The sequence below is a fragment of the Clupea harengus genome, chromosome 22 (assembly GCF_900700415.2).
Source record: "Clupea harengus chromosome 22, Ch_v2.0.2, whole genome shotgun sequence".
Taxonomy (NCBI): Eukaryota; Metazoa; Chordata; class Actinopteri; order Clupeiformes; family Clupeidae; genus Clupea; species Clupea harengus.
In genome coordinates, this window is record NC_045173.1 from 25,419,308 (window position 1) to 25,488,527 (window position 69,220).

At 43.5% G+C, this 69,220-nt stretch overlaps 6 protein-coding genes across 14 annotated transcripts in view; 1 reads left to right on the forward strand and 5 right to left on the reverse strand.

Moving 5' to 3' along the window:
- golim4b (golgi integral membrane protein 4b) overlaps positions 1 to 5,912 on the reverse strand; it is a 7,802-nt gene extending 1,890 nt beyond the window's left edge. For 4 of the 7 annotated variants that reach the window (XM_031559916.2, XM_031559915.2, XM_031559920.2 and 1 more), the window contains exons 1-10: positions 5,349 to 5,912; positions 4,590 to 4,664; positions 4,362 to 4,411; positions 4,091 to 4,144; positions 3,845 to 3,995; positions 2,795 to 2,877; positions 2,414 to 2,497; positions 1,135 to 1,311; positions 510 to 828; positions 342 to 403 (exon numbers count right to left, since the gene is read on the reverse strand). In XM_031559916.2, the coding sequence (XP_031415776.1) occupies positions 342 to 403; positions 510 to 828; positions 1,135 to 1,311; positions 2,414 to 2,497; positions 2,795 to 2,877; positions 3,845 to 3,995; positions 4,091 to 4,144; positions 4,362 to 4,411; positions 4,590 to 4,664; positions 5,349 to 5,535 (1,242 nt within the window). In that variant the 5' untranslated portion in view covers positions 5,536 to 5,912. Of the gene's footprint in view, positions 1 to 341; positions 404 to 509; positions 829 to 1,134; positions 1,312 to 2,413; positions 2,498 to 2,794; positions 2,878 to 3,844; positions 3,996 to 4,090; positions 4,145 to 4,361; positions 4,412 to 4,589; positions 4,665 to 5,088; positions 5,260 to 5,348 lie in introns of those variants that run through there. The other 3 variants (XM_031559918.2, XM_031559917.2, XM_042703031.1) reach the window with 3 other exon arrangements.
- A 1,611-nt stretch (positions 5,913 to 7,523) lies between these two features.
- Positions 7,524 to 9,880, reverse strand: ptx3b (pentraxin 3, long b). Its single transcript, XM_012834237.2, has 3 exons — positions 9,600 to 9,880; positions 8,502 to 9,068; positions 7,524 to 8,334 (listed from the first exon to the last, which is right to left on the reverse strand). The coding sequence occupies exons 1-3, from the start codon at positions 9,748 to 9,750 to the stop codon at positions 7,718 to 7,720; spliced, it is 1,335 nt and encodes a 444-aa protein (XP_012689691.2). The 5' UTR covers positions 9,751 to 9,880; the 3' UTR covers positions 7,524 to 7,717.
- A 5,093-nt stretch (positions 9,881 to 14,973) lies between these two features.
- Positions 14,974 to 19,788, forward strand: ccnl1b (cyclin L1b). Its single transcript, XM_012834255.2, has 11 exons — positions 14,974 to 15,299; positions 15,594 to 15,668; positions 15,858 to 15,970; positions 16,056 to 16,176; positions 16,263 to 16,327; positions 17,825 to 17,924; positions 18,111 to 18,215; positions 18,398 to 18,539; positions 18,631 to 18,727; positions 18,845 to 18,934; positions 19,137 to 19,788. Exons 1-11 carry the CDS (start codon positions 15,048 to 15,050, stop codon positions 19,510 to 19,512), a joined length of 1,536 nt encoding a protein of 511 aa, XP_012689709.1. The 5' UTR covers positions 14,974 to 15,047; the 3' UTR covers positions 19,513 to 19,788.
- A 172-nt stretch (positions 19,789 to 19,960) lies between these two features.
- klhl6 (kelch-like family member 6) lies at positions 19,961 to 25,394 on the reverse strand. Its single transcript, XM_031559458.2, has 7 exons — positions 24,752 to 25,394; positions 24,424 to 24,589; positions 23,361 to 23,810; positions 21,788 to 22,025; positions 21,040 to 21,242; positions 20,707 to 20,920; positions 19,961 to 20,415 (listed from the first exon to the last, which is right to left on the reverse strand). The coding sequence occupies exons 1-7, from the start codon at positions 25,012 to 25,014 to the stop codon at positions 20,114 to 20,116; spliced, it is 1,836 nt and encodes a 611-aa protein (XP_031415318.1). The 5' UTR covers positions 25,015 to 25,394; the 3' UTR covers positions 19,961 to 20,113.
- A 489-nt stretch (positions 25,395 to 25,883) lies between these two features.
- Positions 25,884 to 48,741, reverse strand: pak2a (p21 protein (Cdc42/Rac)-activated kinase 2a). Of its 2 annotated transcripts, none has more exons than XM_012834249.3 (14): positions 48,266 to 48,741; positions 38,503 to 38,716; positions 33,523 to 33,629; positions 33,131 to 33,284; positions 32,809 to 32,930; positions 32,324 to 32,435; positions 31,381 to 31,444; positions 31,118 to 31,166; positions 29,640 to 29,752; positions 29,329 to 29,446; positions 28,791 to 28,890; positions 28,425 to 28,621; positions 27,842 to 27,979; positions 25,884 to 26,924 (listed from the first exon to the last, which is right to left on the reverse strand). In XM_012834249.3, the coding sequence occupies exons 2-14, from the start codon at positions 38,669 to 38,671 to the stop codon at positions 26,838 to 26,840; spliced, it is 1,530 nt and encodes a 509-aa protein (XP_012689703.2). In that variant the 5' UTR covers positions 38,672 to 38,716; positions 48,266 to 48,741; the 3' UTR covers positions 25,884 to 26,837. The 2 variants fall into 2 exon arrangements, with proteins under 2 accessions (XP_012689703.2, XP_012689704.2); XM_012834250.3 differs by lacking the exon at positions 48,266 to 48,741 and adding an exon at positions 40,706 to 41,026.
- Positions 48,742 to 49,152: 411 nt separating this feature from the next.
- ing5b (inhibitor of growth family, member 5b) lies at positions 49,153 to 51,810 on the reverse strand. Of its 2 annotated transcripts, none has more exons than XM_031559462.1 (8): positions 51,700 to 51,810; positions 51,248 to 51,319; positions 50,945 to 51,111; positions 50,757 to 50,868; positions 50,537 to 50,624; positions 50,169 to 50,298; positions 50,007 to 50,068; positions 49,153 to 49,843 (listed from the first exon to the last, which is right to left on the reverse strand). In XM_031559462.1, exons 1-8 carry the CDS (start codon positions 51,734 to 51,736, stop codon positions 49,804 to 49,806), a joined length of 708 nt encoding a protein of 235 aa, XP_031415322.1. In that variant the 5' UTR covers positions 51,737 to 51,810; the 3' UTR covers positions 49,153 to 49,803. The 2 variants fall into 2 exon arrangements, with proteins under 2 accessions (XP_031415322.1, XP_031415321.1); XM_031559461.2 differs by having other exon boundaries at positions 50,169 to 50,322.
- Between the last annotated feature and the right edge of the window lie 17,410 nt (positions 51,811 to 69,220).

The following is a 69,220-nucleotide window of genomic DNA, read 5'->3' on the forward strand; positions in this document are numbered from 1 at the left end:
TTATTTTGTACCGCCCTGTTTGGCAATGTTGGTTTTCAATAAAATAAAACATTTGCATAAAGCAAGCCAATCCACTTTTCCATGTTGATAAGGGCATTCAAATAAAAATAAAATGATGGAAAAAATAAATAAACGAAGGGACATTTAGAATAAAAAAAATTGCGATTAATCGCGATTCATTTTGAGTTAACTATGACATAAATGCAATTAATCGCGATTAAATATTTTAATCGTTTGACAGCACTAAAAAAAAAGCATGAGGTGCATGAAGGAAGAAAGGTGTCTAGAGTCTAGACGGTATTATTTATTAAGCGACAGTAAGAAACGGCACACGTCCTCACGTTGGCAGGCATATGAATGTCCCCAACCTCATCTCTGTCCTTGTGATGTGGATGCAAGTCTACTAGAAAAGAAAAAAGATTTTCAAAGATAAAACAAGATTTTCAGACTTGTAGTCCACCCATTCAAACTGAAAGAAACTTTCCATTCTGTCAAAGAGTCTTCCTTACCAAGGACAATGTCTGGGTTTAGTATCTCTGGCTGCCTCTTCAGTCTGCTGAGCCCCTCCTTCCTCTGGTTTTCCTCATGAGAGTGCAGCCGCTTCCTGCCAGGATCTCCATCCAACACAGTGTGTTCTAACCGGCTACGCCAGTGCTGAAAGCTCGTCTTCTCTCGGTTTTCCAAAACCTTATGTTCCTTTGCCTCTTCAGGAACCATCTGCACCTGTTTTGGTTCCACTGTCTGTTTGTTGTCACTCTCAACTCTTACCACATCTGGTATTACGTGATGGGAGACTTCAGGCTCCACCTTCTCCTTGTAACTGGCCATCTGAGATGAGAAATATTCATACCTTGCTGTTTAGTGCAGCTACACACTGCGTACACCCAACTGAGCACAATTACAGCTTACAGTTTCAGTATTTACAGAACTGCATGCAAATTATGGATTTCTTTACAATAATTTTGACAGATTTGGCTGTTTGTTTAATGTCCTGAACCAAGAATTACATTTCTGAAACCTGCATAGATTCTATTATAACTTTTTGTACTGTATAAAAAGCAAGAACATTGCGGCATCAGGAATAATGGGTCAGGGCTGGCTCTCCTGTTTAGCGAGGTGTTCTAGTGGTCCTACCGGAGTGTGTGCCTGTGTGGTGGTGTGCCCTGGCTGTGTGTGAGGGCTGGGTTTGGTCTCTGGGGCTCCCAGGCCAAGGCTCTGCACGTGAGGAGGACCTTCTCTGGGGCTGTGAGGCACGGCCTGGGTAGCGCTGAGAGTCTGCCCTTTGAGACGATGCAGCTCCTGCACGTGGAGCTGTGTTCAGAAAGCAGCGTGAATTTTCAACACCCGAGTCACCAAAGAAACAACATGCAAAACCCCTGAGGCTGCTGATGAGGCTGATTTGACACAGACAGTCACACACATGCAGATTAACAATCATGTCCTGATTTCTTAGTAATGAGCCGATGGAACAGTGCTCTCCATGTTTGCTGCTCTGGAATATGAGAACAGACACCTGGACTTTGACTGGATATCAAACTGAGTCATTTATATCTTAGAAATCGGAAATTATATGTCTTGCTTCCTATGTCTCACTTCAGTTCAAACTTTGATCACACTTTAATTACACTAATAACATTTTGTTTAGAAGCTGACCAAAACAATAATGTATGTTGGTGGGGCATTAGATGTAATGAAAAACAAACAAAACAACATCAAGGGCAGCCATAGCTTGTTGCTGCTGTGCTGTGCACCACACGTGTGACTTGTGGCATAGGGCTGTGGGTATACTTTGTTCTGAACAGCATGCAATCAGCCATTTCAGTTCAGTCCAACTGCTGTGTCATTTGTGCCACTGGTGGTTATTGGTCAGCAATCACATGCACTCCTAGCACGTTACAAAAAAAGATCATGGCAGAGCCACCCAGTCTACGCAGGGGAAGGGAAGAGACTATCTCTCGATGCACAATGGTATTGAATGCTATTAGGTGGTCTTGATTTGAAAACCTACCAAGCCATGGGTTTCCTACTGTACCCACTGAGCCCCATCTCAGATCTGTCTCTTCAAAATCTTCGCTTCTAATAAATGACAAAGGAATACACAAAGCTGCAGAGGAAGAATTAGGAGGCGGTAACCTTGATTAGAGAGGTACCTGGTGTATGACTTTCTGCACTTCACAAACATGACTCTGGTTTAGTAAGGAGACAAACTTATCAGCTTAGCATTCCATATTTTAAGGTCTATGCAACAAAAAAAACATTCTCTACAGTTCAGCGTGGATGCAGAACTGTATTCAGTGTTATGTTGTTTGAAGAAGACATGCTGTAACAGACAGAATCAATAAAGCAGCTCTCATTCCTCAATCGTACAAACATGCCTCATCATATCTCAGTTCTGTCAAGGGTACCCCATCACCTCTGCGACAGCAAGAGCACTCCTGTGATCTTCTACAGTTAGTTGAAGTTGATCATTTGAAGTCCTTAAGTCCTTGTGTTGTTGCTGCATTGCAAGAAGAAACATATACATAATAATGACCTGGAAGGTGTGTCCTCATGTATATAATTAGTCTTCATGTCTTCTACTTTGTTACACTGTTCACTATAGAATTGAAGATGTAATTTATGATTCAGTGTTTCACTGGATTAAACAAACACTTTGTCCAGGTTCTGTTCTTTCTAAAACATGCTTTGTAAATACGTTTGACTAAAGTTACGAAGACAGCGGTTGGCTTTCAAATTAAAGGCTGACTATTTAACATTTGCAGCAAGGGGCTGCCCTCCATAAGTGTCTGCTGACCCGCACGTCCAGCAGCTGAGTGCGGATGTCTTGATGTGCTTTCCTCAGCTGACGGTTCTCCTCCTTTAGGTTATAGACATTCTCTGAAACAAATGCAGCGCAAGACACAACGCATCAGATTGAGTGCATGGACTAACACAATGGAACTCTTTTTATGACCATCAAATGACTTACGGCACAATACAAATAAAAAGCAAGGAATGATATGTTGATGTGACGACCCCCTTTGCATTCATTCCGCATGCTTTTACAGGATTTTGAAGGATTTGTCACGCATCTTCCTAAATCCATCCAAAGCCAATATTGACAAAACTGTACAAACACTGTCTCCTCCCTATATAGACATGACCGTCTGGGAATACAATTCAAGAAAATAATCACATAATGTATATATATATATATATGAATCTTGGCAGACACACAATGTTTCTTTGTACTTGGCACTAAGCCGACAAACCGGTGAAGTTGGGCAAACATTACACTGTAGCAAGTGTAATGTTATGTTAGCTCATAATACCAGCAAACATCTGACTAGCCTATGACAACACTTCACAGTACTGCGGTTGTAGAGGGTCCAACTTCCAGTATCCAGGGTGGTATCAACTGAATAGAAGCACCCGCAGAAAAGCCAATGAGTGATGCACAAAATTCAGTGCAAACAATTCAATCAAAGGCATCCAACCAGAAGCCCACTAATCCCCCGTGTCAGCGTGTCCCCTGCGTGAACTCTCACTTCTGCTGTTCACCCAATTGGGTAACGCCACCATAACTGACCTGACATGACGACATGACCTTTGTACTCATAATTCATTTGAAGTATAATTATAATGGTTTCTAATTCAGTCATAACATTAATAAACACAATAATCATTAATCATTATTCATAATCAGAATGCTCCATGAGGAACCATTAGTATATGATTACCATAATTCATCATAATACTAGGTGAGACATTGAGTTTAAAATACTGTCATTACAATACTGTCATTCAGTTAACATCTCTGAATAGATAGACAAGACTCAGAGAGTAGAATGCTAGTGTGTGTTACCTTTGAGTCTGGAGATCTCCACCTCTTTGGTCCTTTGGAGATGGTCAATCTGCTCTCGGTGTTCGTCCAAGACTCGCTCGTGGTTTTCCCCTTGGTTCTGGTGTTGCTCCTGCATCTCATAATACTGTTTCTTCAAGTCTTCATGTTGGCTCTAACATACATGTGAGATGACATGGTTAATGCATGGGCTGGACTCTGCAGATATAAATTGGATGCACTGGATGACCTGCAGAGCGGGTCAAATACCTTTAGCATCTGATGTTGTGCCTGCAATGCATTGAAGCGATTGGTTGACTCCTGCTATTTAGTTATAGAAAGGAATAGAAAAATAAACATCATTCAGTTCTTTACAACAAACGCCACCAAATCCATACATACACCCCCCCCCGCCCCCCCCCCCCCGCCCACACACACACACACACACACACACACACACACACTGAAGTTACAGCACCCCACACAAGCCACAATAAACAACACATGACAGACTAAGCCATTTATAACATATTTTACAAACCTTTTCCTTGTTCAGTAAGTGTTCGGACTCAAGTTTATATACAAGGTGATCTGTGATGATTAAAAATCAAGAAACAAAGGGCAGTACATTGTTAGGAAATAACCAAACAGCAATGCACACACGTGTGATGCAGATCTACAGAAGAGGTACGTTATAAAAAAAGGTACTAAACATAGCATTAGTCCATGACAGGGGAGTCTGTGTTGTGATCGGAGGTTTGGCCCGTACCATCTTTGGCCTTCTTGTGTTCCATTCTCTCCTTCTGCAGTGATTTCTCCAGTCTGGACCTGTGCTCATAGACCACTGGCAGAACACAGGAACAGAGACACTTTAAATAAGGGACAGCTTGGAATACTTAGATATAATTACAAATTGACCGTAGTTTAATTAGCACACCTGCAACTAAAAACACAAAGCAATTGCACCAAACGAATGGCAATAAACAACACTGTTTTATATGTTTGCATGTTATTATAACATGTGCATGTTATACTTTAAAGTGTGCATAAGCATAGTGGTGCATGAGAGAGAGAAAGAGAGAGAGAGAGAGAGACCATGTGTGTCAATATGTACACGACACAAACAGCAGAAATACCACAATATGGTGATATCTCAGATGCTGTGACCACTGCTGGTGTGGATAACATAGCTGTTTTATCCATAAGCCACTGAAACCATTTTCATCATTTGGAAAACCACCTACGCCATGAAATACGAAAAAACGAACTTTTGCAGAACACTGACTAATTCTATCGTTGTTTCCTCTTTATCTTCGATGTATTTCCGTGATGTCAAAACGAAATTCACTACCCCTTTGAAGTATTGATGGAATATGCAACGATGCCTCACATTCTTTGTGTCGAAAAAAGGCATATGCAACTTCAACCAGTAACAACATGTGACACGAACAACTTGTCTGTTCCATCACTTGGGTGTGACGTAGTGGTTTCGGCGCACAATGTAGGCTATACTATTGTTTAGTTTTACCTTGAAGCTGAGCGGACAGTGATTCCTGGTGTTGCTGATACTTCTGAGCCATCGCCTCCGTCTTTTTTAGCTGCTTGTGCATCTCGTATGATATCATGAATGCATACATACTTCCACAGATGACAGTAATAAGTAAAAAAGACTGAAATATTTTCCTCTGTCTCCTGGAACATACTCCTTTCCCCATTCTCACTGGACTGTCTTCTGTCTCGTTTGGGTCGTCGAAGTCAGACACGCTAAGGAGAGCGTTGTCTTTCTGTTCATCTGTTTTCTTTTTTTAAAACTATAGTGAATGCATAGTTTGCGCAAGTTTGTGCAAAAATGGCGCAAGTCTATCACTGGCTTAGTATTGCGTCAACTTTGTCTTACGTTCTTCTCTTCATATTGCAGAATAAGAGACGATGGTAAAAACAATGTCCATCCCTTCGCAATCTCTTGGTTAGTTTGGGGCCAGGGAAAAGAAGCACACAATTCCACTGTTCAAAATTTCTAATAGGCTACGTGTCACAGGACTGTGAAGAAGTTCCATGGACTGGAAAGGTTCGTCTCCAGGAAGTCCCTCCTCCCGCAATGAAGCAGTAGCTCAGCCTTGTACTTTAATTTACACAACAAAAAGCCTTTGCTATGATTTCATGACATGACTTAAACAAAGACCCTTAGTATGAAACATACAAACTTTTGAGTTGTAAATACAACGCATATGCATCATTTTTGCAGCATGCCTGATCCTATTAGGTTAATGCTTGGAATACTGTTACATTTATATCATGCATTAGTTCAGTTGTTTTTTTTCTTCATCACTTTAAATTAAGACTTGCTGTATTAAATATCTCTTTGGCATTATGTATACTATATGTATGGCTCAGGCAGATGACTTGTGTTTTTGACTATGTATTATTAAGTAAGCTAATACAACTCAACCTATATTACAGCACAGTGGCCTAGGCCTGGTTGTATAGATAGTCATATGAATGACTTCCTCTAAGGGGCACCACAACCATCGAAATGTGAAGTGTCTCACCTAACTGTTTGTCCTTTGTAACCTCATAAGCCATGCAATCGTTCAGTCACAAAACACATCATCACAATACTAGGCCAACATCCTTGCTGTTTGGACGTATTCAGAGGCAATGTGCTGGTTGGGGATGAGTGTATTGATGCATTGGATCGGACTTAGATCTAAGCAAGAATTGCTTTCTAATTCTCTTCACAAGGAAATTGTCTGATGATTATTCATTACTGGGCACTGTGTTAATACTTTTATAGGCAGAGGGTCATTGGCAATGCCCCTGTCTCCGCCTTTCTCACAACTGGAAAACTGTCTTCATCGCAATAAATGTTTCATTTTACGCACGTGGGTGTAATTTTAAGAGTGCCGCAAATATGGGCTGGGCAGACGACTGGCAACGGCTTTCTATTCACTGGCCTTGTGGTCAGACTTCGCCAACTGACAACAGAATTCACAGTATGGCAAACAACGGTTCTGTAATGGGCAGGGCAGCCATTACAAATGGCACACAAACAGCAGAGAGAGAGAAAAAGAGTCTCTGTTTTTGATTAACAACAATGTAAACAGTATTAATTGCGAGGTACGTCTCCAAGACCAGACTCCACCTTCTATCATTAAAATGTAAGAGATGGAAAAATACATACACTTTCATTAGCTTATTGGAAATGACATTTCAAAGCCATGTTGTGTTTTACTGGTCTTTATTTGTTCAAGAGAACTATTTACAGGTACATAGTTATGTTCATAGTACACTAAAACTAACATCAAGGAAGCCTTACTGTGCACATAAAAAGCACATAAAACCGGCCTTTATGTTCATTTGCATTTCAGCATTTCAAATCTAAGGCTTTTTAAATGGACACTGGATTGAATAGCGTTCCATTCTGTATAAAGACCACAAAGCATCCTTAGAGCTGAGTGAGAAATCCAGTTCTTGTCAAGGTTGAAATAACTGTATACATCTTAAGCAAGCATTTGGAGTTACCTTGAAAAGCTGCTGAAGAAGAATGTTTTATCGCAAAAGAAGTTGCTGAGTTTATTAAGGAGGTAATAACTTGGCAAGTGCACCTGAACCCACAATGTACACAATCCAACTAAAATACTTAGCTTCCCCATTCATCCATTTCTGATAAAAAAACATTGCTATGGGTGAATTGTCTGGGTGATAAAGGAATTTTAAAAGGGTAAAGAAATACTAAAAAGTATTCTCTCCCTTTCAGATGTGTACACACATTTAACTTGAATTATCAAGAATTCTGTCCATTTCAATCTTAACCTTTTCTTTCTCTTTTCTAGTGTATCATTAAAGCCCCTTGTAGGAAATCTCTCTTCCAAAGTTTTCATCCCTGTGGAAAGTCAGTCAGTTGATGTATTGAACACTGCTGTATGGTGTCACCTCTGAAACACCCCAGCCAATCACATTTCCACGATCATCACATGACCCCTCTGGCCTTGCACTCTGTGAGATCCTCTCCGCAGCCAGGACATGGTCCCACACATTCACCCCCGACATCTTGCCTGTGAAGGCTAGCATTGGGTCAACATCTCGCTCCAGCCCAGGACCTCCCCGCTCCTGCCCCAACAGCACTGTGCCATCTGCTGCCAGGACGTGCCCCTCGGCCACCCCAGGGGAATGGGCAACCTGCTGCCCATCGACCCACAGGGAAGCCAGACCCTGGTTGGAGCTCCATGTGCCGCAATAGTGCCTCCACTGCCCTGCGTCTGCCACACTCTGTGCCCCCACCAGCCGAGACTCCCCACCGACGGTGAAGTGCACTGATCGCCACGTCAGGAGAAGCTGGAGCTCTTGAGGGTTCTGTTGGGTGCCATAGGAGAATAGCACTGTCTTGTTGAGGGACTCTGTCACTTTAGCCCAGAGACACACGGTGAAGGACCTCAAGGACATCGGCCTGTCGGGCTTCACAGTGGCAAAGGCATGTCGAGAGCGCATGGGAAAGAACAGGGCCATCTCACAGCCTAAGAGACACCCGGACAAAATAAAAGACAAAAAAAAATGTTTTACACTTAAATGAAACATCACCAACCACCAACAAGTGATGGGAGCTACAATTTCAGACAGCTGCAGTTTCTATGGTCACTTCTGTAATAAGTAGTATGAAATTCTTCTTTCATTTTGCACCTACCTGATGGTATGTAACGAGAGGCAGATGACCTTTGGAAGACAGCTAACTGTGCCTGGACTCTCTGGAGGTCTGACGCTACTGCCAGAAGAGTCCTCTCCATCTTGGTTCCACCTGCAGAGGTTGCATCCTGCTCTTTGGGATGTGTTGGCCGGGTCTTCATGGGCGCCTGCCCCAGAGAAGCCCCGTGCCCATACCCACTCTCCAGCTTGGCCAGGCGGGCAGCCTGGGCCTTTTGGGTGTCCTGTAGCAGGTGGCGTGTTGCGTTGTGCTGTGTCTGGCACTTCTCCTCAGCCTCCCTGAGCTGACGCTGGGTGTGCTGGAAGCCTCGGCTCATCTGCTCGCCCAGCCCCGCGCACGTGCCCTCCAGCGCTGTGGCGCAGGCTCTTCTGTTGTCAGTGGACAGGCGCCTCATCTCGTCCCTCAGGTACTGAAGCTCCACTCTGACCATGTCATCCACATGCTGCATGAGCATGTTCTGCCTCATGTGGGAGTCCTCCAGCATGATGAAGAGCTTGTCCCACCTGCTCAGGTCCCTGGCAGCACAGGGAGCTGCTGTGGGGGTCACCGCTGCAGGAGGAAGGAGAGGGGAGCCTTCAAAAGCTAGCTGGCAGAGACATAGCTGGCTTAAATATGACTTTGTGGAGTGGTATTTTTGTATACACAAAACAACACACATCCATGAACACAGGGTGTTTGTGCACTGTTCTGATTTAATTGCACAGCACACATGGCAACTAATATGGACGATAAAGTATTTTTGTGATAGTGCTCGGTAGTGCTTCACATTAAGGTGTACATATCTAACATTATTCAAAATGAACAGACATAAACTTCTGAATTAAAAGTTACTGCTAGTTACTGCTTTGTTGGTATTAAAATGCATTGCATTCATTTTATGTAGCGGAAGCTGAATGTAAAATGGGCTATGAAGGTGAAGTTGTACCATAATGACTAGTTGAAGTTGGGGGTAGCTTGTTTTATGAACTCATAAAAATCCAGTTGTTTGCATTCAAATCTAGTGAAGACATCCACATTTCACAAAGTCATGTTATAAGTACATGTTCATTCAAAAACAAAATAATATCTTTCTAGCCTTACCTTCTGAGGGGTCATCCTCTGAAATTTCATTGTAATATGAGTCTGCATAGTTCACATCAATGTCCTCTCCATACCCGAGCCCCATGCCACACAGCGTGGAAGAGATGCAAACCGCCACTAATCCCCATGACAGACACATCCTTCTCATCATATCAGAACAGCCTTATGTGCGCAAGAGGAGTCGGTACAGCAGGCTCTACTGCCTGCTCCCCCCTGCCTCTCCCTTTGTTATCACTGAGCAGACGGTGAGCCAAAGTCCCCTGATGTGAATTATGCACTGGCCAGCAAGCTGACTGAGCCAACACGAGGCTGGCACTCTCTTTTAAACCCGGCTCATGGGGCAAGGGGACTTGCAGCATGAGGCAGTCTATGTGAGATCCTGGTGGTTGGGTGAGACGTGTTCGAGGTGGGCGTGGGGTAGACGGAGCATGTAAGGAGGCAGGGGGAGTTTCCTTTGCGAAGGGAAGTCTGGCAAAAGTTATCCCAGAGGATTAAGGGTTGACTGAGAACAGAATGGGCTTTGCACATGTTTCCAGGATGCCCCAATGATATAGTAGAGGTTGTTGGATCTTGTCAAATGATGTGGACCGGTTTCCATCAGGGCAAATTAGAACCTAACTCAAAATATATCATATAGTACATATTAACACTCAGAACAAGAATGAAGCACTTGCACGTGAATACATTTGAAAAGGTGATCTCTTTTCCCCTCTAGTTACAAGCATTGTTATGAAGTATGTATGTAGGAAATGTATACCCATATACCCAATTCCCAGCCTAAACACTTAGAAATCATAGTGTAATAAACTGAAAAACTCTTTTCTGCCCTGGCAGAGAAGGCCATGCCCCTTCCCTTTAAATCAGATTCCAGTTGTCAGGAATACCAGAATAAACTGTGCTGTGTCCACACCCACTGCCAATAATGAATACAACTGAAAAGCCAACCAAAAGTAATTTATGGTTGAGATGGCATCCACTTGTTAAATCCTCCCACAGTAACCTGAGGCACATCGCCCTGTCTGGGGTGTGTGCCCCTTCAGAGAGGCTGTAAGGTTAGAAAGAACCACTTAAACAGGAGGACTTGGTGACTGATGTTCCCTTCCCTTCATGTTGTGAATCATATGTACATACATATGGACACAACTAATCCACCCCTTTGCTCCCTCTGTGCCTCTTTGTGTTTGGAATGATCAACAGCAATGGTAGTGCATGCATGCTGTATTACTCGACAATTATAAGGAAGCACACTTTCTGAATAGAATTAGGTACACAGAGTACCCTGGAACCATCTAGAAACCATGTACCATCCAATGTTTGAGAAATATAGCTATATAAATGCAGCTAAATATACTAAAAACATCCTAATTGGATCATATGCTCAATGTCAATAGGGTATATGTCAGCTAGCAGGCCAATCACTATGCACAGAGTGGTCTGTCTGGCAGAGGAAACGACTTCCACCGCAATATGTTTCAATGTTTATTTGTTTATATTATTAAAAATGTAGTTGCTTATTACGTTATGACTTCTGCATTAAATCAATCATGAATAATCCAGAAAGCCACTGTGTATCAGCTACTGCGGACTGTTTTGTTTTGCTGGAGGCACAGACTACATTATCAAATGTTTTATTCTGTGTCTAGCCAACTAAGTTGAAAAGCATGGCTTGTTTGGAGTCACACAAAAAAAGCGTTAATTCCCAAATACACGCGTCTCTTCAATAATTCAACATGTTTCACCCTGGTATGCATTCAGCACTCAGATGCAGTTCCGAAGCTCATCCATGAAGCAGATGTCTTTCATGATTCTGTTGTGCCATTTCCCCTTTCATCTCTGGCCCTCATCGCACCCAGTGACTGGCAGATTTTCTAATGTTGACACTGCAGCCGGAACCTCCAGTGCCAGCTTTATTCAAGTAACTCATCCATGATATTATAATTCCAATTTGGAACCCCATGAGTTACAAGCCGCAGTAATCAGAGGACAGACAAAGTTATGCTTAATCCTGGTATATTCCTCTCGGCCAAACAATGTGACGCCACACAAACTCTACTGTATGGTTAGGACTTCTAAGCATTATTTATTTAATAGTAAAAAAAAAAAAAAAAAACCTTAATCCCACACCAGCATTTCAGGCAATGTGTCAGTTCAATGAGAGTTGAATGTTTCAGCACTGTCACGATTTATTGTGTTTCAAACCAGTTGCTTCTGACGGAAGTGTTTTTATCTTGGCATCCGTGCAAAAATGAGCTGAAATTAACAAAATTATTAGATAAAAAATGAATCTAAAATGATGTACCCATGACAAGTAATTTAATCCCTCTCCTTGCCCAATACAAAGGTAAAATGATAATACAACTGATCTTACATGGATGGGTGGTGTGTCAAATTGTAAAAATTACACAGAGAATTTGCTACAATGTTGTAAGTCTGTGTTGAACATAATACCAACTGAGGGTATAAACTGAACCTTATTATTGTTTGTGGGGCCTGCTGAAGGAGCATTATCATTTTCAAGAACAGGTCAACACACACTATTATTGGTTTCACTGCTCTGTGAAAATGTCACCGTAGGTTGTGAAGGCTTGAGGAGGACTAAGCCCTGGCTCTCACCCATAGTAGACTTGTTGTAGCTAATGTAATCTAGATTCAACACCTCATTCTGCCTGCCTGAAACAAACAACCACTGTCAATGGAACAGTCCGTTGTCATGGAAAACTAAAATATCATAGACACTGATTCTGAATTACAATAAAAGATATGGTGGGTATTCACAGTATACACAGCGCACTTTATTATAGCGTAAAGCTGATTACAGCTACAATTCTTTTGTGCTGATCATAGTCTTCTACAGTTTATTCAGAACAGAGCTCCCCTCTAAGTCAGGGGGAAATTGAAAACATCTGGAGATGGAAATATTGAGACTTTTTAGCCTTCTGGGGGCTGACGGGGGGATTGCACACAGCATGAATGGGGCAACACCAGAGCTGATGTGCTACAAATGGCCTCAGCACCATGGAGAACTTGCGGGGGATGTGAAACTGTAAGAAAATATGTTTTGAAAATACAAGCTGGTTCCCACTAAGGTTTGGGAATTTCATTGCCCTTTATTGGTAAAACCACAACAGGCTCTGAGGCAGATATGTATGACTGAAAAGTTAAAATGACTCAGGGAGGTGAAGAGGTAGGTGACAGGTTATTAGTCTTGAGCTATTATTACCTGCTGAGAAGTAATGAGGCTGGGTGTAGCCAAAGCTTAATGCCTCACAAATCATCTATGCTGAGAGCGGGGGCAGTCTCCCCATACCTTCTGCCCTAAGTCACTCCCTGAGACTGTGTGCATTTGTAGCATGTGTAGCTGTTTTGCGAGTGTGGCTGCGTGTGGTTCTCTGCGTGTAGGCTGCGTGTTTGAGTGAGGGCACTATGGCATGGATTTTTCTATTAACACTCCACTTCTGTCCCCACCCATGTAATAGTCCCAGCGCACACCCCGGCATCCTTACACTGACGCCACATTGTAGAATGGGAAAAAATGACCTCAGGCCTTACACATTGAGACGTAAAGGACCGAAGTGAGCGGTGAGGGGGTCAGGGAGAGCCAAACAGCAGCCCTGTGTTTACTATCAGCTGTCTCCAGTCTCTGCAGTGCTGTGGGTCTGTTCCTGCAGCGCCTCGTTGCCACAGGGCCCTGGGAAAACATTACAACGTGAAGGAAAATACAGCTGTGCTCTTTTTGTGAAAGGTGTATATTTTGTTCAAGTAGCCTGGGAGAGCAGAGCAGGGAAATATATCCTGATCACAGCAGACTCGTAAACATTTCTCCAGTTGAGAGATTGTGTGCATTGTTGTATTAGACACAGCTAATTAGCTGATACATATCTGCTGTCTATCTGTGGAAGGCCACATGCTAGGGTTATCTCAGGGGCCACATCTGCACAAAGTCTATGGATGATAGCTGATGTTCCACTGGCCTAAAACAGCCCCCACGCAACAAATGTCTCAGTAGAAATTACATTTTGATTACATGGTTTCCCAGAGAGCTATGCTGAACAAGCAATTCACTGTCCTTCCCTAGCACTATTTGTGCATCGGGTTATGTGGTGGTGGAACTTGTTGACTTTCATGATTGTTTTTTTTCTTTGCCAGAGAAGCCAAATATACCCTTGCTACAGCTAGCTGAATTACTGAGCAACATTATACATATTTCCTGTATGTCTTCAAAGTCTTGAAAACATCTACAAAGAGAAACAACTTGAACTTTGTTTTACCCTCAAATACAAAGCACATGTACATCTCTATACAAATGCTCACGTTGACAGAGGCCTAACCCCTGAAGGGGGTAGAAGGTAAGGGCTCTTTGTGAAGACCTTTTGTGTTCCGCGTAGGCAGGGGAAAAGTCTGGAATAAATTAGCAAATCTCATAATCCCTGCCAGAGGTAGCAATGAATGACCTGAGTAAAGTGTCCAAGATCATGATGTATAGATGCGAGGCAGGGTTTAGCCTGTCAGGGTTACTGCTTTAATAGTGTGGCAATGCAAGCCAAAGTTGATGAACTGGCAAAGCAGAAGACAATTCATTCTTAGAAAATTAAAGTAAAAACTAGATATCAGTGTGTTACTGGACCTGTGTCATAAATAACTAAACTGAGCTTTGTCACAGGAGCTTTAGCACTGTCTACAGCTTCTCACTTCCCTCCAGGCTCCATGGCACCTATTGGTATCTCACAACTATGTCAAAGTAAACATTGGTAAAAAAAATGTGCCCATGTTTTAAATACCTCTGTCCCCTAGGTATTATCCTAACCAGAATATCTTACTTGAAAATACAATATGGTTTTAAAATAAAATTGGTCCTATAGAAGAACCTAAAAAAGTATGCCATTTCATACTTAATGGATCACTGAAATTCAGGGGCCGGAATTTGGGGCTTACATGTCATATCGTCACACAAAGAAGTGTGTATATTTGCTTCTATAAAACATTTTTATCCTTTGAATTTTCTGCACAGATACAGGTGTCTTTCTTGCAAACAGTTAGACACCATGCATGTTCTCTAGTATGGTGCATTAGGCCTGATATTAATTGCAGTCATAAAATAATTTTATGTCCATAAATTGCAAATTCATGACCGGCCTTCTGAATGAAGAAAGACATGAAAGTCTGCTCACATATGTTCTGCCCTCTGCACTTAAAGGAGACAACCCATTTTATATCTCTTTCTTTTCTGTTTTATTTGGGCAAAATGAAAAAAGCAACAGCAAACAAAGATTAACTCTTAGGTATATCGATAAACTGGTTAAAACCATCTCAAACCACCTATAATCTCGCGTAAACTTTTTCACCGGATATTATGACATCATTTCCGTTTATGACGCTGTACGTTCCGAAGTTTATTTCCGCTACTGGATTTGCCACTGTAACATTCTGTACCGAAGTGAGAGTTTAAAGATGTCTTTGAGTAGCATTATAGCATCTCCTCATTTGAACACACCATCCCTCTCCCTTAGTGAGGGTATTTTAATTGGCGATAAACATTACTCCGAGGTATATCTTGCGATTGATAACTCAATAGTACCAGAGGAAAGGCTTTCTTCCACACCCTCCATGCTCGATGGCCTCGACCTCGAGACCGAGACGGACCTTCGGATCTTGGGTTGCGAGTTGATTCAGTCAGCTGGGATTCTTTTGCGTCTACCACAGGTTTGATATGGACTTGTTAATACTTATAACTGTGATATTTCGAGTAATGTAGACGTTTTGGTAATTCGATTTGTTTTGTATTTTTAGCTATGTAATCAGTTAGCTAACGTTAGCTAATGCTAGGTTTGGTTGAAACGGCGGTCTTTGTCTACCGGCTAACCATAGCTAGCCATACAACGTCAGCATGACGCACTATGAGTCATTGGCTCGTTAAACAAAACAGGCCGCAACGAAATTACACACCGAGCTACCGGGTTTGAGTTTGTGTTTTAACTTGTTTGTTCTCTTTATCAGGTGGCCATGGCTACCGCACAAGTGCTGTTCCATCGTTTCTTCTATTCGAAATCGTTCATCAAGCACAGTTTCGAGGTACGTCAGAGGGGTTTAACGTTACACTGTATAATCCGATAGAGATTTGGGTCGCAGAATCACTGACTACCCTCCATACCTAGCTAACCTGTTATTGACGTCTCCGATTTGGAGTGTGTGAAGCCTTTAGAAAGCCGGTTGTTATTTTTAACTGGGTAATTTGCAAGACTTTTTGTTCTTGTCTTCCAGATTGTTGCAATGTCCTGTATAAATTTGGCCTCGAAAATTGAGGAGTCTCCCAGACGAGTGAGGGACGTGATCAATGTGTTTCATCATTTGAAACCAAGCCGGGATAGGAAACGGTGAGTGGAGTTGCACTGAATACAGTATGTATTTGATGAGCTTCACTGTGAGATGTACTGAACTATGTCATTCTTTTATTGTCAGGTCATTCACACCCTTGGTTCTTGACCAGAACTACATCAACACCAAAAACCAAGTAATCAAAGCAGAGCGCCGCATTCTCAAGGAACTGGGATTCTGTGTTCACGTCAAACATCCACACAAGGTGAGTTCGACCGGCCATTTTCTGTGCATTCTTACACTCCGCTATTATCTCTACCCACGGTCATCAATTTCTCTTGTTTTTCTCAGATCATCGTCATGTATCTCCAAGTCCTTGAGTGTGAGAAGAACCAGATGCTTGTCCAGACTGCATGGTAAGAACAGTGTTCTCTGGAATCACGTGCCGTTTTATATTGTTGACCTGTTTACTATGGACATGGTGTGGAATTATTTTTCTCCGTCACAGACAGTTTGACAGTGGAAAATGTGCACCCATTTGCTGTGTTTCCACTAGTCGGTCCTGTGTCTATCCACCTGACCGACCGCTTGGCGGTGGATATGACAGGTTGACTTGTGAAAGTGCAGTTGATGATCAGGCCAAATAAAATCGGCTCCCTAAGCCAACCAAGCTATATATTTACTATTGAAGGGGCCACACAGGGCTGCTTATCTTTGACTCTGGAAGCACAGCTTGGAAGGAAACAGGCTTTGTAAAACTCTCATGGCACCCCAAGATCAAACTTTCACAGCACACTCTCACTTAAAACTCAGCAACCCAAATAAGTGATGGGTTGGTGATCGAGCTGGAAGAGCGATTGAGCAGCACTGCTGTGTAGTGAGCCAAGCTTAAAGACATCGGGATCTAGTGGAAACACTACACTGTAAAGCATGTATCACATGTTACTTGGTTGGTTGGTTGGCACAGACCGTACATGGAATTACTTACTTAAGCAGGTAAGCTAGGGGTTTGTGCTCTGGCCGCTCTCTCTCATATTGATTTTCCAAACGAGTATGAACTCACCGTACTGACTTCATGAATGCTTTGACGCCTTTGTTCCTTGGTTATGAGTTTGCATATTACTCTATACAAATAGATCCCTGTAAACGGAGAGCTCTCTTTAACTTTGTCCTTTCTCTACTCTTTGATTAAAGGGTAGCCCACGGTGGTAAGTGTCAGAGAAAACTTCAGAACTCCTCCTGCAGCACGACCACAGGAATTCCCCCCTCCATATTGGCTGGCCTTTTCGAGACGGCCAATCCAGTGAGAGCTCTCAGCGGAGATTCTCTGAATGGGGGGGCCTTTGCTACCAGGCAACATCAGCCTATGTGCCTGGGGGTGTCAAGGATTTGCTTTTTTTTGGGGGTGCCTTTGATAGTCATTTTTTGTTCAATGCCCAAAATGAGTATTAGGCCATTTACGGTACGTCATTTATCCATGGTGTACATATTGCTTAAGTGAATTTATTTTTGTCATAATGATTCCTGCCAAAGAATGTGAGTGTGTCCCCATCACTGAAGTGAAGAGCACTTACTCACAGATATTGGTTAGTCAGCTGACCTGATGCTCACTTGTTTTGATCAATTGGCTCCCTTTCAATATACTGAATTTGTTCCTCCAGGTAAGAACAGTGCAAAAGTTGTCACACTGCCAATATAGTTCCCTGTTTAAAACCATTAGAATGTCCGTCCTGATTTTAGGACTACAGTAGGTCATGGGCAATTCTCTCGAACTTCACCATCCTGGCTACATCTTTATTGAGAGATAAAGGACAAAGTTTGAGGCTCCAAAATGAAGTGACTGATGAGGTATATGCAGGTCAGTGTGGCAGGTGTTGCAAAGTAGGTCTGTATGTGTGTCCCTTTCCCCCCAGGAATTACATGAATGATGCCCTTCGGACGAACGTGTTTGTCAGATTTGAAGCAGAGACCATTGCCTGTGCCTGCATCTACCTCGCAGCCCGAGCTCTACAGGTTTGTTCATATACTCTGTGGCTTAAATACCATGTGTGTGTTTTGGGGCTTTTGGTGTCTGTTCTATAGCATTATTTTTTTTTTTGTCAATCACTTTGACGCAATTTCCTTTAGGATTCATTTCTTCCTTGCGTGCTAGTTCAGATTTACACACTTCCTGTCAATGTGTCTCTTACCGTTTCACAGATCCCCCTCCCCACTAAACCACACTGGTTCCTTCTGTTTGGGGGTACTGAGGAGGACCTCAAAGAGATCTGCATCAGCACCTTAAAGCTCTATTCCAGGAAGAAGGTAACGTAAAGCCTGCGGTACATTCCAATGCATAAGCAGAATAAAACACCCCATATACATTATTGGGTTATTTTTAAGCACTAGGGAGATAGATGGGGAAATGATCTAAACAATTTGGTCATGGTCTCCAGAAAGGGGCACTAAAGGATCCCCACACCCTTTTGTTTCCTCACATTTAACAGCCAAACTACGATCAGTTGGAGAAGGAGGTGGAGAAGAAGAAGCTGCTCATGGACGAGGCCAAACAAAAGGCCAAGGGGCTGAACCCCAGTGGCACCCCTGCTCTGACAGGCGCCGGGGGGTTTTCCCCTGCCTCCAAACCTTGTGAGTTTTCCCCGTCTTTCCTCATTTTATCCTTATCTTTCGGCTTCTTTTGAACAGGTTTTAAGCAAAGCTGTGTACATAATTGATGCAGGTTCACCCAGGGAAGTGAAAGTAGAGAAGTCTCCACCCATCAAACCACAAAAGGAGTCCGAGGAGAGGCAGCCAATCTCCAAAAATCCTCCAAATGGGTAATAGGCTTTTAAGATGTACTTTTAAAAGGTTGCGTGTGGGCATGGGACTGTGTGAAGGATCTGTCTTTTGGTCAAGAAATCATTTCTCAGACTATTGTCGTCTTTACTTTTCAGTCTCAATAAGGATGCGAAGGAAACCTTTCAAAATGGTCAAAACCACAGCCGGTCACGGTCCAGGTCGCGTTCCCGGTCCCTTCACCGACAGTAAGTACTACCATTCATGCCAAATCACGGAGCTCATCTTACCACACTATTCCTTGTATCTACATTGTCTTTCTAATCTGCTCATCTCTGCAGAGGTCTAGGTCAAAGCAGTTGAATATGGTATTTTGAGTAAGATTTTCATGAAACAATGTCATGATTGTTTTACATATATCTGCAATCTCTCCTTTCTTTACTTCAATAGAATTCCAAGCAGACGCAGTCGTTCAGGGACCTACAGCTCTCACAGCAGCCACAGTCCGTCACCTCGGCAACACAAGAGCCACCGGTCGCCGCTCCTGCCCCACCTCAAAGCCGAGCACCGAAGCAGCGAGGCCAGTCGCCACGCCATCAAAAGGCGGCGGTCCCGGAGCCACTCGCGCTCTACTTCGCGGGACAGAGGGCGCGAGCGGGAGCGCGATCGGGACTACCTGAAGCGCAAGCACGAGCACAGCAGCAGCGGCAGCAGGAGCCACCACAGAGAGCGGCGGGAACGCTCTCGCTCCAGGGAGCACGGCCAGCGGAGCAAACACCAGAGCCGATCCCACTCCAGCCACGGTCACAGCCGGCACCGCCGCTGAGCCACCGCTGAGCCACCGCAGAGCTGGGCGGGCTTCGGCGGGGCGAGGCCACGCCTTTCCATACTTGACTGCTTTTTTTTTCGCACAAACTGAAGGGAATACAGCTGAATTGTTGAACCTCCAATCAGGGACGGAACGCGCACAGTGGATATGCTGCTCGCATTTATTGATTAGATTTACGAATGTTTGTGCATATGTAGTATATTTTTACGGATTCAAACAGAAAGAATTCTTTGTACATATGTCTTTTCATAAAATAAAAAAAAATAAAACCAACACTGACTGGACTCGTGAGCGTGATGATACAAACCATATGAGATTTGGTAGTAGAATAACAAAGATCAAACACTCAATGTCATGTAATATCGTAAAGCATGTTCCAAATTCATGGGATATTAAGTTGTAACAAATGAGACAGTAATGCCATTCAGTAAGTTCAGAAAATGTCATGTAGGCTTACGTTTTTGTTGCGCAACCCAGGCATTCATATTTTCAAAAAGGACAGTACCTGTATAAACTGTTCGGTACCTGAACAAAAGACATATCAACTCAGTCTAAGTCCCTGTTAAGTAGGGGACGGTGCCCAGTGCATAGGTCCCTGTTAGGTAGGGGACAGGCCGGCTGTTATCCTCCGTATGTGAGTGTAGGACTTCCTCAGGGTCACGCTGCCGTGGTGAGAGACTCCGCGGGGAAGCACGCACTCCTCGGTCAGCTGCTGAGTCTGAGGGTTCCAGCACAGCACCGTGGCAATGACCTCATTTTTGTCGTCTCGGCCTCCGGTAATGAAGAGCTTGTTGTTACAGGCTGAGATGCCGCAGCTGGCCCTCTCGCAAGTCAGCGTGGTCATCAGGCTCCACGAGTCCTCTTTCGGGCTGTAAGCATACAGTGCTTTCATAGCGCCACCTTAAGAAGAGAAAAAAAACGGTAAGATTCCATCAACATTTACATTTAGTCATTTAGCTGACGCTTTTATCCAAAGCGACTTACAATGTATACACATTTTACATTTACACTGATGGCACACTGCACATCAGGAGCAATTAGGGGTTCAGTGTCTTGCTCAAGGACTTCGACAGGGAATCGGACTAGCAACCTGCTGATTACTAAACGACTTCTCCACCTACTGTACCACTGTCGCCCCATCAAGAATGAGGACTATGTTCCTAGCCTTGGCGTCGCGACTCTGAAACATACCGACAACATATATGAAGTCTTTGAAGGTGACGGCGTTGGTGCACTTGGCCTCCACAGGCATTGGACTCTTGATGGTCCATTCATTTGAGATCGAGTTGTAACACTGCATGCTGTCTGTGGCAAGTTTCCCATTGGGACCTCCTCCAATGACATATATGCACTTGGCATAACTGGTAGCAGAGAAGGAACTGACACAGAGGGTGAGCGGGGCTGTCTGAAAAAATAAAAGAATAAATAAACTGGCTGTAATAATAATGAGCACAATTAGTCATCACAGGATCTGTATTTCATTAATTCCTTAAGCCTATCACCACCACATCAGGAAACCCTTACCTCAGTCCAGCAGTTGTGAAAGGGGTCGTATGCTTCCACACTTCTCAGTCTTTGGACTCCATCAAAACCTCCCAAAACGTAAACCTTTCCACCCACAACTGCCATTTTGTGTCTCCAGCGACCGTGGCTCATGTATTCAGTCTGTATCCATTTGTTGAGGGAAGCGTTGTACTTCCACGCCTCCTGCTGAGTCTCCTTCCCGCCTGTGGGTGAGACCAACCCATTTGTCAATCCTCTTTCAGATAAAACCTATTATATGGGTCCAACTGATGATCAAAGTTATGAACATGACATAAAACATAGAGCATGGTTGACTATTGCTGTAGATATTGAGAGTCTTCTAATGCCGAAATAAATCATTTGCATTACAAAGACATTAATGAAACAGCTTACAGTGTATATAGTATATATATACTGTATATATGTGTGTGTATGTGTGTATGCATATACAGTATATACATATATATATGTATATTTATAAATGTTTTCCAACATTTAATGCAGCTGACATTCATGTTCAGAAAATAAAGTGAAAGAAAGAAGAAAAGAAGACTGTGAGATGATTATTCTCTGATAAACTGCCACATCCTCCTCACATATGATATCACATCGGTGCAGCTCAAACAGCTGTGTGTTTTATCAAACAAGTAAGCCATTAGCCATCATTTTTCATGATATGGACCATTCTTTTGGACCTTATTGCCTAATCACATGTACAACATGAGAAGAAACAGAAATACTCACTCACCAGTTATATAGACTTCATTCCTGAAAGTCACACAGGCAAATTCCACCCATTTCTTATTGTCAGTCTCTGTCTCCATCTCGGTCATGGGCAGTTTGGCCACTTCCAGACGACTCCTCCGTAGGGGATCGAGACACGTGACCTCAGACACAAACTTCTCATCCTTGGTGCAGCCCCCAATGATCATGAACACCTCCGACTGGAACTCGTGCATTCTGGGCTTAGTGCGCTCTGAGATAACCTGGGGAAACATTGACACCAGAGCTCCGCTGTAACCACTAACCTGGGGAAACATTGACACCAGAGCTCCCCTGTAACCACTAACCTGGGGAAGCATTGACACAAGAGCTCCGCTGTAACCACTAACCTGGGGAAACATTGACACAAGAGCTCCCCTGTAACCACTAACCTGGGGAAACATTGACACCAGAGCTCCCCTGTAACCACTAACCTGGGGAAACATTGACACCAGAGCTCCCCTGTAACCACTATTGAATGGAAAGCACAGAGCATCCTTAACTCCTATGCCATTTTTTTGCATAATTTCACTACCTTTACATCTGACCTTCTATCTTGGTCATTATAAGAGGTAGCCATTCATGCTATATGACAGCCAGGGTTATCCAGATCTGCCATCATTTCATATAATATTACGTGTATACATTTTATATGAGCCTATTAGTCTATTAGAGAGTCTAGTTAGTCTATTACCTTGTACATTTACATATATCTCTAAATATTTTGATTCTGTTCAGGTATGTATAGACAAGACTGCCTGTAATCTGGTGGTATCAGAACCATGATGGTGGGACACTGTATATAGTATATAATGCAACTGTATAATAGTATATAATGCAACTGTATAATAGTATATAATGCAACAACACTGAACATTGCTGTAGTTTCAATTGGATTACTGCACCATACTTTGTTGTACAGAATAGCAACTATCATTTTAAAGGGTCAGTCCTGCTGTTCATTTTTATATGTGTTGCCCTTCAAGGCTATAAACACTTGGCGACTTATTCAGCATTAACGCAAAGGTGTGAAGAAATGAGCAATGACCGCGACTTTGTTTAACTTTTTGTGTTTTCAAAACATGACTACTCCTACCTGCTTTGTTTCACAAACAAGTTACCAACGTCATTGTGAGGCATAAAGTCTGCATAATTGTCTACACAATAACAACTTCGTGAGTCATTTCAACAAAACTAATGAGATAGATGCCGAGATGAACGCATGACATTTCGAAACCGGATTATTTCACAGTATTTTTTTTTGCACAGACTAGTAAGGAGCTTCATTAGAAAGGGCTAGCCCTGCCGTTTATTATGACATGCAATGAGGCAATCAGTACGTCCTGATATGGAGCCAAGGGGCGTGAATATCCAACTAATTTGGACGCAAGCTGCATCAAAAGTGCACTTGTACTGACCAATGGAAGGACAATTCTGATATGCAAAGCAAAAACACACAAATTCCTCAGCTTCCGTTCACCATTGTTGAGTTGTGCAATGATGAGTCTGTTAACAAATAATATATATAATTATTGCCATAAATTGGACTATAACCTGACCTCATTCCCAGACAGGTGATAGGCTCGCGCCTCCTGCAGCAGTGGGAACAGCGCCTCACACCCACGGATCAGCGGATCTCCTTCCACCATCTCCACAAAGTAGCAGGGGTCCAGCAGGGGCAGCCGCACATGCCTGAGCACCCGCGGCAAGGAGGGGGCCCTCTCGGCCTCCCGCGCCCTGACCCAGCGCATGGTGACCGTGAAGACTAGCTCCTCCTCTGACACGGCCAGGTCGTCCGTCTGCAGGAGGCCCACGAGCACGTCCTCGGCCAACTCCAGAAACTCGTCATGGGCCACCACCAGGGTGAACCTTTGGATAATGTAGGCCTGGACGCATGCCTTCAGGCTGGTCAGCGAGTGAGTGTCTGCCAAGTGCAGGATCCCCACACAGTTGTCTGGGTGAAGGGCCTCCTTCAGGAAGTTGGCACAAGCGTCTACCATGCGAGTGAACTAGAGAGAAACAATCATTTTCTCATTTAGATTTATCAAGATTATCATAGTGATATTAAAACAGTTGTACTGTAGGCTACTGTGACATTTCATCCAAGGAATCAGCAGTGACAACATTTGTTAGAAGTTATGAAAAAGTAAACAATATGGCATTTCTTTGGATCGAATGTAATGTAAATTCTCATTTGTCTGAATATAATACACATAAGCCTTAAAACACAAACCTGTCTGGTGTTGTTTACACTCAAAAGCCTCTGTTATGTTTACACCCAGCCTATGGAACCAGACATTTACGATGTGCTATAAACATGTGGTGCCACTGAACTCACACCCACAAGACCAGAACAGATGGAAAACTGTGTACAAGTAAACAAGGGTCAATTTCACTTCCCTGTCTAAGTGCCTTGAGACTGCTTTTGCATCCTGTTTTTCTGTATAAAAGTCATAGACTAAAAAGAAAACCCTTTTGCAAAGTACACATCTTTCATAATTATTATATTTTATTCTGAATGTCAGACAAGCGGCTGGAAATAATTTGAAACATAACCAGCCAGATTCAATGGCACAATCCAATAAATAGAAATGGTAAATCAAGCATGTATGATAATGTCACCTGAAACAGGCTGGCAGCTTCCAGAATTTTCTGTACGGTGTGCTGAGTAATGAGGGCCTTGCTTGTGTAGGTGTAATTTAGCAGGATTGCCATGGTCTCTGCATCAAGCCCTTTAATATTGATTTTGTCTTCATGTTTCTCTCTCAGGTCACTACAGAACATGGCTCTGAAGATGCACACACACCCAAACAGAAGAAGACAAATAGGCATTTCTTTCAAACTTTGTTTACAACAGAATCGTTGCCAGGAGATATGCATTCATCTTTCAATGCCAACTTGATTTCACACACATATTCTCAGCTTTGGAGATATGAAGGTTTGGACTCACTTGAAGTACTGACTGGCGGCAGCCAGCACAACTCGATGGCAGGGGAAGTCCACTCCTTGGATTCGGAGCGTCACGTCTGTCAGAGAGCTCTCCAACCTCAGAGACTCCAGACTGCTCTGGAGCTGCACGGGGAGTCCAGAGTCGTCAAACAAGAGCCTTCCGTGCTGCTCTTCCTGTGTGGAGTTCTCCAACATCCCCACCCCTACTTCTGGGCCACTTGCCCCTTCGGGTCGGAGGGGGGAGCAGGCAGGGCTCTTCTCCATCACCAGGGCAGGTCACCCTACACGTTGGTTGTCACTTCAGGCTCCGACTTAGAAAAAAGAACAAACTATCCCGGGTGAAGCGTCACGGGGCCGTGTGAGCCATCAGGCCTGAAGCTTAACGGTCTCTGTGCAGACTTCCTATTCGCAACACAATCTTAAACGAGGGCAGGTGCCAAAACAGGAAGCTGAGCAGTTTGTTAAAATCACTTCCTATGTACTCTGCAGCAAGGCCTTTTACATGTTCTCTGGCTTCCCCCTGAGAAGGGTACTAGAGGGTGTTCTATATAACTATACAGGTGGATATGATACAATACAATACACTACACTGAGGGATAACATTAACCTCCTTGCACTAGAGATGGGTTTTTCCATTTAAATGTGCGTCAGTGCTGATGACTGCTATTTAAGGGGAACCATGAATGTTACGTTTTGGGGAAGGACAAAAAAAGGAACTACCTGCTTCACAAAAGTGCACACTATCAGCACATCTTCCTGCGAATGTGCGCAATAGAGTTGAAGTGTTAACCTTCTGCAATACTGCTGTAAATGTGTGGCTTCAAAATGTACCACTGGCAAAAATGGATACAACCCTTTTAATAATTACTAATGTTGCTGAATGGGATATGGGATTTTGGTGTTTCCCAAATAGGTGTACGAGTATGAGGACAACATTCTTGCCACCCCAACACCATGAGGAGTATCTTAGATCTTTATTGGTTCATGACCCATGCACTTAACAGCTGGGTAAATTGCCATTTTGGCCATGTGATTACAGCTTTGTGTTCCTTCACCATAGTATGACAAGTAATCCAAATAACAGTTAGAGCCGACAGCCATTTCAAATCACCAGAGAGGACAAAACTGTCATGTTGATTTGATTCAGTCAACCTTTACTCATAATTTACAGGAGGATTCAGATTTGTTTCATCACTTAATAACAATAGGCAGTTTCACAAGTTTGCGTAACTGGAATGTCTTGAACACATTTTCCACTGATATGTATAGATTATAGTCGACTTAAGAAACAACTCAGGCTTCCCATACATAGAAATACAGGAAATTATTGACCAAGACGGTTGAAATAAATCAAATTGTGTTATTCTGTCAGGTTGTTAGTTCAAAATATAAAACACAGTATACATACACATAAATACAAAATAGCTAGTCAAAAATGTCCTGATGTGTTGCTTTTTTTCGCTCTGTATTTGCTATTGAAAGTACATAATATACAAAAGGATTTAATACATTTAAAACAAAACTTTTAAGGTTACTTTTAATTTTTCAAACTCCGTTAATGAAAGAAATTTTATTCCATACAGCAATTTTCTACTTTGTTAAAAATCTTTTAAGACAAGAAAAAGCAAATAGGTAGTAGGCACAGGGTGACAGATTCATTGAGACAGGCCTATACAGAAACACACACAGAGAGAGAGAGAGAGAGAGAGAGAGAGAGAGAGAGAGATGAAACCAGGCAACAATAATGACAACAAAACACAAAAACATTACACTGTTCCATCCCATCACACAGAAGTGATGGACAAAAAAGACAGATCAGATCAACAATACCACCAACAAAGCACAGATACATCAGCAGAGAGAAAAGGATCTGCCGTTTTCGAGTTTAATGGTACTCCCGCTCTCTGGCATTGAAGACTACGAGATGGCCCTTTCCCCGGTACAGCTTGCCGTGGTGCGGAGAGGCCGCATAGTTTGGCAAAGACAAGTTATGAGCGAGTTTATTGGCCCACGGAGGGAGAACAGTCCGGTGTCCTCCTAATGTAGTAGGCAGGCAGGGTCACTTGAGTTCTGGTGTTGGTGTAAGGCTAGCGATTGCTCTTCATGGCCTCCTTGGCAGCGAGAATGAGTGGCGTGAGGCTGGAGAGAGGCTTGGCCAGCTTCAGGAAGGGATGCTAGGAGGGATAGAATAGCACTCGTGTTAGGCAGCGCTGGTTAGGCAGGATTCACATTACTTCTTAAGGAAAATAACCCCTTAACCCCTTTTCATGACAAAATCTTGAACCTTGAAACATTCAGTCACAACATAACAAAATAGACAGAATGATTACATTAAACATACTAAACATACTTTCTGTGTCAGGTTATATGCATCAAATGTAAAAAAAAATTACTGAATAAAATGTAATAACTAAGTAATTTACTATATTTGACATACATTTTAACACAACCAATGATATTTTGATTCTGAGATTTTAGGACTCAGGGGCAGATGTACAGTATGTATGTTAGACAGCAACTTGGCCAGTCAGCAGAAAGCGCACGCTGTGGGATTTTCATTTACGTTAATTGTACTAAACCTGTAACTGATCGCGTAATCAATGCATGTCACCGCTAACTGTAATTTACGGCGCTCACATAACAGGGACAAATTAAATGGCATCATGAAACTGCCAACTGACATTAAAAGGAATCAAATGTTTGGGAAATATATATATATGCTAATAAGGTGTCATCAAACAGAGAGATAATACAGGGCAGTAACTACACTACTCGAAAAAGAATATATGACTATTTGTGCAGCTACAGTGGTTCCCAAACTTTTCATGGCTCCCTTTTGACAATGAGAAAGAAATAGCTCCTGTAGCAGGCAGAATGAGGATTTAGACATGCGTGGTCTGTTTCTACATAGCATGCCATGTTTTTAGGCAAACTCTGCGACGGGATTGCACCTAAAATGGACGCTAACATTTTTAAATATCTGCAGGAATTACTCATTTTCTGTGTTTAGTACATTAACACTAGTCATACACGCTAAAAAATCTGCCTTAGCCTTGCTAACTATATTAACAATCCTGCTGCTGCCATTTACCTGCAGAAGCTCTTTTCCTCCTCCTCTCTTCTCCACGTCCATCTCCAGGCAGCGGTTCAGGAAGTCCCGGAAGACGGGAGACAGCTTCTCAGGGTTCTGGAGCTCTGGAGTGCCGTTGGTGGCGATCAGGTACAACGCCTGGAGTTAAACAAAGGGCACCGGGGTGAGAGGGTCATTCACCTGTCAACAGCCAACACTATACATTGAAAGATGGCTTAGGTGCCTGTGAATAGGTGAAACAAAATACAAAAAATGTTTAAAAATCTTCAGCTGCAGTCCTACTTCAATCAAGCTGGTCATCAAGACCTTAGAGAAATACTGCTTCTTATTTACATTTACATTTAGTCATTTAGCAGACGCTTTTATCCAAAGCGACTTATACACATTTTACATTTACACTGATGGCACACTCATGGCACATCAGGAGCAATTAGGGGTTCAGTGTCTTGCTCAAGGACGCTTCGACAGGGAATCGAACTAGCAACCTTCTGATTACTAAACGACTTCTCTACCTCCTGTACCACTGTCGCCCCGTGAGAGGATCTTGAAAAGTGGCATAGAGTTCCCTAAAGATGTAGCTTACTCTGAGTGGGTTCTCATTGAGGTACGGCGGTTCTCCCTCCACCATCTCAATGGCCATGATGCCCAGGGACCAGATGTCCACCTTGGGCCCGTAGGCTTTGCGGGTCACCACCTCGGGTGCCATCCAGTACGGCGTGCCCACCATGGTGCTACGCTTGCTCTGCTCAGGTGTGATCTGGGCGCAGAAGCCAAAATCAGCTGTGAGGAGAGAGAGAGAGAGAGAGAGAGAGAGAGAGAGACACAGAAAGAGGAAAGTCCATTAAAGAAAACAGGACATCGATGCTCCCAGAATGCCTGATAAACAGCCAAGTATGCTTAGCTGAGGTATTCCAGTCTGACACGCTTGAGAGACAGAGAAGCCACCCACTCAATTTGACAGATCCGTCCATTCCCAACAACACATTGTCACTCTTGATGTCTCGATGGATGACCTGGTTGGCATGCAGGAACTCCAATGCTTGTAAACACTGTGGAGAGGAGAGAACAAAAGAGTGTGAAGAGACACTGAGAGAGGAGAGGGCACACAGCTTACCACCACCTCCTCCTCCTCCTACTTCTCCTCCTCCTCCTCCTCCTCCTCCTCCTCCTACTTCTCCTCCTCCTCCTCCTCCTTCTCCTCCTCCACCTCCTCCTCCTCCTCCTCCTCCACCTCCTCCTCCTCCTCCTCCTCCTCCTCCTCCTCCACCTCCTCCACCTCCTCCACCTCCTACTTCTCCTCCTCCTCCTCCTCCTCCTTCTCCTCCTCCCCCTCCCCCTCCTCCACCTCCTCCTCCTCCTCCTCCTTCTCCTCCTCCCCTCCTCCTCCTCCTCCTCCTCCTCCTCCTCCTCCTCCTCCTACTTCTCCTCCTCCCCCTCCTCCTCCTTCTCCTCCTCCTCCTACTTCTCCTCCTTCCCCTCCATCTCACCTCTCTGCAAACGGCAGCTATCTGAGCCTCGTCCATGCAGGTCTCTGTCACCACATCAGTCAGGGAGCCACCAGCCAGATACTCCATCACCACATAGAGATCCTCGCCCACTAGAAAACTGAGCAGAAGCAAGACATTGAGGGGGCACACAGCAAAACATACTTCTCTAACTACAATGTCATTATAATACAATGTATTAATATTAACAGTTTAGCACCAACTATTGTGTTGTAATTAAATCCAGGAGCTAGTATAACCTGCAGTACATTCAGTTGTGGTAGTGTCAAAGTGGTATATCTGTAGGCCATTACCTGTCTACGTAGTTGACAATGTTGGGTTGCCGGAGTTCCTTCATCACTAGAATCTCATTGATAATGAGCTCTTTCTTGGGCTGCTTCTGCAGGTTGATCTGCTTGATGGCCACCTGAGGGGCAGTGGACAACAGTGTAGGGTGTTAAATGTTGCTTTGCACACTTTCAGCAGGTTTCAGCATGCACACATGTGCACACACACACACACACGAAATGTGGAAATGTGACTGAAGTCCTGGTGCAGCAGATCGGAGTTCCTCTCAAACTCTAAATGTGACATTCACCTCAGAAGTATGGGATGGCCAATAACTACTGCTCTCTGGTTTGTATTGGTGTCATTAAACCATATCCTTGAGCTCTGAAATGTTTTACATCAGCTCTCATAGTCTCATAGCATCTCAAGACTCTTTCACAGAAGGCACTCTATGAGCACTGGGGGAGATAGAAGAAATATTGCTTCCCCCTCAACTTCCGCATTCAATTTTAAACTGAGCGAGGACAAAAGTACTGAGAATGACACAGTAGTGAGAATAAGAGCTCTTAACTTAACTGCTTTTTTACACTCGTACTTGATCCCAGGAGTATCGCCTCATATGAAATCACACCAACAGCTACTTACTAAAGGGGAGGCTAAAAATAAATAGATGAACTGCTTGACACCCTAGCTACACCCTAGTAGAAGCATCTGGCGACAAGGCAACGGATAAACGCCTTGATTACACAGCTGCTTTGTAATGTGCAGCCATTTTCCATTCTAAGTCTAGCTGTTAATAACCTGTTCAGCTGTCCTTTGAAAGCCGGCCCCCTGCTTTTTGTGTAAAGCTAGACTGTGTAAAGTCAGCACGGAGAAATCCCACAAAGCTGTGTGTACATGACTACTAATTTCAGAAACATACATAGTCTACTGCAGCCATCCCGCAACACACGTCGACCTTCCACAAAAAAAGATATGGTAAGTCTACATCCTTGCAATATCACCGCAGGAATAAAGTAATTCGCTGTTTGTGGTTCACTTCGCTTCCCCTTATTGCCTGGGTAGCCCCTAAGTGTAGTAACCCCTCGTCACAAACAGGACTCAGCTCGCGAGAGAGTCACGGTGTCAGAGCCGGCATGTCCTGTATGGGTATTAGGTGTGGTAAAGGCATACCTTGAACATTTTTCTTTTTAAAAACAACATTTTTACACACAGTGCACCAATACAATGTGCGCGTGCACTCCCATTCAGGCCATGCCAGAGGCATTCCTAACGGTCCCTAAACATGTGTGTTCAGCAGTTTTGCACGAAGAACTACTGGGCTGTGACAAGTAGGTCAGTCGGTTCGCTCTCCCTGACGTCGAATGGATCAGCAGAATCAAAACTCAAACCCTGCTCCTGACCATTTCATGTCCTTCACATAAGACGGCATGTGTTAAAGGGAGCACAGTTGGAATGTGCCCATTGTCACATCCTCATGTCTGTTTGTATGAGGACCGCTTACCTCCTGACCCGTGGCAACGTCAATGGCTGTGTACACGGTGCCAGACGCCCTGCAAAGGAGACAGAGACAGACGGAGATAAAGAGAGACACATTACACATTAGGTTGTTCAGCAATAAACACATTAGGTAGAAAACGTTTGTCTTGGTGTGGTATACACATTTAATTTAATACTTAACAACATGTAATATTTTTTTCACTGAATGGTATGTAATGACTACTGAAGTAATCCTTTAAACACACACAGACATCTGCACTAACTTACCCTTGTCCAATTTTCTCATATCTTGTGTATTTTTTCTTGGGATCACCAATACTGACAATGGTCCCTGTACACAATGTCAAAAATCAGCATGTTAAGCAGAAATCATTTCATGTCTGCAGGATGACACCAACACTATGAATTACAAATGCCAACAGGCAATGGCGATACAGCAGACGAATCCGTATCCATTTCATGAAATGCAGCACTTCTATTCTCTTCCAAACTTCACTGTTACGACCGACTGCGCCCCCTTTAGTCTTTGCAGCAGCTGTGCATGGACTGTAGGCACCACTGGGGAGACGATTAGCCAAGATAGGTGGGGACTATATAAGACTTACATTTCTCCCTCTTCGCACATTGTTGTTGCCCTCAGATCCTTCTCATACACACACCCTCAACACCCACGTACACGCCACTACATTTGACATCCATACATCCCCTGCCAACATAAATGCACCCATATTCACCTCGACACGGTTCCTTACTTTTGTTATGTTTGTGTTAGTTTAATAGTTCATCACTTCCTACCCTGACACTTCCTACCCTGTTTTCTGATGAGCTTTGGCTCACAATGAAGTACGGTAAAATTAGGTGAGTTATAGCCTAGGAGTGGAAAGAACAAGGGCCCAAAACAGCTAATGTTAGCTCTTCATGCTAACAAATAGTAATATCAATTTAGATTCTTATCACACAGTCTCACAATGTTAACATACACTGAACAAAAACATAAACACAACTTGTTGAGTTTTGGTCCCATGGTTCATATCTGCAGCCTGGAGTGTTGTAGAAACCATAGTTCAATACCTAATACATTTATTGATGTCCTTGTATGAACTGTAACTCAATAAAATCTCAATTAAATATTTGAGATTGTTCCATGTTGCGTTTATATTTTTGTTCACCGTCACATGTTTTCACAAAGTGAAAGAGGAGAGTAACGTACTCAGTCTCTCCATGATCTCTTCATCAGTCATCTTGCCCTTTCCCTTCTTCTGCTTGTCCGTCTCCATCGGAGCGGGCGCTGGGATGGGGTCGATGACGGAGCGTGTGTATATCTGAAGAGGAACAGGATATTAAATACGGAGATATCCTCACGCTCATGCTGAGGGGATCATTTAGTAAATCATTTTTGTATGGAAGTCATTTTGTCGTGCGAGGGGACAGTTTATGGGAAATAAAGCTTCCAGGCCACCAGACATTTTGTGTAGAATCTTTCTGTGTGCATCACATTAGAATGCTGCCGTTTATTTATTCAAAGTGTATTTATACATATGGAGTTCATGTGCAGGGCATTGGCCATGAATGGGTGAATTTCAGTTTAACACTAAAGGTAAAAAGAATGAAAATAAATCATAAAAAAGCCCAAATACACATGCCCGAGGCATGTTTTATAACACAAGCGTCAGTAAGAGGGTTATATCCACTTACTGATTTGGTGTGCTCAGGACGAGGTGCTACAATCGGGGGAGGTGTCTCATCATCGTCATCATCCTCTTCTTTGTTAGACGGTGAAGGCTCGCTGCCCTTCTTTGTGGCCTGTGCATCTTTGTCTGCAACACAAACACAAACACACAAACACAAACACACAGGAGAGGAGACTGGTGAGTTTGAGGACAGACTACCAATGGTCCAGAAACTGAGACAGAGCGAGAGCTCTGAAGAAGAGAGGGGAACAGACAGGGACGGAGAGAGAGAGAGTGAATGGACTCAGCTAGTCCAAGCTAGTTCGGGAGAGAGACGGGGGGCTAACCTGAGGAGGAGAAACTGAGGTATTTTTGTCTGCCGTTGCCACCGGCCGAGTCGTAGAACTTGAGGACGTCCAGCACAACCTGGGGATTCTGCTTCTGCTCAGACTTGGTGATGTTGGAGGTCTGCAGCAGCCGGGCCCACTGCTCCGGCATGCCCTGTGGGAAGATAAACACATCCACTTTAAAATGGGGCAACCAGTAGGTAAATATGGACTACATCTGCCAAATCTTTTTTTCAGGAAGCGTGGATTTCATACCATTCAATACCATTTTCATTTCTTCAGCAAATACCAATTGTACATCACAACATCCTCAAACACTGAACGCAAAGCTTCCTTTCATTAAGATCTATTAGAGTGATTAGTGAGGTGAGTGAAACCTCGCAGTCACTTACTGTAAATTCGCCGGTGACTGCATCAAAGCCGACATGAATAGTGTGTTCAAAATCCGAGGGAGGCGAAATCTCCGGCCGCTCTTTATCTTTGTCTTTCTTACGTCCACCTGCAATGTCATGTCAATGTTGAGACAAAATGTCACTTTCTGGTTACCGTCACATGAAACTACAATCATACCAACACTGCCATGAACTCCCCTCCCTCCCTGACATCCTGGTTCTCATTGCCACAGGCAGTCCCATGAGGAAGCTCCTACTTTCACTTCATACAAGCTAGCTAAGGCAGAACAAACAGACAGCCGCCAATCAATGACTAGGCAATGTGTCGATGCCCAGTAGCGTGTAAGAAATGAAGGAAGTTTCTTTGTTTCTGATGCAGCAATCTTTATTCCAGTAAAGTGCAGTAACGAAGCACGTAGAACATACTCCGGATTCAGCGGTGTAGGTCTGAACCACAAGCATCTCCAATTCTAGCCATATATACTGTTTTAAGACACCTCCTAGTAATGTAAATGAGCTAGGCTTGTAATGCAAACAGGTCTGGCAATCTTTTGTTGTTCTGTATGATAATCTGGTTTCTCTGACTGAGATGGTTCTCAATGGCCTCCCCCATTCCCATACTATGATTAATTGCAGTCACTCACACCTCAGTTTGCTTCCTGACCCCAGGTGTCTGTGCAAATCCAGTGTGGGGACCTTTCCTTTGTGACCATGATAAGATAACCATTTGGGATATTCTGCTGGCCAACTTTTGGTGGTCACAGCAGCTGCTTGATCATGAATCTTACAGTCCACCCTTTGATGCTATGAAGCCATACATAGCATCACATAAACTTTCTTTCTCAGAGTCACACCTTTCATAGAGGTGCCCAGTGGCGGTGATGTCCTGCTTTAGGTTGCTCCCTCTGTGGCCATTAGGGAGTCTTACCCGTCATTGGATTCATCACCCTCGCGTACACTGGTCATCTCCCAGTCTCAATAGGTAACTTATCAGGGGGTCATTCTGTAATTTGAAACTATAATATAAAAATCTTTTATCAGGTTTGGAGAAGCATTTGAGAACCACCACAGCCAAGGAGACAGTCTGAGATAATTGAGCAAAACATAAGGGCATCTGACATCCAAAACACAAGTAAATATAAATGTAAATGGGCCAAATTGTTATCAAACATCATAGCATGCATCTTCTTTTCATCTCTGTGTGTGTGTGTGTGTGTGTGTGTGTTGTGTGTGTTTGTGTTCGTGTTCGTGTTTTGTGTGTTCGTTCGGGTAAGGATATGCACACCAGTTGTGGATATGCATATTGGTCTCTGGGGAAATCGCTTTCTAAAATTTCAGAGAAAACGCTCCCTGATTCTCTCTTTGTCTTTCTTGTCCATGCACTCTATTGAGTGTGTCTTTCTGCCTTTCACCTTTCAGCAGATGAAGCTCTGAAAAGTTTCAAGATCTTTTGTTGTTCATTGGGTTGTTTTCGTTATGGTCTTCATCGTTTGTGGTCTATTTAGTTCTATAAGTCAATCTCTTAAGGTGAATCTGGGCTTGTGGATCTCAGATCCATGTATGGTCTCAGGTTCTTTGGATTCCTAGTCTGTAGAATTCTGTTGTGTGGTCGCCGTCTGGATTTTTCTTGTTGGTCCCTGTTCTGCTTTGTGGTGGCCCTTGTCCACATCTCCCTCTGGTCTCCCAAGTGGACTCTGGTCCCACATGTTCCATTGCCACAAGTGGTACCCCTTTCCATTGGGTTGGTTATCTGGTGTCTGAAATTGTATATACAAAAAATAATATTGCCCCCCCTTTCCCCACAAGAATTTCCACGTATCCAACATGCATCGACAACACAAACATAAACGAGACACAACCTTAAAACAGGTTTCCAAATATACACTCCCCCCTTTTTTATAGAGCACACATGTTCAATGTGTGCTACTATCAACATCATTTGGAATTCCAATGTATTGGCTGCTTGTGTCTGAGCTACAGTCATTCTCTCCAAGCAGTGATTTGTCCGGCCAGGTGTTAATAGTTTCCTCTTTGGGTCTTTTGTCTTGAGGCAATGTCAATTGAGTCTGTAGACTATGTATTTTCTGAAGCAGCTCTTGATAGCTTTTTCTTTTTGTCTTTGGAGAGTTACACCTTCTGGCTTTGTGTCCCCTCTTTCCACAAGAAAAACAAACAGAGTTCTGTTTTTCTGATCTGTTGTCTTTGCAGTTCCTCGCTATGTGTCCCTCTTTACCACATGAATGACAGACAATGCCTTGATGTCTTCCCCCTCTGTCTTGGCAATGTCTTGCGATGTGACCCTCTTCTCCACATGCATAGCAAACAAAGTCTTCATACCTTCCCCCACTACCTGGGCAGTGTCTCGCAATGTGCCCATCTTCTCCACATGTATAGCATATGATAACACCCACTGGATTGCTTCTCCTGAAGCTGTTAACTCTGTGTTGCCAATTAGAAGAACTGGAGGATTCTGGCCCTCTTTGTCTCCTGTTCCGTTGGGAAAGCTTACTACCTAAAGCTGCAATAGGATGTGATTTCTTAGAAGTGGCTTGATTATTGTAAAATTGTGTCATTTTAGCAATAATTTCATCATAGCCTGAGAGATGAGTCACAAACATTTCTATGGCAGAGCGGGTCTGGGGATCACTTTTGTTGATCAAAGCAAATTTATAGCCAATATCCTCTGTCATGATGTCAGGGTACCCACTGTATGTCGTGAAAGCTTCCAGTAACCTATTTGCAAAAGCCGCTGGATGTTCCCCTTGTCTCATTGACACTTCTGCTAACTTTTCTGGATTGACAGATGCAATCCCCAAGACCTCCAGTAGTGCTTTTTTTCCGGTCCTGATTATTTCCCATCCTATTCTTTACTTTGTCTGTCAAGGCTCTAGATAATGTAGACGGAAGGCACAGGCTCAACACAACACAAGCATCAAAATCTGTCAATCTGTAAATGTCCACGCAGGTCTCCAGACTGGAGAGAAATTCTACAGGATCCTGTCTCCCAGGTTCAAATTTTCCCACATTCTTTACCACTACTTCTAACTCTGAGGGGGTAAGGCATTTGATAGTGTTTGACATAACCTCCTCTCCACTTGCTCCATTTCGCACAATGGTGGAGTGAATTGGTGCCATTGGGTACTTAACCGTGACACCTGAATATTGGCTCTGACTATCCCGTGAATCTGAATGTTTCTTCCAACATTCCTCATTGCCGGCGTTGCTGCTGCTAATATCAGATGTGCAATTGGAGAACTGGCTAACCCTATGTATCACCTTATCTAACTCACCTGACAACACTTCCACTGTTGATTTCAACAAGTTGTTATTAGCCTTGAGAATTCCCATTTCTTTCTGCAACTGCACATTTTCCATTTTCAAAAGCGTTTCAGTATTCTGAAGATTTTCTACGTCTGCTGCCCCGTCATTTAGACGTGATAAGAGTGAATTATTCTCTTCTTTTAGTAGGTCTCTCTCTGCCTCTAATTCGTCTAATCTTTTCTTAGTCACTTTGTATGTGGCAAGAAGTCCTTGAAGGGCATTTGCAACTTTCCCTTTTTTGTGTTTTGGTATCTTGGAATAATTTTCGAACCGGGACCCTGCCCACTCGTAGGGCTTATCCTCTGTGTTCTCTATTCCGTCAAACATTCCATGCGAACCGTGTTTTGTGATGTATTGAACCATAATATCTTCCATTCTAAAGTTAAACAAAAACTAACAACAACAATCTCCTTTTATATCATTCAATCTTGATATTATGCTTCGTATGTCACGTATTGGCTAGGCTATGAAGTATCCGTCCTAAACAATGAAATAGCGTCTTTCAACAGTCAACCGCGTACACAATTTAAATTCAAATGATTTCTCTTTCCTGTTACGTCAGATCCTATCACAAGCTTATGGCTTTGTGCGGTAAAAATCTGATCTATAATGCTTCATGTTCAAATACTGGCTATTATCCAGTCAATTTATGCCACAATTCGTCGCCCTGACTACACTTCTTTGTCACACTCACCAATACACCGGTTAATAATTATGCCACTGTCCGTCGGGCACCACTACAGTAATTTCTTTGGGCCACAGTACTTCGGGCCTTAATCACACTACTTCGGTTTTCATCTACTTGTTTCAGTTACTTTAGAAACTTTCCCCGGTCTGGGCCTCTTTGTTTCAATTACTTTAGAAACATATTCTGATACAATTCTACTACCACACTACTTCGGGCTGATTCAGTTACTTTAGAATCTTTAGAAAAATTGCACAGAGCTAACCCACAACACCTCCTGCTTATTAATGGAACAAAGACATGAAACAGATTATCTCTATCCTTAAACCTCCTTTCTAGGTTGTTTTAAACGTGCACATTTCCTGAAACAAAAGAATAGTAGAATACTTACCAATGCCCCTCTTCTTTTTTTTGGGAAATTGCAAGATGGGTGGCTCGCCAATTGTAAGAAATGAAGGAAGTTTCTTTGTTTCTGATGCAGCAATCTTTATTCCAGTAAAGTGCAGTAACGAAGCACGTAGAACATACTCCGGATTCAGCGGTGTAGGTCTGAACCACAAGCATCTCCAATTCTAGCCATATATACTGTTTTAAGACACCTCCTAGTAATGTAAATGAGCTAGGCTTGTAATGCAAACAGGTCTGGCAATCTTTTGTTGTTCTGTATGATAATCTGGTTTCTCTGACTGAGATGGTTCTCAATGGCCTCCCCCATTCCCATACTATGATTAATTGCAGTCACTCACACCTCAGTTTGCTTCCTGACCCCAGGTGTCTGTGCAAATCCAGTGTGGGGACCTTTCCTTTGTGACCATGATAAGATAACCATTTGGGATATTCTGCTGGCCAACTTTTGGTGGTCACAGCAGCTGCTTGATCATGAATCTTACAAGCGTGATGTCACACTGAGCTCACTGCCCAGTAGCGTGATGTCACACTGAGCTCACTACCCAGTAGCGTGATGTCACACTCACCCTTTTCGGAGAAGATGGAGATGATCTTGTTGCGAGCCTTCCTCTCCTCAGGCACGGAGGGCAGGGGCTTGGAGCTGTGATTGGCCGACTGGTTGTCCTTGAAGATGGTGCTGCTCATTCTGACAGGGGGGGCGGGGGGTTTGTCCTCCAGCTCACCGTTATCAGACATGACAGGGAGGCGCAGTCAGGTGAACACAGGGCTTCAGAGATGAACCTGCAGGGGACGACAACATCGCATTGCTGCTCAGTGGGGAATGCTCCTGTTACTCACGATAATGAACAGGTGAACAAATAAGGAAGTCCTCGCTAATTCTTTTGAGACAGTGAAAGTACTAGAGGCATTTTCTGTTCAAACTTAGGCCCAAGAATGTCACTGTCCTGAAGTTACAAGCTACTGTTTCTGTGCATGCATGGACGTGCACAGAGGTAATTTAAAACCAAGTGAAGGCATGTATGCTAACAAGCCCACCATTTTGTGAAAAGAGACTTGTGTCAAAGAGGCTACTGGTGTTCATTGGGAAGTTCAGCCTCAGCCACTGTCCACACAGCTGGCCTTTGTGTGGAAGAGAAGGCAACTATGGCTTAATTTACTGGCGACCAGGAGACACCAGCTATGAGAGAACCGAGTAGGGCAACCACCACTGCTTTCTCTGCAGATGATGCATAAACGCTCTTCACACGAGGTTTCTAGGTCGCGGTGTAAGACTGCACAACAGGAAACCAAACCAGTGAGCCGCGTGTCAGCCAGAACGTGGAGGTTAAATGCACACGCAAGCCGGGTCACCTACGATGAGCATCAGCAAAACCATTCAATGCTCGACGTGTTTAGAAGGTGAGACTCTCGAAGGGTTAAACTAGTTCAGGCCTTTGTGTGTGTTGTGTGTGTGTGTGTGTGTGTGTGTGTGTGTGTGTGTGTGTGTGTGCGCGTGTGTGTGTAGGCAAAACTGACTGATGTGCCTGGTCTTGCCTACCAATTCACACTCACTGCTACAGGGTTTGGTTTTTAAATCAGTGCCATGTTGCAGCTCTGCAGTCATGCCATTTTAACATGCCCTAATAAGGTTAAAGAGCGCTTCTCTCTCCTCAATGACAGTGAATTCACCAATCTCGAGAAGGCAGACCACAACCTGACCACAGTTGCTGCCTTTCTGACAGCACAGCATTCATTGCAACCCCACTAATTCAGTACTTTTCAGTCAAGCAAGCTTCATGATTCCATCAGAGCCATTCTCCTTTAGGTGATTCATCATGAAGCTAGACCCACCAGAAATATGAAATATTTCATTTGAAGTATGAAACTATTATAATCATGCGTTTTAGCCAAGTTTCTGAACTAAAAGGTAAACTCAGCTCAGTTTCTATTACAGTCAACTGGGCAGAACATTCTCCCATATGTGTTTGAATATAGTGTGAGAGAACGTGCAAAGTTGAGAAATGCCAGACAAAAAGTTGCCTGTTGCAAAACTGCAGTGCAGCGCAAGCTAGTTCCTGTTTTCTTCATAAAAATAGAAGTAGCAACAGTAGAGCTCTGTCTGGTTTACATGAGCGGTGTTCAACCATAGGAGTACTTGGGCCACTTGGAAAACCAGTGATCAGGACAGAAGTCACAGAGACATCAACAGAACGAAGATAGAACTCTCCCATGAATGTCAGTAAAGATGCTACCCAATCTGTAACAGAAGAAAAGCCACAGGGACTGAAGAGTGAGGATCTGAAGATGTCAGATTGCCCCTGATCTCCTCACCACTGTATTTTACAATTAAATATAGGCTACTAGACCCAAGATCAAGACCACAAACTCTCAGGCCAGACATCTAAACTGTGCCTGTATATGTTTTTTGTCAGCATAACAGGGCCAAAATGTAATCATTGTTCAGGTTCATGTTCATGTTTTTTACCGTATGACTCCATCTGCCAGTTTTAGAGATATTTTGTAGGCAATTATACAACGTGTTTCTAGTACACATTATCACACTACTGAGACGCAGGGAGAGGTTCGGGTGATAAGCAAAAGGAAATATTTTCTGACATCAGATCACAATCTCACAGCCACGGCCCTCGTGCTATTAGGAAACCAGAAAAAGGAAGCTAGCACAGCCGTGCGCCTAAAAACTTGCCCTGGCTTTTCTGCACACCGATGCGACCATGGCAGAATAAGCTAACACAGAAAAACAAAAGTGGTCAAGTTCCACCACCATCTCACCCTGAAATGCCCCACGAGAAGAGATCCAGCTGGCCTCTCCCGTTTCCAGTTCTGCCACTCACTCCTGTGCGTCAAGCGACCGACCACAACACCGACCAACCGACCAGCCAGCCAACCAGGCAGGCACGCAAGTGAGGGTGTGTGTACGTGTGTGTGTGTGTGTGTGTGTGGATCTCTTCTCTCTCGCTACGTGTCCAAAGTGTCATTCGTCGCTCCCTCTCCTTCCCACGTCAGGAGATGAGTAGGGGGCAAGCCTGTGCAGGCGGGCCTCATTCCACAGCTCATCCACACGCTGCGAGTGCAGTCTTGTTCGGAAGCTGCCCAGTACACACACTACTCCGACAGAGAATAGGCACCGCCCCCCTGCCCCCCCTCCTTCCTTCTCCCCTCGGGCTGTGACATGAAGAGGCCATCTTCCAGCCTAGATGTAGGAACTGCCTCAGCTTATCTCTGGTTAGGAAAGCACCACGTCACATATGACAGGCACTTCACACGGTTGATGTGTGTGTGTGAACTGTGGCGAAGAGGCTGGCAGACTCGGATCTGTGGCTTTACATTTACGTTGTGAACCTGGCCTGTATGCTGTAGCTAATGCAAAATGGAGAGAGAATTCATGCAGCAGGAAAACACTGGGCAGAATCTGGATTGTAGCTGTTTTATGTGGAGGGCTGCTGCTGTCTGCAGCACTGACGAGGCAAAGAGGACTGCACTGAGCGAAGCCATGTGAAAAAATGATTTGATGGAAGGGAGAGTCAAAGGGAGAGTCCTGGAGTTGTGCTGTGAGGTATTCAGTCGGGCCGCTTAGACAAGTAATAGAGGTGGCCAAGTCTGAACTTGCCCTCACACACAGCCGGTGCTCCAGAGCTGGGTGTGGTCTTCTGGCAGTCAACACCTCCAAGGCACTGTGTGTGTGTGTGTGTATGTGTGTGTGTGTGTGGGTGTGTTGTGTGTTCATGGTTGGGAGAGCAAGACAGATTCCTAACTTGATCCTGATAACACACGTGGGCTGGCAAGTTTTCTTTATGACCTGAAGGCATACCTTTCACAATCCACCTTTGCAAAACTCCCACTCTAAAGCTTTAGCCTTTAGGCCACTAAATTACGCATTGTATTGATGTAAATAAGTAACCAATTTCTGTTACAATCCTTGAACAGTTAAAAGGTATTTTACTTTCTACAAAAAAAATGTAGTGTTAACATGTTATCTCCATTGCTGGCGGAGTCCTATTTCTGACATTCATTTTCTTTCTTTCTGGTCCTCTACCAGCCCTCTGTCAACCATTTTAAGGCACCTTTCCATGGCAAGATCTCTGGGACTTGTGGCTCAACCGTTTACAGGAATGGCTCACTGCTTGGCCCTTTTTGTGTTTTGGTTTTCCACCACAGTGCAGGACCTACGGAACCTACAGGTTGACCTATCCTTTACTCTTGGATCCAAATGTGAATTCTCGGCACTAAAAAATAACGAGATCTCAGCATCAACATTATGGCAGCATCAACATTACACCTCTAAACCAGAGAATTTCTACATAACGTTAGGATTACCCCAAGGTCAAGTAAGAAGTTGAATTTTGCTAATTAGTTGTTAAATGGCTCCATGGCAGCTGTAATTTCTTGATAAAGAAATGACGATACCAGCAACAGCTGACACTTTGCTAACCTGTTCAGTCAAGTCACAGTAACCTCAACATGCCGACTTGGTACTCTATAATTCCCTTGCTGTATTCACAGCCTAAAAGATACGCTTTTAATAGGCTGTTTTCTTTTAAATGGCGCTTGTTGGGCCGCACAGAAGGACCTACCCGGAGTACCCCGAAAACAGCCCTGAAAGAGGTCCTACAGGGGAGGTTCTTGTGTTTGGAACACGCACAAAGATGTGGGCTGCCCTAAAATGGCCCGCTAGTTCCTGCAGTGGAAAACCGCCTTCAGTGGTTGTCAGTAGGCCACAAAGCCAGCTCTCTACTTATCTACTCTCAAGCTCTCTGCAATATTACTGGAAGTGAAAACACAAAGCCAGAGAAACTCCTTTAAGAGGAAGCATCTGAACATTCCCCTCGGCTTCCTTGAGTCACTACAATTCCTCTTGAGTCCCTGTCATGAGCTCATGTTTGTTTTTCACAGTTAGGCTCTGCCAGACATCACATAAAGCCTACAGTGCCCTGAGCAGCCACAGCAACGGCAGCAGCAACAACAGCACATCAGTTCCCGCCACATGACCACCACACCAGCTAAACCAGCTCAAGTATAGAAAACATTATTAATAATAATAATAATAATAATAATAATAATAATAATAATAATAGGCAAGGCATTGGGTCAGGATGGCATGCATCAACGGAGGATGAGGGAATTTTTTTCACAAAAGGCTGTCTGCTTCTTTGTGGTTGCCTGTTGAAACTGTAATGTTCACAACAGAACATTATACAGCGTCAATGGGATACCTTTTAATGAATGAGAATTGTGCACAGTCAACATTTTTCCATGAATGACTATGAATGAATAAAAGACCAATGCATGCCTTTTTAACTGCAACTGAGGGGTCTGCAACAAGAGTGGAAAGAGAAAGAACCCTCCTTATCCCATGGGCCCCTTGGCCACAGAGGGTGACACACTCAATCCAGCCAATCTGGGCTAGAACACAAAGGTTGTGATGCTCGGTCTCATACCGCAGATGTGTGGCTGTGTGGAGGAATTGTTTACAGGAAGAGCGACCAGGAGCCTTTTGTGTTTTGCAGCGTCTATAAAAGGACATTCTGAGCAGGGCTTCCTGGACGTACACACAACCTGCCCTCCCCCCCAGCTGACAGAGGAGAGAACGGGGCCTGCTGGCACGGATGCCACTCAGAGGGCAATGCCAGATCTGTTTCATCTGCTAGTTAACTTGTTAGTTCAGATACGCCCCCTAGCGGTCGCGCGGCCGCGACCGGGCTGATAACATCTTAATTACGTGCATGTAGCCACAAAAATAAAAAACATTTTACCATAAAAAGACTTGTATCTGAAAAGCACTAATACTGCCAGAAGCACACGTAATATCAAATGCCTGTGTTCAGCAGGTCATTAGAAAACGACCAAAAGAAAAACGTGGTGTGCCCCCTGCTGTGCCCCACCCCCTGACGCCTCCTCAAACTAATCGTCCATTTAAACATGCTATCTTTGCCAAAATGTCTTGTTTTCTGCCATGAAAAAATCGTTATCTATCCAAACAACTAAATGATGACACTGAATAGTTTAACTGAGGATATTATTGTGGTTTATTTATGTACTCACATCACAGCACAAAACATGCCTCCATTTCCCATATCATATGATCTCAATCTTCTCGAGCTCCTCATGGCCATGACAAATATATATTTTTTAAAAACATACCTGAATAATCAAAGCCATATATCTCTTCTACGAAACTGTGTAGTTTTTATTGGCAACAGTACATTTTATTCCTTGTTCTACGTTCATTTTCATGTCTAGTGCCCACAAACCAACCACTTCCTGTAACAGACGACCGCATTCAAAATGCCTGTTTCTCCAATCCAGTTACTATAAACTGATTGACACCTATTCTATCCAATAGTACTCATTCTCATGTTTACAATGGTATGCCCATTGCCTGTCTTTGAATAATATTACGATGTGATTGGTCCACGCGTAACCGAAGGTTCTCTGGTGCGCTTTCCATGCGCCAGAGCAGTCATTCCCAGCACAGGCTTTGCGCATTCAACACAAGACGTGGAGTTCGCCTATGGACACAATTGGAACAGCTGGATTGTGTCCTAGACATGACATGTAAGTATCTATATCTGCATTTATGTTTTCAGACACGCATAATACTATTAGTATGCACTTTGGTATGTTCTCACAATATTGGCTTGCCTATGTATTTGTCTGGCATATTAGCAAGCCTGCTAGCAAGTTCGCTAACGTTAGCTACTTGCTATTTTTGCTGTGTTGTGTGCTCGTAATGTAAACTATGTAAATACATATCTGTATGTATGGTTTCACACACGCTTAATACTATTGGTATGCATTTTTGTACGTTTCCAAATTATTGGCTTGCCTATGTATTTGTCTGGCATATTAGCAAGCCTGCTAGCAAGTTCGCTAACGTTAGCTACATGCTATTTTTGCTGTGTTGTGTCCTACTGATGTAAACTATACATGTATCTGCATGTATTCGTTCACACACGCATAATACTATTAGCATACATTTTGGTATGTATGGCATGTTATATTTCTCCTGTTGTGTACTCTCTATGTCTGCATCTTTCTTGTTTTTAGTTGCATATTGTGTTTGGTTATTTTACAATGTCTTTATTTTTTTTGCTGGATTGCTGAATTGTTTGTGTAACATTTGCCAATTGATTTATTTTTTCCAGAGAGATGTCCCTGCAGGAGATGCATCTGTCCGCTCCCCACTCATTTCATCTCATCTGAACAGATCTCATCTCATCAGAACAGAACTCATCTCATCTTATCCCTCCACACCCACACCCCACTACACCACCACACCCCACTACACCACCTCCACACTACACCACCTCCACACACCACCTCCACACTACACCACCTCCACACTACACCACCTCCACACACCACCACCACACACCACTACACCACCTCCACACGCCTCCACACACCACTACACCACCTCCACACGCCTCCACACACCACTACATCACCTCCACACACCACTACACCACCTCCACACACCACCACACACCTCCAAACGCCTCCACACCCCACTACACCACCTCCACACCCCACTACAACACCTCCACACGCCTCCACACCCCACTACACCACCTCCACACACCACTACACACCTCCACACCCCACTACACCACCTCCACACGCCTCCACACAGCACTACACACCTCCACACCCCACTACACCCCCTCCACACCCCACTACACACCTCCACACACCACTACACCACCTCCACACGCCTCCACACACCACTACACCACCTCCACACACCACTACACACCTCCACACACCACTACACCACCTCCACACCCCACCACACACCTCCACACACCACTACACCACCTCCACACCCCACTACACCACCTCCACACACCACTACACCACCTCCACACGCCTCCACACACCACTACACCACCTCCACACACCACTACACCACCTCCACACACCACCACACACCTCCACACGCCTCCACACCCCACTACACCACCTCCACACACCACTACAACACCTCCACACGCCTCCACACCCCACTACACCACCTCCACACACCACTACACCCCCTCCACACCCCACTACACACCTCCACACACCACTACACCACCTCCACACCCCACTACAACACCTCCACACGCCTCCACACACCACTACACCACCTCCACACGCCTCCACACCACCTCCACACACCACTACACACCTCCACACACCACTACACCACCTCCACACCCCACTACACACCTCCACACACCACTACACCACCTCCACACCCCACTACAACACCTCCACACGCCTCCACACACCACTACACCACCTCCACACCCCACTACACCACCTCCACACGCCTCCACACACCACTACACCACCTCCACACCCCACTACAACACCTCCACACGCCTCCACACACCACTACACCACCTCCACACACCACTACACACCTCCACACACAACTACACCACCTCCACACCCCACTACAACACCTCCACACGCCTCCACACCCCACTACACCACCTCCACACACCACTACACACCTCCACACACCACCACACACCACCACAAAACATACATGATGTACTTTTGAGTACAAAACCACAAAACATACATGATGTACTTTTATATGGATCTGGATAGGTTTTTGGGTATATTTTGGAGAGGCTATAGACCACCAATGTCTTGTCACAATAAATTACAATATATTACACTGAAATTAATTCAGAATGGTTTGCTGTAGTACAGAAGGCAAGAAAAAAGTATGAATTCTTGATGTACAGTGACAGGTACTGGATTTTGTATTTGGTGAGGTTGGAGAGGTTATGAGACACTTGGAGACGTCTAAAGGTATCATATGGAAACTGATGTGTAACACTTGTAAACTTTTGTCTATCTGCTTCAAATTTTTTACACACACTGTCAAGATGTTGTTGCATCAGGAAATGTAAATGTTAGTTTCCTATGACATTCAAAACCCAGTTCTACACTGAAACATAAAAAAAACACTAGGCGTTTTATGTTTTTTTCTGACAAAAATGTTGGTTTTGCTGCACTGAAATGTAAACTAAAATGACATAATAAAACACTTTAACTGATTGCATTTGATGGGCCAAGTGTCTTCTTTAATTTAAGCCATGAATGGTTATTATGCAATGTTTAGAACCATAGATATTCAAGTTTTAAATGGGACAGTGCAATATAGGCGGAAATTGTCAAAAATACCCTTCTGAATTAACAGGTTAACCAACTAGTTAAATCACGGCTAGCAGCCACAAACCACTACAGAACAAGTTCACAGAAACCTAAGGTTGCCAAAAGGTCAAGCAAACACCTTAGGGCCTTCTGTTATGAAGGACATTTTCAAAACTTTTGTCAGTGATGTCAGTTTTGATAGGAACACATGTTTATTAAGAATAAATGCAATTAAATACAAATGTTGACGCAAGTAATTCACGGATCAAGTCTTCATAAACAGTAGGCCTACGCCAACTTTATAAATGACCTTAAAATGTCAGCTAATTAGCCAACAAAATCTTTGCCTCTGGCTTTAATCCATCAGAAGCAAAGAAAAAAAAAAGAAAAAAAAACCATCACAAAGCCTCTCCAAATTCAGGCTACTATGCACCCCATGCCGCAATCTGCTAAAACCGTTCATTCACTGACTTTTAAATCAAATTATGCTAAACAGGATAAGTGATAAACTGTACAGTTGTACTGTAAAATTTAGTTTGATCTTACAATGCAGGACGTTTTGAGTTGAGCAAACAAGGACGTGTCCAAGCAATTAAAAGTGCAGATCTTAGCGGGCTACACGTTTTCATTTTCGTGTCCATCTCCATACTGCTAGATATTCCATTCAAAATCCTGTTGAATGTTATTGGCTGAAACAAGGACAGTTAAGATGTATCCTTTAAGATAGATTTGCACATAACTTCAAACCATATACAGTTTCAACATAATACAGCAACATAGCATTAGAAAATTGTTTAGGCTACCACTACTACTGTAAAAATCGTTCAAGTAAACAAACTTAGCCACGGTTGATCAAGATTAGGCAGACTTCGACTAGGAGTAGCCAATTCAGGGCAATTTAGACACAAAATCACATTGAGCTTTATTATTTTTGGGAGTGAATCATGACGATTACAGTAGTCTCCACAGCAAAAAGTAACCTAATGCAGTAATGTCCTGCCAACGTTAGCACACCCAGGATTTAGCTAGAGAAAATGATGAAGCATTCATAAAGTTGGCCTACTCTACATCTTCATGAAGTTAAGAAATGGCTTGCCTAAAATATTTCTTTCAACTGTCCGCCACCTTGAATGGTTAGAATATAATATGTGTTATGAACTACCGTTGCAATGAACTCACCAGCAAAACTACGGCGTAAAGTCCCGCAAACTCTTGAAAGTTAACTCCACCTTGTTGTTGATTGTGTTCACCGGTCCTATAGACACTGTAATTAGTCAGTCTATCGATTTTGTGTGTGGGGAGAAATCTCAACCACGCTGATCTCTTTTTATTCTTTTATCTTCTTGTTGGACCGGGACAGACCCGCTATGGCGGAGGGGAAGCGGAACTACAGACCAAGCCCAGTCTGGACATGTTAGAAGTGATTTTAACATTAAAAGCTGCTGAAAATGTGATCTTTTTTTTTTTTTTTTTAACATTGTCGTGAAAGACCCATTGCATCTTATTTGTGCTGATAGGAAATTCTCCTTCTGGTGAAATCAGTGTCATTGTTAAGTAGTATCAATCGTTTTCGATGACATCACATGAATGATGGGTAGTGCAGTACGGATTTTCTGAAAGTGACGTTGTTAAAAACAGCTGACATGATTCTGTACTACATTTCCCATCATTGTTTAGCTTCCGGTGGTACGTCATGAAAATTAACCGGAGTTGAGAGATGTATTTCTGGATGTTCTGAATATTTGAGGTGGCACTAAAAATGCGTTGGTGCTTTTATATTAAGCTATGCGTGGTGGTTAAAAATCACACAATTTACTATATGAAATAACTTCTTACTGTATACAACATATGTCATACCAAAAATAAATTGTATTTAACAGTTCATATGACCACTGTGTTCCCATCCTTTGCAGTAACGGCAAAAGAACAGAGACAAGTAACACGCAAAGCAAGTAAAAAGGAAGCAAAAAAGCAGAGGCAAAATGCCCTTGACATGATTTTACAGAGCAGCAAAGGTTGCCCTAATAGAACTGGGAGATTAATTTCACAGATTGCTGATAGTATTGTGGATTGTGCCTCTTACAAGTTTATTAGCAAAAATAACATAGAATTTCACATAAAATGCAAATGCATAGTTTTACATTTAAACAAGGAGTGACATTTTGATTGATAATACACTGTTAAAACATTATTGATGCAATATCTTTGGGAAGAAGCAGTAACATCTACTATATATATTTTTAACATGTATGGAATTGTGAATTAGTGATGCAAACAAGGCTGCATTTTACCCCTTATTGTCATATCCCTGTACAGACTGTCTGACTCTTCAAGTTTTCAATAAAAAACGCAATTAATATTACCTGAAAAGAGAGAACAGCAAATGTGCAGAAATGCTAAAATATAGAACATGCACTGCCCCCCCACCCCCTCCCCCCCAGCCTTTTTGGGCTAACCTCTCTTTCCATTCCTGTTTCCCGATAGTGCTGCTCTGCTATCACAGTACATGAGTGCAAATCATTTATATTCATCAAGGCCTACAATGGCATCATGGGGAAAGAAGACTGACATACACCAGCATTCATTCATTCATTCGTTATGAGCTGAATTAAAGGCCGTCTGGAGAGTAATATGCTGGGTCTGATGAGCCTGTTCAGGGATTACAGAATTTGGTGTTTTATGAAAGCATTCATTGCATATTTGACGATTCAAGCTAATTATTTTTTTCTCATCTCCTTGATGCAGCAAGGACAATACCTGCAAAGTCAAAGACAAGAGTTAGTTAGATGAATTACAACAGGAATACAATAACACCAGCAGAGTATTTATACCAAGCTTACCGTGTTAAATTAATTCCCTGTATTACAAACATCCGACTCCTAATGTGCCCTTTTGAAAAGACTACAATTTGTCAACTTACCATTTCCCCTTTGGTTTGGTTGCCAGGCCAACACAGGCGAAGTGAAACCATTCTATTGGACACTGTCAGGACATATTGATACAGCATTAGTCAACTCAATGGCCACGCATGAGCAATGTTGCAGCTGTTAGTTAGATATGACAGTTGGAATTTGAAACTTACGTCAAGATTGTCACAGCCAATCATCTCCCCATATGACACTTGACTGCACAGGCAGTAGGTTGGTTCATTTGGGTCCACTGGCATGTCGAGCACATCGGATGGGTGCATAGCCAAGTCAGTGTTGTTGGGGCTGAGGACAGAGGGGGGAAATATCCTTTACAACACAGGAATAATTTACAGTTAGATTTTAAAAGCTCAGCAAGTCCCTACATTAACAATATTGTCAAACGGTATCAGCATGTATATGCATGTGTGGTGTGAGTCTATGGGAGTGCAAAGTGTAATGTATATCTAACACGACTTGGGTATCATTGCAAGATACATCACTATACTTATTATCAATGGAAAATGCAAGTATGACAACATACCTGTTTTTCACCTTTTTCCTCCCAGGAGAGTCTGGGTCAGAATCTTTCTGGGTCCTGGACACTTTCTTGTCCCTGACACTTTTGTCCTCTGTGGTAAAGTAAGATTTATGAAGACTGTTACTCTACAAAGCACTGAGAAATGAAAACATCCTCTGAAAACAAATAGTCGTTAATAGAATGGTGGAACCACAGAGTAAAGTAAGCAATTTAAAGAACTTACTCTTCAATCTTTTCTCATCTGAGCTCTCCTGACTGCTTGAGTCAAGTTTATCCTTCAGATCGTTCTCAAAACGAGCCAGGTCAGCATCCAATCGACGAATGTGTTTGTCTACCTGAAAAGGGTATCAGTCTTGACTAAGACATGGCATTCCAAATTAAATGAATGATGTTTGGGCAATGTGTACTGACCAGTTCGTATATCTGCATAGCAAGCTGCACTTTGTCATCGCTGTACTCTTTGCATTTCGTGTAAGCATTTTCAATCTTCTGTAGATGCTGGACACGTTGTTCAGAGGCCAGATTCTTTACATTTGCAACATAGTCTTCTGCAAGTTTATCAATCTCAGCCTTCTGCTCTGTAAAACAAAGTAGTCAAGTGACTAAGCTAGTTTTAAAACATTCAATGGCAAATTCAATTATCAATTGGTTAGATAGCCTCACAAATCAAGTCAGTTACATCACACATCAGCTGTGTCATATGTCAAGTCTTACCTTCCGTTCTATTATCTAACTCGCTCATCAAAGTGAAGTTCCTCTGAAGTTCGTAAGGCAAGCCCTCGATACCTGAGGGAGAAAAAACGATATATTTTGAACATTTAATTGCTAGCTGGATTATTCTGCTAATTTACCTGTCGAAACATATGATAACTAGCTCTGCCGCTGGTTGCATTAACTAGATCATTGCATTCACCAGTAAACGTGTAATCCCCTGAAGAAAACAACTACTGACAAAGTCACTACATAACCAGTGAGCTAACGTTAGCTGTGTAGTAGCTCGATGAATTTCAGAGTTTGGGTAACCTAGCGAGCTAGCTAAAGCCATCTTTCTACCCTACAAACCCACTTCTGTCAGAACCTTCTTTCAAAGTACGGACTTTCTTCTTTAAATGCTTAAACAAATCTTGTTAGTCATACACTACTACAGTTGTTCGTAGCCAACTTACTATCAAGATAATGTTCCAAGTACACAGCTTTAGCCATACTGATGTCAATATGACTTTCATCTATCCCGCGCTAGTAAATCACAATATTCTTCTTCAGGTTAGAGAAAAAAGCGTTTGACATCTAAAAGAAAGTGAATGCGCCCTCTGGTGTACAGGCGCAATTTTACACTTTTTTCCGTTTGCTAAGACACATTTTCTGAACCATTTTCTCAAAACTACACACATTTTCTCAAAATGAAACTCCAATTTGTACAACCATCTAACTTTCAGGTATGTGACTGTCGCCTACACATTTATTGTACTTCTACCAAAAGGTATTTATTTCCCTGAAATGTTTTTTTCATGCCAGTCCCTACATTATTTTGAACTTTGTAATGTTATAGTACCTCAACAAATTACCCTTACAGGATCACACTGTCAAGAGACATTAAAAATAATACTATACTACAGTTTTCTAAAATACCTATACTTCAGAGAAACCCCGCCAGTGAGTGAATGGAAATTCTGTTGATGGACACCGCTGCAAGAAACATGTCAGTCCCAAACATTCTATTGAATCCGCATTTAAATCTGACATAAACGGTATAAACATTGTTTCCCCAAACACTGAAATAAGGCTAAAAGAAATGCTGCAGACAGCAGTGACATACAGATAATCTGCTTCTTACTTCTTATTCATCATCTGCTCCAACTGAATCACATGACTTTGGCCATCAAGTGTATGAGGCAGGCACCGATGGAGGTGATATGGATATGTTAGACAATGTCAGTGATCTTTTTCTTAGAGATATCATTTTATTCTACTTGTAATTGCAGGGACAGTTTCGACTACCTGCTTTGACTACACAGAACATTGTTGAAAAGATGAAAACATACATGATTTGGGTCAGACATACTTTGAGTAAGCTTACCGGTACTTCACTGCTAAAAAATGACACATCATTATAGATGAGGACATGGTAAGTAAACTGACCCTGCTTACAGTTGCTAGAATTTAGCGTCACAAAAAAAACAAACAAATAAACACAGAAAAGGGTTCGGCCACTGATGTTTTCCTGCTCATAGATATAGAACAAATTGGCTGACAACCATGATAAGTTAGACAATAAAAAAAAAGATTTTCTGTTCATTACCACAGAGAATGTGGTGGAGGCTTTGGAGGGTGGTGCTCAGCCTGAAGTTTCATGGACGATGAAAGCTGATTGGATAAAGGAACCCTTTCTGGAAAAACATGCATTCTCAGGCCCTGAAAACACCATTGAAGTGTGGATGCCAGGCCATAAAACTTCTCCGTTTTCACAAAAACTCTGTTTTCACCATTGCCGTGTGGATGGGCCACTATTCAGAACACATGGCTGCCATTGAGTGAGACACCAGAAAGGCAACAGGAGAAGAAAGACACAGTGAACAGGCTAACTTCAGCCTTGTGGAATGCATCTACTACTCCCAATGTGTGGCCTATTTTGTTCCAGGAGATTGGCATGACAGTCCACTTCCAAGAGCTCACTGAGGTATCACTCAAAGAGACTTCTCTTACCACTGTAGAAAAAAAAAGAGAAAACAGCTTGTGGACTTCATGAGAACCATGATGTGTCTCAAAAAGTTACTACATGAGGGCAGCCATTTTGGATGAAGTATTCAAAGGCCCACTGCTGCCTACGGTACACGGATGATCCACCAGGGGGCAGAAGACATCTGGCAGATTGCATACAACAGGTTTGTCAGGAAAGTATTGATCATGATGACATAGATGTCATGGAGCAAATATGATACAACAGGCATTATAGGGTAAAGTAAAACAAACATGCCATTGGTAAAACCAATATGATGAGACTGGAACCAATATGGACTGCTGAGGGTCAAACGTGGCCATGATATTGGCAAAACACACTAGACCAAGGACTTGAAAAATACTCTGACCTTAAGATTTAATGGTTAAGCCATATTTCATTGTTCTGTGAAGACACAGAGAATAGTAGTAATGTGCAGGTACTTACCTTTCCCTCATGTTGACTCCCGTATCTCTTACACCCTACCAATTTTTGAATCAATAAACCAAGGGTATTTATTGAAACAGTTATTTGAACTTAAACAGCATTGTTTTGCAATTATAATACGCACAAGTGCTTTCAGTACATATTGTTATATTATTTGAAATCACATAGTTAGGTTTACAATGATATCTTGAGGGGACAACCTTCAGGAAACCCCCACCCCTCTGGTCCCCCCTTGATGAAGTACATGAGTTGAGATTTAAAGCCCATTTCAGCACAGCCTCCAAATAAATTCCCCTGACAATCCAGAAGCTGCAAGTGTCTACCTCTGACTCTGACTTGGAGTACAACTGCTTTGAGGTCCACAGTGACCCACTATTTTAAACACTCAAACAAAAACACAAGGCACCAGTTCCTACAGCAAGTTAAGATCTGCTCCTATTCTTGCAGCTATGTTCCCTGGAGGTAGTTCAACACAAGCTTGGCTCCCTCGGTGTATGGGTGAGTATGGTCACGATACCCCTGAGCCACTTAATCCAAAAGCTCAGCCCTCCTCTTAACCTGGGCAAATGGCAACTAAACAAAGGAGTAAACATAATTGTAGGCACATCCACATTTTGATGATCCCTTGTGCTACAGTGAGGAGGAGGAGGAGCTTGAGAGAAAATACGCTTGAAAAAAAAATCACAGACTTCCTCAAATGATTCTTGTTTGAAGGGTCATTGCTATCGGTGCGCTATACTCCCACCAGTGAAATGTTGCACGCCATCATTTTGTTCACAGCCATTGCAAGTAAGAAGTGAGATTTGTGGAACTTAAGTACAAATTGTCACGGCTTTTAATGAATGTGTCCTGCTATGCTCCATATATCTAATGTAAGTTATATTTTATTAAGTAATTTAACAACTATTTTCAATTTGTACCGTGTTACCTCTGCAGGAGGTAGTGATGCCGATGTCATCACCCCAAGCAGAACTGAAGTCTCTGTTGAGGGGGGATCTACTGTTAACCTCTCCTGCAGCTATTCTTCAGCATACAATCTACAGTGGTATCGCCAGTATCCCAGATCAGCTCCTCAGTTTCTGATGCTCACTGCCAACACTGCAGGCGATGATCTGAGATCAGATGCAGATCACCGAATGTCTGTGAGGGTGAATGAGGGGAAAAATCAAGTCTCTCTGCAGATCTACTCTGCCTCACTCACTGACGCTGCACTGTATTACTGTGCCTTGGAGCCCACAGTGGCAGAAACCACACCGCCTGCAGCACAAAAACATCACAGTACCATAGAGGGAGTTCAGTAAAACTGGACTCAGATGCTGTACTGTACATACTCCTCCAAATCAGTAAATAATAAGATGAAACAAAAAATATTATACTAATGACAATAAAAAAAGTGCTAAAAAGGTATAGGTTTTATGTATTTTAAATTTCAGTGGAAAATGTAAACAGAAAGTTTGGATTGCCACCCAGTGGATATGATCTGTTACTACATATTGTTACCACATACTCATGAGTGGAAATTGATTCAAAGCCTCGAGCCCCAAACATGCGTACAAATGGAATTACCCTCGCCATGCACCTGAACTTAAGGGCGGTATGTTTCTTGCTTTGAAAATAGATTTGGGTGCAACTTATTAAAAAAAACATGCCTAGCAAATACAGGATTTAAACCTTTATTCCAGACAGTTGTAAAAGCTTAGCGGTTCTATACTGTTGATGCAACCACTGCTGGTCTGTCATCCACCCATTTCACTCTCTCGCTGGATATATCACTTACAAAGAATGATAACCATGAACATACAATTAACTAATACATTTGCTTAGTGTGCGCTCGCTATGTGTGTGTTTTATGATTTTGAATACCAGCATGAAAATATTGGTTAGACTTTTTTATGATGGATAAAAACTCAGACAAACTTTATCATCGTCCAGTTTTCCCAAGCATGTATCCAACTTTCTCTGGGTTCTCTTTCTATTTTAGTCGACCAAGACCTTCGCTGAGGGAGTCTTTGTTGTCATGACTACGTTTACTCTGATGATCTCTCAAGACACACACACACACACACACACACACACACAAAGCAACAGCTCAGAAGGCTATGAGCAAAAACACTGAGGAGATCTGCTGTATTCTTATTGTCATTCTGGTAACAGGTAGGCATATTTAACACATACATGTGCCCCTCCACTTGTTCTATACTTTACAGAGAGAAATGCTTCTGAAATAACATACCATGCTCACTGGCGTTACAAGTGCATCTGCACAAAATGAAATCACTCCAAAAGAAGATGTCTAGGTAAATGAAGAGACAGTGTTTCGCAGTGTGTTCTATCCCAGATTACAAAGTGCACAACAACGTTCATAGCCTGGGGGGTTAGTAGGAACAACACGTGTGTTTATCTGTCATTCGCTTGACCATATACCATCAAAGTGAAGATGCTACCAAAACTAGTTCAAAAACATACCTCAAAAGTGCCAAATTCCTCATAATGTTTCTTTAAGACAATATGGTTGCAACCAACCTATTGAGAACAATCATTGTACTGGACAAATACTTTGATGGAATGTGTCTAATTTCAACCAGACAATTTTACATTTATTTTACAACAATAACGACACTGCTGCAACTGGTCCTCCAGTGAGACCATGCTGAGGTTATATTACACAGTTAATTACATGTATACACTGATCACTGAATTTTGTTCAGATGTATAACTGACTGCAGGGGGAGCCCACACAACATGCACTGAGGATCCATCATAACTATAAAGAGACAGATGCGGATTGTCAGAGCCCAGTGTCTTACACCTATGTGATCAGTTTCTTTCAGATGTTTGTACATTTAAGTAATGATTCTCTGTCTCAAAAACATGTTCATTCTTCTCGTATGCTTCCATGGTAAGAGGGTGCAGTAGTTATGATCTTACTCATGTAATAGCATGTATGTCATACAGCATAATACAGCATAAAACAGTTGCACTCACTTCAACCATCATGAAGTGCTTCGAGAGGCTGGTCCTGGCTCATCTTAAAACTTGTCTACCACCCACACTGGACCCCCTCCAATTCGCCTACCGCCAGAACAGGAGCACGGAGGATGCCATCACCACGGCACTACACTCCGCCCTTTCCCACCTGGACAACAGTAACACCTACGCGAGACTGTTGTTCATAGACTTCAGCTCTGCATTTAACACCATAATCCCCTCCAAACTGATCACAAAACTCAGTGATCTAGGCATCAACACCTCCCTCAGAAACTTGATTCTGGACTTCCTAACCAACAGACCCCAGTCTGTCAGGTTAGACAACAACACCTCCTCAACCCTCATCCTGAACACTGGTGTCCCACAGGGCTGCGTGCTGAGCCCTCTCCTCTACTCCCTCTTCACCCACGACTGCACAGGTGTACATGGTTCTAATACCATTGTAAAGTTTGCAGACGACACAACGGTGATTGGCCTCATCAGCAACAACGATGAGTCGGCCTACAGGGAAGAGGTTCAGCACCTGGCAGAGTGGTGTGCCAATAACAACCTGGCTCTCTACACCAAGAAGACCAAGGAGCTCATTGTGGACTTCAGGAGGACCAAAGGTGGCGCACACACCCCGATCTGTATCAACGGGACGGAGGTGGAGCGTGTCGCCAGCTTTAAATTCTTGGGTGTCCACATCTCCGAGGACCTCTCTTGGACCCTCAACACCTCAACCATAGTCAAGAAGGCTCACCAGCGTCTCTTCTTCCTGAGGAGATTGAAGAAGGCCCATCTGTCTCCTCAGATTCTGGTGAATTTCTACCGCTGCACCATTGAGAGCATCCTCACCAACTGCATCTCAGTCTGGTATGGCAGCTGCTCTGTTGCGGACCGCAAAACACTCCAGAGGGTAGTGAAAACTGCCCAACGCATCACTGGTTCCCCACTCCCCACCATCGATGCTGTCCAGCGCAAGAGATGTCTGCGGAAGGCGCGCAGCATCGAGAAGGACAGCTCCCATCCTAACCACAGACTGTTTGCCCTCCTCCCCTCAGGGAGGCGCTACAGTGCCCTCCGTTCCCGGACCAGCAGGCTCAGGAACAGCTTCTTCCCTGCGGCTGTCACCCTGTTGAACTCTGCACCACGGTGATAGTTCCCCCTGGCTACCCCCTCACACTCCTTCCTACAGTGACTGTATTCCCCTCTCTACCCTGGCCTGACTGCCACACACCTACCTCCAGCCACTGAACATTTGCACTAAATTGTTCATTGTATATATCTATTTATGTTAAATTGTTGTCATATCCATACTCATCGTACTTATATCTTATCATGTCTCCTACCTCATTTATAACTTTATTTTTAACTTCTACTGCCACCTTCACCTGTACTTCACCTGCACTTTACATATATCTATTTCACATCTGCACTAATCACCTTTATTGCTGCTTGTGAGAAGGTGAATTCCCTCCCTTCTCACTGGAGCAAGAAAAGTGCTTTTGGCCCTCTAAGACACTGACTCCCCCACTGTAATGGTTGGTTCCGTGCTCCCCACGTTAATGGTGGGGTCCAATTTAGCCTAAGTGGCTGCCCTATTTTAACAGGTGCCTCATTGGCATGAAGGGAGGACTGGCTGAGAGAGACATTTCAGAGAGGCAGTAAAGAGCACCAAAAAGGACTTGAGGCACTAAGGTAAAACACTCTCCTGATGTGAGGAGAAGTGTTTTGGGTCTAGATGTGTGGACACCGTTTGCCTTGTTCTGTGTGCCTGGTTCTGTGTGCCTTGTCTTTGTGCCTTGTCTTTGTGCCTTGTGTTGTACCTTGTGTGTGTGTATGTATGTATTTGCTAGGTGGCCAGTATATGTACTTAGCTTAAGGTTAGTCTCTGTGCCTAGGTTTGGGGCCTGGCTTGGGCCTAAGTAGGACAAGCAGGTATCCAGGGTGCAGAGTACTGAAGTGCCTGTGGGTATGGCCGGTATGTTTGGTTTGTTTGTTTTATTTCATTTCATGGGCACATGTGTTGGGGTGCTATAGAGCCCTTGTTAATAAATATATATATTTTTGTACGGAAACACCACCATCTCCTGCACTCTTCTTCCTCACTACATCACCAAGTCCAGTCGCCACATCCCAAATAACATGGGGGACCGGTCGGTCCTTCACACTGCTCATGTTCTTACTGCTCATACCACTTATATCCTATGTCATACTGTATATACCCTATTTATCTATATTTATATTACCATTATGCACATACTCTGCACTCTTCTGCTTTGCACTTCTGGTTAGATGCTAACTGCATTTCGTTGCCTCAGTACTTGTACTCTGTGCAATGACAATACAGTTGAATCTAATCTAATCTAATAATAATAATAATAATTCATTTAATGTATAGTACTCTGATACAACTAGGGACACAATGTCTTGACTTTTTCTGTTGTACAGCATTCAATTCATGTAATGTATTACATCCATAAATGTATTACATCACTGACATAAAAAGCCAGTGACAGTTTTATGGCCATTCCTGCTACTGCACAAAATGTAGAAGTATATATTTCTTATTCCAGTTATGGAGGAAAACTTGTCACAAAGACAATAATCCACATCACTGAACATGACAAAATGAAAGATGAAAGAGACAAACTACAATATTTGAGAAATGGCCAAGACATCTTCAAAGGGTGTCCTCCTTAATCTATGATATTATTTGATTGACTTCCAGTCACAGAAAGACGAGCAATTTTTCTTTCTGGCTAAAGTATGCACTTTTCATAGTAACCACAAAAAACTAAAAATCTGAACTGTTATACAGAGTTATACTCTGCACTTTATGCACCTCCTACACATGACAACACAGACACATAACACAGACATGATAAGAAGGTGACGGATGAGAAGGTGACGGATGATTGATCACAAACTTCAGCCATGATCCACTGGATGAAGACACCACTCATTATGGCTTTCTGTTTATTTGGTAGGAGGATATATTTGATTGGAAAGTACTCTTCTTAACTTCCCCATGAATAGTAAATATATCTTTGTTCTCTTCACAGTGTTCACTGTCAAGGGGGACTCTGTTAGTCAGCCTAAAGATGTGACTGGTCTCAAGGGCAGAATGGTGACGCTCAGCTGTCAGTTTGACACCATTGGAGTAATGCCATACTGTATCTTTTGGTACCAACAAAAACCAAACAGTTTCCCTAAATACATGCTATGGAGAAATGCTATTGGAGAAGTTGTTGAACATGGCTTCAGAGGGAGATTTTCCACAACACTCAACACAACTTCAAAAACGGTTCCTCTGATCATCCAGAATCTACAAGTGTCTGACTCTGCTGTGTACTACTGTTCCCTGAGCTCCACAGTGACAGCTGCACACTGAGCACTCACACAAAAACCCCTGGGTCTACTTACGCAACGTCTACTTACACCTTGCATGCAGATACTGGCATGTTCACTGAGAGTACCTTACATGGCATTCAGTGGGAATCACTAGTTTTAGAAAATATTTGCATCATTTCAAATAGAGAAAATAAATCAAAATCATGGTGTACACATTCAATAGTATTTTGACAAGTCATTTAATCAGTGGAATTATAAGGAGGCTACTTGATAGCATAATGTCTCAAGATATTTGTCATTGATATTGTTTGAATTACATTACAATTCCTTAGCATTCTCTACAATCGCCAGATTAAAACTAAGAGGGACTTAGTCATGGATTTTAATCATTGTCTTCATTAAGTTTGTCCTAAATCTCATGAGCTACATCTTTAATTTTATTCATTATGGAAGGCTGCGCAAAAACCTACCCATCATCACAGAAAAAAAATCGCTTTTCCTTTCAGGTAGAACATAGCCAAGAAAAACATCTTAAATCATTGAAGGTAAACTACAGGTAAGAAGAGGATACACCTTCTCTAGTCCAGGTGCTCAACATTGTATATGTTAACAATTAAATTATGATTTTGAACTCACTTGAATTAATTACTGAACTCAAACGTTTTCTTCGGAATGATACAGACAAATGATAAGGCTGTCAAACTGTCAAGACTGAAATAAATAATAAATAAAACATTTAATGAGACAAAAATATGTTGACATGCTGTATATCCCATTTCAGCCACAAGGAGGAGTCATGTGTCAGTGGTGTGTCAGACATAAGGGAGTCTCCTGCAAGTCTCCTCAGTGTCAGACTGATCACACTACTGCTGTCAGTGTTTCATGCCACACATGATGCCTCTTTCATGCTACTGGATGAGGATCTTTGTCAGCATAGCTACCTATTGTAGCGGTGCTCTGGTGATGACATTTACAATGTTACTCTACAGAGTGTTTTGGCTCAGTATCTTAGCAGGTACCTTACAAAATAGACAGAGATGTGAATCTTGCAGGGCACTGCATTCTGACATATACATAAATCATCAATACATTATTTAACACTTAAGATGACATTTGACTATATTCCATAGTCAATAATTCAATATATCTCATTCCTAGTGGTAAGTTTAGTGTATTTGGAAAACATGAGAAGTGAGAAGCTGCTCTTCTGTATTCTGAATCTGACCACATGTCTCTGAGATTTCCTCAGCCTCATGTAGAGATCTTGAGTCTTTGATCATGTTGTCTGAGACCCGGTGACTCCCAAGTAATAATTAGCATTTAGGGATCCCCCCCCTTGCATGCGAACAGTTTAAATTCTGTGGGTCTCCAAAAGACAGACAGTGAAAGAGATTTAGGTGAAACAGACTCAGTGAAATCTATTCTCTCTCCTCCTCTGGTGTGCATCATTGAAAGAATAAAACATGAACCTTGGTTATTCATCACTCTCTGACTGAGTCTCCGATATTTGGGATATATAAATAATTCCCATCACTTTATGTTGTTTTATTTCTCTTTCAGGTGTTTGTATGAGAAATAAAATCACTTCAGACAGAACTAGAGTTTCAACAGTGGAAGAATCTAATGTCACCTTATCCTGCAGCTACTCTTCAGCACGTGCTCTACAGTGGTATCGCCAGTATCCCAGATCAGCTCCTCAGTTCCTCCTGCTCATGCTACACAGCACTGGACAACCCCAAAGGTCAGAAGTAGATCCTCGTCTGATGGTGAAACTAAACAAAGAGTTTCTGCTGAGAAGAGATAGATCTGAATTTGGAGATAATAGCACTGAGTTCAATGGCACCGAGTTCAATGAGATATTTCACTGTAAACTAAACTAATCCAGAATCTCCAGGTGTCTGACTCTGCTGTGTAATATTGTGCTCTGAGGCCCACAGTGACAGGACTGTAATACAACAAAATACAGCCCCTCAGCCCCCACCCCTTCTCTCAAACCAGTACTTCTAATGCCCAGCTGTGAGAGGTGAAAAATCATGGCTGCACACGTTCACTTCAATGAATAGAAAGTGGGTAAAACCAAGCTGACTGACATAATTATGTTTATAGTCCATCAGTTTATTATCTACATGCACCGTCTCTTTATTCAATAGACATAACTGAGGCTCAAAAGCATCAATACAGTCTAATATCGTACAATGAGACTATTCTGAGATTGTGGAATATTTCAAATGCATCTGTCAGCATTCAGTACCCTATATCCAAAGCAGATAGCTGATCGAAAGTCTACTTCTCTCATATTTTAAGAAAACATTTACTACAAACACTTACAGAGGTATGAAATACAGACCTTTCCAAATTATACTATGTGGAAATGTACCATTCAGCTTCTCACAAAGACCTTTCTTTTTTAAACAAGAGGGAGGAGCTAGAGAAGATCATGATGCCTTCATGGTGCCTACCCATGGGTGTCTTGACAGGACTGACATTCAAGTTGTGTAGACCTTGGATTTGCAGACCTCCACAATGATCTTCTTTCTGGGTATATTACTCATGGACCTTTCAGGTAAACACAAAGTCAAAGTCAAATAATGAAGAAACAGTCATAAGAGAATGAAACAATAGAGCATTTTTTAACAGGTATTTTTCTCTGTGCAGGTAAAAGCTATGGGAATAAAATCACTCCAAACAGTGTTGAACTCAACACAGTGGAGGGAGATAATTTAACCCTCTCCTGTAACTACAGCTCTGGAAACTATCCACAGTGGTATCGCCAGTATCCAAGATCAGCACCACAGTTTCTCTTGTTCATCATTAGTCCTGGAAAGACAGAAATATCAAACTTGGAACCACAATTCTCTGGGAGAATGAATAAGGAGAGGAATCAGATGTTTCTGGACATCTCCTCTGCTAAACTCTCAGACTCTGCTCTCTACTACTGTGCCCTGAGGCCCACAGTGAAGGAAACTGGCAAACTGTCTTACAAAAACTGACATGACGTGACATGAGATGACATACATCATACCTTACTCTCCTTCCAAATACACTGCACAGAGTGGTAACAACCCGCAGAGATCAAACGTATTAAATTAATAAATACATTTTTATTATAAAGAGAGAGTCATAATAGCATTGTAAGCATAAATTACTTCAATCCCAGCGTTGTAAAGTAACCTCTGCAAGAGCCAATGTGACGGGAGGACGGCAGTGTAGACCGACTACGCCACCCAGTTTATAGAGATGGGCCTCTAGTTTAAAGTTCTAGTGTTTAGGTTCTTTGTTTGGTGGGAGCAGCACTACAGATTCATCCAGACTTCGTTTCTGATACAAAAATATACAATTTATTACAAGCACTAAAATATAAATACAACACAAGTCCATATGAATCAGGCCGTAGGCCACTGCCGAAGGAACCACAGTCTACAATGTCCAAGAGTCCGCCGTATCCAAAGTCCGCAAGCAAAGTCCGTCAGCATCCACCACCGCACCACAGCTGCTCACGTTGGTCTGTCAATCACGCACACTCGCACGCACACAGAGAGAGAGAAATCGCCAGTATCTCCACAAGTAGCAATACACACTCACAGCAAACAGAAAATAAATAGCCAACACACGAAAAGGTAATAATATCAACCAAAAGTAAATCCACCCAAAGAAAATAGCTACTTGTGATAGTCCGTGAAACTCTACTCTGTATGGTGCTAATACGTAATTCTTCAGTTTAATAGCGGACAAGGCACACTCACCATTGAACCGAGAGCAGACGAATCTCGCTCTCAGTCAATATTTAATCAGGCTTCTCTCAGTCAAACGGACGACTCCGGTCAGCTCTTTCCTGGCAACCCACGAACGCAGACGACGGGGATCTCCCCGGCCTCCACTCCAAAGCAGTAGGGAAACAATCAACTTCGGATCTTGTTTAACAGACGTCCGGTAATCCAGCAACGCCAACAACTACAAAAGCTCTGTCCCAGACTTGGTTCCTCCGTCCTCTCTAGTAATCCTGCTTTACGTCCAGCCTTCACAGACTATTCAGTGTTCATGTTAAAAAGGGGCTCAATCAGACATAATTATCTGCACCTGTACCATGCAATCAGATGTTTGCGAGGCGCACCAGTCAAGGGGGCGTTGCCCAGCAGAGTTCTGAAAGTGAGCGGTACTAATTAAAAGAAACGGCAACTGCAGAACACAATAAGCAACATCATAACAAACATACAGTCACTCAACATCCACATAATACTCACATATGACATCCCCCCACACTTTATCGTTGACAGTCCCGGTCAACAAAAGAATATTATAAGGCCTCCCTATACCTCACTGGTGGCTGTCCCATATTGGCACGGGCTGATCTTCTAGGGGCCACATCATTACCTTCAACTCCCTCCGGGACAAGGGGATCTACCCAGGGCACATAAAAGACAGGCAGTGGCTCGCTCCGAGGTGACACTGAGAGTTCAGGGTGTGTTGTGGGAGCACCTTGTGGTGGGTTGATACAGGGTTTGAGGGCATTCCTATGTAGGACCCTCTCCTTCCCTGTACGCTCGAGCCTAACCCGATACGTTAACCCCTCCTCATCCAGCTGTCGCACAACTACATAGGGGTCTGGGTCCCATCTGCCACATAGTTTACCCTTGTCCCCAACTCGGTTAGTCCTTCGCCATACTCTCTCCCCAGGCGCTAAGGGAAGTACTCTAGCCTGACGGTCATAGTGTTTCTTGTAATGCTCTGCTGCACGGCCCATAGATTTGGCTGCTAGGGCATAGGCATACAACAACTTGTGATGGTGCTCCTCTACCCAGCTGTCACGTCTGTATTGGGTCTGTGGGTTTTCTACCCCGAGGGCTACATCCACTGGCAATCTAACATGTCTTCCAAACATCAGATATGCAGGTGCATATCCAGTCGAGCTGTGCAAAGTTGCATTATAAGCTTGAACCAGGGATGGAAGAAATTCAGGCCATCGATGCTGCTTCTCTTCCTCTAAGGTCCGCAACATGTTCAGCAGAGTCTGATTGAGGCGTTCGCACATGCCATTGCCCTGGGGATGGTAAGGTGTAGTCCTACTCTTGGCAGCACTGTACAAGCTACATAATTCGGCCATTAAGTGAGACTCAAAGTTTGGGCCTTGATCCGAATGGAAGCGCATGGGGCACCCAAAAGTCTGTATCACATGCTGCCATAAGGCCCTAGCTGTAGTCCTTGCAGTCTGGTCTCTAGTGGGGATTGCCCAAGCATAGCGGGTAAACATATCCGTCATCACCAAAATATTTTGATACAAGTCATGGGGCCTCCCTAGTGTCAAAAAGTCCAACTCAATAACCTCTAGAGGGAACGACACTATAAAGGGCTTCAATGGGGCCTTAGGGGCTGTATCTACCTTCTGCATCTGACAACGCGAACAAGTGGCATGGTACTGGCGGACTTGTGCGTCCATGCCAGGCCAAAAGAAATGGCGGCGCAAGCAGTTAAGAGTCCTCTCCACTCCCAAATGCCCAACCGCATCATGATGCCTCTCCCAGACTTCCTTACGTTGTTGAAAAGGGCAAACAATCTGAAAGAATACCTCGTGGGTGTTATGGTCAATGACACAACGGCAAAGGACCCCATCTCTCAGCACCAGCTTGGCCCGCTGCTGTAGTAGCTGTTTGACCTTAGGCGGGGCACCTCGCCATGCATCCCCAGTAGGAAAATGTCCAATCTCCACATACCTCCGGGCCAGTTCCAGGTCTTCATCCTCCCTCTGCTTGGTCTGCCAGTCAGCACTTGCCCATGGCTCACAGGGATCTCGTCCAGCCTCAGCAGCAGCCGCCACATCAGCACCTACAGGAACTCCAACAGGTACTCTGGAAAGGGCATCAGCATTTGCGTTTTCTTTGCCAGACCGATACTTCACTTCATAATCAAAGGCTGCCAGCTGTGCGACCCACCTTTGTTCCGTGGCCCCCAACCTGGCGCTCTGTAAATGAGCTACCGGGTTGTTGTCAGTGTAAACTACCACCTTGGTCCCCATCAGGTAATCTTTGAATTTTTCGGCCATAGCCCATTTCAAGGCTAGCAGTTCTAACTTGAAGGAGCTATAGTTGGCATCGTTCCGCTCAGTAGGATGTAGGCTTCTGCTGGCATAGGCCACTACCCGCTCGCGTCCACCCTGGTTCTGGGCCAAAACTGCTCCAAGACCCAAGTTACTTGCGTCTGTGTACAAAAGGAAAGGTTTAGAGAAGTCGGCGTATGCCAGAAGAGGGGCCTCGGTTAATGCCGTCTTCAGATGTTCAAAGGCCCTTTTGCATTCGTCGGACCAGGAGACCCGGCGAGAATTTGCCCGTTTATCAGCAGTGGAACCAATCAGGAGAGCATTCAAAGGACGAGCTATCTTAGCAAAGTTAGCAATGAAACGGCGGTAATAGCCCGCCAAACCAAGGAAAGCACGTACCTCTCTTATGGTGGTTGGGACTGGCCATCCCTGTACGGCCGTGACCTTGTCTGGGTCTGGTTTCACTCCCTCGCCAGTAACAACATGACCCAAAAACTTCACTTCCCGCTGCAGCAGATGACACTTGTCCACCCTCAGCTTAAGCCCATGGCTATTCAGTTGTTGGAAAACACACTCCAGATGCTGAAGATGGGAAGAGAAATCTGGAGAGTATACAATAATGTCATCCAAGTAGACCAGCACCGATTCTGCAATTTGGCCATTCAGGCACTGCTGCATCAGCCGCTGGAAGGTGGCTGGTGCATTGCAGAGACCAAAAGGCATACGTTGGAATTCATACAAGCCTATGGGTGTAGTGAACGCGGTCTTGGGTCTGTCTTTAGGGTCTACTTCGACCTGCCAGTAGCCACTGGCTAGGTCCAGTGTGGAAAACCAGGAGGCCTGGGTCAGGGAAGTGAGGGTTTCCTCTATGCGTGGAAGTGGAAAGGCATCTTTATGAGTCACGCTATTCAGTTTCCGGTAGTCAACGCAAAAACGCCAGCTACCATCTTTTTTTCGGACCATAACAATGGGTGCAGCCCAGGGACTGGAACTCTGCTGGATAACCCCCTTCTCCAACATGTCCGCCAGTAGGGTCCTCATTTCCCGATACATCATAGGTGGAAGAGGGCGGTATCTCTCCCTAACTGGGGGTGCGCTGCCTGTGTGGATCTGGTGCTGTACCACATTGGTATGCCCAAAGTCCTCATGGAGTGCAAACACCTTTTTCCACTTGTGTAAGAGGGTTTTTAAAGCTGCCTTCTGCTGTTCAGTCAGGTCAACTTGTCTTTGTAAGTCCTCAAGTACATCAGGGGTTAGCCCCTCTTGTTCTGGAGGCCCAATTCCTACAATGTCCACGTTAACAGTATTGTCATCTTGTAGGGTTAGACTAAGATCTTTCGCCCCATGTATATCAGCACGATCGACTCTGAAAACCTTAGCCAACTTCTGATATCGGCCTATGGAGACAGCACAGGAACTCAAGTTACGGATCCGAATAGGGAGCCTGCCATGTTTGACAAAGGCAACAGTTCCTGCCACAGAAAAAGTCTTTAATTCAGGTAATGCTTCAATCATACCGCAGTAGCCCTGCCCCCTAGGGCCCATGCGTGCACGACCCAAAACCACCACTTCGCTCCTTGCTGGAACAGTTAGGCCCCTACGGCTTGCTGGGCGCACAAACCCCATATAGCCGTTTCCGCCCTCCATCACAGCCACTCGTTGGCACACAGCAAACGCGCCCGTCCAGGCCATCCTTGACCTTTGATCTGGAAAAACAGTCTTAGGCCCGTCAGGGTGATTAAACAGGTCATTCCAGCACGCCATAATTACATTCATACCAATTAATAGTGGGGCAGTGAGGCAGTGGTCTGCTACAATAACGACCCCACGTCCCAGTATGATGGCACCCCCTACTTCAAAATCCATCACTGCATACCCTTTATATGGAATTGATAGCCCGTTGGCAGCTTTAAGAGTCAACTTATCAGGGGCCTCACCGGAAGATAGAGCATTAGCTGGATAGTGCTGATCGAACATACTCTGCCGCATCAATGTCACTTGGGAGCCGGTATCGATCAGTCCTACAAGAGGCACGCCATTTATCTTTACCTCAACTTTTGGGCAATTACCCACGAATATGGTCCCTTGTCCTGCTTCCCCTCTCCCTGCCACTTGGACCTCAGCAGCAGGGTGTGCTAGTTTAAAGCAGCATTGGATTCAGATGGGGGTCGGCAAAACCTAGCCATATGTCCCACACGACCACACCGGTGACAAATAGGTCTCCCTTCCGAATCCCAGTCATTTGTAGAGTAAGACTGGACCCGCCTTCGAGGTGGAGGCTGGTTAGCGTGTTGTAGGTGTCTAGTTGGCTGGTTAGTGTGTTGTACATGTCTAGCTGGCTGGTTACTGTGTTGCGGGTGTCTAGTCGGTTCACTCACGCTAGAATGGGACTGCCGGGTCATCTCCTGCCTCCACATGTTCATCTGGCCCTTCACTTCCTGGAGGATTTCTTTCCGAAAGGTCTCCATCCAGTCGTCCTTCCCGGTTAATGAACTAGAAGCAGAGGACTCACCCACAGCTTGTGAAAGGGATTCCGACATAGAGCCAGGCCGTTGTTCTCGTTCCAGCAAGAACATCTCCTCCAGTACTGCATTGAAGTCCTTCTCTGGATTGCGACGTGCAAAAGTCTTAACAGTACGTCTCAGGTCAGCATTATGGATCCCCATCAGTAGCTGGTCTTGCAAGTGGCCTTCACTGAGAGGGCTATCAGAGTCTCGCCTCTGCAACCTACAGAACAGTTCTCGTAGCCTAAGGACAAATGATCTTAAACTCTCATTAGCACTTTGTATGCAGCTAAAAAACTGAGACCTCAAAGTTGCTACAGGAACTTGATCGCCATATAAGGACTCCAAATATGCTAAAATCTTAGCCACTGTATCACGTTGCGTTTCCCCCAAAACACAAACTTCCCGTTTAGCTTCATCAGCTAAAGCCCCCAGTGTTATGCTGACTTTTTGTGCTTCACTAAACTCCCGTGCTTGCAATAAACCCTGGATCTGTTCTTTCCAGTCATTGAATTTTGTATCCCCACCAATTCCTTTAAATTTAGGAATCCAAGGTGCACCAGCATAAACAGGCATCATTTTTACAGTTTAAACTAAACACTGTCTGGATGAACTGTAAGTGAAGCTCCAAACCAAATCCTGCCAACTACTGCCAAATGTGACGG

What these genes read in the sequence shown, in the direction of transcription:
- ptx3b (XM_012834237.2), bottom strand. Translation starts at nt 9,750, where the DNA reads ATGATGAGAAGGATGTGTCTGTCATGGGGATTAGTGGCGGTTTGCATC. An exon ending in AGAGGATGACCCCTCAGAAG is followed by an intron (nt 9,069 to 9,599) that starts GTAAGGCTAGAA and finishes TTCCTCCTGCAG; the next exon opens with CGGTGACCCCCACAGCAGCT. An exon ending in CTCTCGTTACATACCATCAG is followed by an intron (nt 8,335 to 8,501) that starts GTAGGTGCAAAA and finishes GGTGTCTCTTAG; the next exon opens with GCTGTGAGATGGCCCTGTTC.
- ccnl1b (XM_012834255.2), top strand. Translation starts at nt 15,048, where the DNA reads ATGTCTTTGAGTAGCATTATAGCATCTCCTCATTTGAACACACCATCC. An exon ending in TCGCAGCCCGAGCTCTACAG is followed by an intron (nt 17,925 to 18,110) that starts GTTTGTTCATAT and finishes ACCGTTTCACAG; the next exon opens with ATCCCCCTCCCCACTAAACC. An exon ending in AGCTCTATTCCAGGAAGAAG is followed by an intron (nt 18,216 to 18,397) that starts GTAACGTAAAGC and finishes CACATTTAACAG; the next exon opens with CCAAACTACGATCAGTTGGA.
- klhl6 (XM_031559458.2), bottom strand. Translation starts at nt 25,014, where the DNA reads ATGGAGAAGAGCCCTGCCTGCTCCCCCCTCCGACCCGAAGGGGCAAGT. An exon ending in GAATGAAGTCTATATAACTG is followed by an intron (nt 21,243 to 21,787) that starts GTGAGTGAGTAT and finishes TCTCACCCACAG; the next exon opens with GCGGGAAGGAGACTCAGCAG. An exon ending in TTCACAACTGCTGGACTGAG is followed by an intron (nt 20,921 to 21,039) that starts GTAAGGGTTTCC and finishes TTATTTTTTCAG; the next exon opens with ACAGCCCCGCTCACCCTCTG.
- pak2a (XM_012834249.3), bottom strand. Translation starts at nt 38,671, where the DNA reads ATGTCTGATAACGGTGAGCTGGAGGACAAACCCCCCGCCCCCCCTGTC. An exon ending in TATGAGAAAATTGGACAAGG is followed by an intron (nt 31,167 to 31,380) that starts GTAAGTTAGTGC and finishes TCTCCTTTGCAG; the next exon opens with GGCGTCTGGCACCGTGTACA. An exon ending in GAGGAAAAGAGCTTCTGCAG is followed by an intron (nt 26,925 to 27,841) that starts GTAAATGGCAGC and finishes TATCCCTCCTAG; the next exon opens with CATCCCTTCCTGAAGCTGGC.
- ing5b (XM_031559461.2), bottom strand. Translation starts at nt 51,736, where the DNA reads ATGGCTAAAGCTGTGTACTTGGAACATTATCTTGATA. An exon ending in AGATGAGAAAAGATTGAAGA is followed by an intron (nt 50,625 to 50,756) that starts GTAAGTTCTTTA and finishes ACTTTACCACAG; the next exon opens with AGGACAAAAGTGTCAGGGAC. An exon ending in TTGGCTGTGACAATCTTGAC is followed by an intron (nt 50,069 to 50,168) that starts GTAAGTTTCAAA and finishes ATGTCCTGACAG; the next exon opens with TGTCCAATAGAATGGTTTCA.